The sequence below is a fragment of the Arachis hypogaea genome, chromosome 13, assembly GCF_003086295.3.
Source record: "Arachis hypogaea cultivar Tifrunner chromosome 13, arahy.Tifrunner.gnm2.J5K5, whole genome shotgun sequence".
NCBI lineage: Eukaryota > Viridiplantae > Streptophyta > Magnoliopsida > Fabales > Fabaceae > Arachis > Arachis hypogaea.
In genome coordinates this window covers 103,672,018-103,744,106 of record NC_092048.1, presented here as the reverse complement: position 1 = coordinate 103,744,106, position 72,089 = coordinate 103,672,018, and the positions used below count along the sequence as shown (strand labels likewise).

The following is a 72,089-nucleotide window of genomic DNA, read 5'->3' as shown; positions in this document are numbered from 1 at the left end:
CAATGAATGCATGCAAGAATGCTATGAATGTTAAGATGAACACTAAGAACACTTTGAAGATCATTATGAACATCAAGAACATATTTTTGAAAATTTTTATATGCAAAGAAAACATGCAAGACACCAAACTTAAAAATCTTTCATGTTTAGACTCTATGGATGCAAGAATGCATATGAAAAACAAGAAAAGACACAAAACAAGAAAACATCAAGATCAAACAGGAAGACTTACCAAGAACAACTTGAAGATCATGAAGAACACTATGAATGCATGAATTTTTCGAGAAATGCAAGATGAATATGCAATTGACACCAAACTTTCAACTTTACTCAAGACTCAAACAAGAAACATAAAATATTTTTGATTTTTTTGATTTTATGATTTTTTTGTATTTTTTTTAATTTTTTCGAAAATCATTTTGTGAAAAAGAAAAATAAGGATTCCAAAATTTTTAATATGAATTCCAGGAATCTTCAATTCTTAGTCTAAAGCTCCAATATGAGGGTTAGACATGGCTTAATAGCCAGTCAAGCTTTAGCATAAATATGGGAGTATTTCATTCAATTTTAAGCTAAAACCTCTGTCCAAAAGAATTTAGACATGGTTTTATAGCCAGCATGCTTCAACATGCTTCATGAAACTCTAGAATTCATTCTTAAAAATTCTGAAGAAAAATATATTTTTGAAAACATTTTTATATATTTTTTTTTCGAAAACAAGTGAGAAATTTTTGAAAGGTTTTTGAAAAATTTTTGAAAATAAAAAAAGAAAATTACCTAATCTGAGCAACAAGATGAACCGTCAGTTGTCAAAACTCGAACAATCCCCGGCAACGGCGCCAAAAACTTGATATGCGAAATTGTTACTCAGGTTGTGAATTATTGTTCGAAATTGATTCCCTGGCGATGGCACCAAAAACAGAAGCACAGAACCATGGTCTAAACACATCTTCACAACTTCGCATAACTAACCAGCAAGTGCACTAGGTCGTCCAAGTAATAAACCTTACGTGAGTAAGGGTCGATCCCACGGAGATTGTTGGTATGAAGCAAGCTATGGTCACCTTGTAATCTCAGTCAGGCGGATATAAAACAGTTATGGAGTTTTCGAAATTAATACTAAAATAAGGATAGAAATACTTATGTAAACCATTGGTGAGAATTTCAGATAAGTGTATGGAGATGCATTCATTCCTCTGAACCTCTGCTTTCCTGCTGTCTTCATCCAATCCATCTTACTCCTTTCTATGGCTGGCTTTATGTAAGGATGTCACCGGTGCCAATGGCTACTTTCAATCCTCTCGGGAAAATGGTCCAAATGCTCTGTCACAGCACGGCTAATCGTCTGGAGGCATCACCCTTGTCGTTGGTTGCATCCTATTCCTCTCTGTGAAAATGGTCCGATGCGCTGTCACTGCATGGCTAATCATCTTGGAGGTTCTCGATCATACTGGAATAGAATTTACTATCCTTTTGCGTCTGTCACTACGCCCAGCACTCGCGAGTTTGGAGTTCGTCACAGTCATTCAATCCCAGAGTCCTACTCGGAATACCACGAACAAGGTTTAGACTTTCCAGACTCTCATGAATGCCGCCATCAATCTAGCTTATACCACTAAGATTCTGATTAAGAGATCTAAGAGATACTCATTCAATCTAATGTAGAACGGAAGTGGTTGTCAGGAACGCGTTCATAAGGAATGATGATGATTGTCACGTTCATCACATTCAGGTTGAAGTGCGAATGAATATCTTAGAAGCGAAATAACATGAATTGAATAGAAAACAGTAGTACTTTGCATTAATCTTTGAGGAACAGCAGAGCTCCACACGTTAATCTATGGAGTGCAGAAACCCTACCGTTGAAAATACATAAGTAATGAAGGTCCAGGCATGGCCGAATGGCCAGCCCCCGAACGTGATCAATAGATCAAAAGATAATCCAAAGATGTCTAATACAATAGTAAAAGATCCTATTTATAATAAACTAGCTACTAGGGTTTACAGAAGTAAGTAATTGATGCATAAATCCACTTCCGGGTCCACTTGGTGTGTGCTTGGGCTGAGCTTGAAGTCTACACGTGGAGAGGTCATTCTTGGAGTTGAACGCCAGCTTTTGTGCCAGTTTGGGCGTTGAACTCCACTTTGCAACTTGTTTCTGGCGCGGGACGGCAGAATTGGGCAGAGAGCTGGCGTTGAAAGCCAGTTTGCATCGTCTAAACTTGGGCAAAGAATGAACTATTATATATTGCTGGAACGCCCTGGATGTCTACTTTCCAACGCAATTGGAAGCGCGCCATTTTGAGTTCTGTAGCTCCAGAAAATCCATTTTGAGTGTAGGGAGGTCAGAATCCAACAGCATCAGCAGTCCTTCTTCAACCTCTGAATCTGATTTTTGCTCAAGTCCCTCAATTTCAGCCAGAAAATACCTGAAATCACAGAAAAACACACAAACTCATAGTAAAGTCCAGAAATGTGAATTTAACATAAAAACTAATGAAAACATCCCTAAAAGTAACCAGATTCTACTAAAAATATACTAAAAACAATGCCAAAAAGCGTATAAATTATCCGCTCATCAGTTATCTTGTAACTCTTAGTCAGGAAAACAATAAAATAATTCACTTATCAAATTTGATTGCAAGGAATAAAAGGGCAGAACACAAATTATACTTGTATGCAATGATGGAGAATATGTTGGAGTTTTGGAGATGCTTTATCTTCTGAAATTCTGCTTTCCTCTGTTTCTAATTCACGCACGCACGTCCTCCTATGGCAAGCTGTGTGTTGGTGGATCACCATTGTCAATGGCTACCATCCATCCTTCCAGTGAAAAGGGTCCAGGTGCGCTGTCACCGCACGGCTAATCTTCTGCAGGTTCTCAGTCGTACCGGAATAGGATTTACTATCCTTTTGTGTCTGTCACTACGCCCAGCACTCGCGAGTTTGAAGTTCGTCACAGTCATTTAATCCCAGAGTCCTACTCAGAATACCACAGACAAGGTTTAGACTTTCCGGACTCTCATGAATGCCGCCATCAATCTAGCTTATACCACGAAGATTCTGATTAAGAGATCCAAGAGATACTCATACAATCTAAGGTAGAACGGAAGTGGTTGTCAAGCACGTGTTCATAGGGAATGATGATGATTGTCACGTTCATCACATTCAGGTTGAAGTGCGAATGAATATTTTAGATAGGAACACGCATGTTTGAATAGAAAACAGAAATACTTACATTAATTCATCGAGACACAGCAGAGCTCCTCACCCCCAACAATGGAGTTTAGAGACTCATGCCGTCAAAAGATACAAAGTTCAGATCTAAGATATCATGAGGTGCGAAATAAACCTCTAAAAGTTGTTTAAATACTAAACTAGTAACCTAGGTTTACAGAAAATGAATAAACTATGATAGATGGTGCAGAAATCCACTTCTGGGGCCCACTTGGTATGTGCTGGGGCTGATACTTAAGCTAATCACGTGCATAGGGCTGTTTTGGGCGTTCAACGCCAGCTTTGGATCCTTTTCTGGCGTTGAACTCCAACTTGTAACTTGTTTCTGGCGCTGGACGCCAGACAGCAACATGGAACTGGCGTTGAATGCCAGTTTGCGTCATCTATCCTTGAGCAAAGTATGAAGTATTATATATTTCTGGAAAGCCCTGGATGTCCACTTTCCAACGCAATTGGAAGCGTGCCATTTGGAGTTCTGTAGCTCCAGAAAATCTACTTTGAGTGCAGGGAGGTCAGAATCCAACAGCATCAGCAGTCCTTTTTCAGCCTGAATCATATTTTTGCTCAGCTCCCTCAATTTTAGCCAGAAAATACCTAAAATCATAGAAAAACACACAAACTCATAGTAAAGTCCAGAAATATGAATTTTGCCTAGAAACTACTAAAAATAAACTAAAAACTAACTAAAACACACTAAAAACTATATGAAATTAACCCCAAAAAGCGTATAAAATATTCGCTCATCACAACACCAAACTTAAACTGTTGCTTGTCCTCAAGCAACTAGATAAATAAAATAGAGTACAAATAACTTTTAGAAGCAATAATATCTCAGAGTTTTTGATTGAAGCTCAGATTCTAATTAGATGAGCGGGACTAGTAGCTTTTTGCTTCTGAATAGTTTTGGCATCTCACTTTATCCATTGAAGCTCAGAGTGATTGGCATCTATAGGAACTCAGAATTCAGATAGTGATATTGATTCTCCTAGTTTAGTATGTTGATTCTTGAACACAGCTACTTTATGAGTCTTGGCCGTAAGACACATAATTGGGTGAACCTTTTCAGATTGTGACTCAGCCTTGCTAAAGTCCCCAATTAGAGGTGTCCAGGGTTCTTAAGCACACTCTTCTTTTTGCTTTGGACCTTGACTTTAACCGCTCAATCTCAAGTTTTCACTTGACACCTTCACGCCACAAGCACATAGTTAGGGACAGCTTGGTTTGGCCGCTTAGGCCAGGATTTTATTCCTTTAGGCCCTCCTATCCACTGATGCTCAAAGCCTTGGGGTCCTTTTTATTACCCTTGCCTTTTGGTTTTAAGGGCTATTGGCTTTTTGCTCTTGCTTTTTGGTTTTAAGAGCTTTGGCTTTTTCTGCTTGCTTTTTCTTTTTCTTTCTCTATTTTTTTTCTGCAAGCTTTTGTATTCACTATTTTTTCTTGCTTCAAGAATCATTTTTATGATTTTTCAGATTATCAATAACATGTCTCATGTTCATCATTCTTTCAAGAGCCAACATATTTAACAGTCTTAAACATCAAATTCAAAAGACATATGCACTATTCAAGCATTCATTCAGAAGACAGAGAGCATTGCCACCACATATAAATAATTAGAATTTATCTTATTAAAAACTTGAAAAAATATTGCGTCTTATTCTAAAGAAATTCTTCTATTTTATTCATGTTTGATGATGATGATAAAATTAAATTATAGCTTAATTGGGGATAAAATAAAAAATATAGATACTAATTACTACTATATGACTCCTAAGGTAAAACTAAAATAAAAAACAGTTATCACAGAGTTAAGGCTAAGATTGGAATTTAACAACCTTTGTTCTGGGAAGTGGATGTTCCTCTAATCTGCGGGGTGCTTGGTCCTTCAAGAGATAATTTCTGGCGCTTCAATTTCCTTAAATCACGCCCTTGCTCCTCCTGTTCTTTAAGCAAATAGCAAAGAATGCTACTTTGTTCCTTCTGTATTTGTTCTATAGCTTCTTGCATCTTGGTAATAGATGTTTCAAGATACTCCCAGTATTCAGATTGAGGGATTTCTGGGAGAATTTCCTGTGTTCTCTTCTTGATGGGGTCATCCTGTGATTGTTATTTTTCCATTGATGCTTTGCTGATTGGCCGCTCAACTGAGATATACTCAGTTATTCCCATCATTACTCCAGCGTCCTTGCAGAGCATAGAAATCAAGCTTGGATAAGCCAACCTGGCATCTTTGGAATTTTTGTTTGTAATTTTGTAGATTTCAGTTGAAATCTATTGATGAACTTCTACTTCTTTTCCATCATGATGCAATGGATCATCACTGCTCTTCTAATAGTGACTTCAGAACGGTTGCTAGTGGGCAGCAGAGAATGCCCAATGAAGTCCAGCCATCCTCTGGCGACTGGTTTGAGATATTCTCTTTTGAGTTGATTTGGGACACCCTTCGTGCTGGTGGTCCAACTGGCTCCAAGGATGCATATATCCTCTAGAATCTTATCCAGGCCCTTGTCTATTCTCATCATTCTCCTATTGAAGGAGTCTGGATCATCTTTCAGCTGAGGTAGCTTTAAGATCTCCCTGATCTTGTCAGGGTGGGTATGAACAATCTTTCCTCTGACCAAGGTTCGATAGTCATAGATAGCAGATCCAGATAGTCTTTGCCTGTCTGTATGCCACATATTAGCATAGAACTCCTGGACCATATTCCTTTCCACTTTCGTTTCAGGATTAGCTAGGATCTCCCAGTTCCTGATTCGAATTTGCTCCTGGATCTCCGGATATTCGTCTTCTTTCAGATCGAATCTAACTTCCGGGATCACTGATCTTAGACCCATTATTTTGTAATAATGGTCTGAATGTTCTTTAGTTAAGAACTTCCCTTGATTCCAAAGTGGTTTTGGAACGGTTTCTTTCTTGCCTCTTGGAGTGGGTTATTTTTCTTTAGGAGCCATGATCTTAGTGATCACGGATAAGCACACCAAACTTAGAGGTTTGCTTATCCTCAAGCAAAAAGAAAAGAAAGGAAAGGGAGAGAAGGAGAGCTAGGTGCAATGGTGGATGGGAGGGGAGGGAGGCCGAACCCATATTTAAAGGGAGAGGGGGGTGGGTTTTCAAAAATAGGGAGGAAGATAAGATAGAAGATATGATTTTTAAGAAAAATTTAAGTATGATAAGAAAAGATATAATTTAAAATTGAAGAGGTATGAAGGATATTTGAGAAAGATAGATTTGGATTTTTTTTTTGAAAAAGATAGTGTGGAGATTTGAAAAAGATGTTGATTAGTTGAAAAAAATTTTGAATGAAAAGAGATAGATTTGTTTTGAAAATTTTTGAAAAAGAGTTAAATTGGATAAAAAAAGATTTGTGCTTATGGATTAAGATACATTTGATATTTGAAAATAGGGTTTTTAGAAATTAGGGATTTTAGAAATCAGGGTTCTTAACATGTTTATGCAAGAAATTATGAATTAAAACATGAAAATTAAATTTAGAGAAAATTATGAAGTAAAAACGAATTCACCTCCTCCCCACCATCCTAGCGTTTGAATGCCCAAACGCTGCATGTTTTGGGCGTTCAACGCCCAAATGCTACCTCTCCTGGGTGTTCAACGCCCAGCTGCTGCTTCTTTCTGGCGTTGAACGCCAGGAACTCCTTTGTCACTGGGCGTTTTTCTGAACGCCCAGGATGCTGTAAATCTGGCGTTAAACGCCCAGAAGAAGCTTCTTTCTGGCGTTTAACACCCAGATGCCTATCCTTACTGGCGTTCAACGCCCAGTGGATGCTTCTTTTGGGCGTTGAACGCCCAAAACAGACTCTTACTGGCATTTTCTTGCCAGTGAGCCTTTTTTTTTTCTCTGTTTTATGTGCAGAATCCTTCTGTAACCTTGTGAACTTATACAATTGACTCTTTACCTTAGTATCAGTGAACTTTATATAAACAAATAAAATCAAGAATAGGGCAAAATGCTTAGAGGAAGTGATGCCCCATGGCTGGGTTGCCTCCCAGCAAGCGCTTCTTTATTGTCTTTAGCTGGACCTTGCTGAGCTTTTAATCTAGCTTCAGCCTTGAGCACTCTTGCTCAACATTGCCTTCAAGATAGTGCTTGATTCTCTGTCCATTAACAATGAACTTCTTATCAGAATCAATATCTTGAAGCTCCACATAACCATATGCTGATACACTTGTAATCACATATGGTCCCCTCCACCGGGACTTCAGTTTCCCGGGGAATAGCCTGAGCATAGAGTTAAACAACAGAACCTTTTGTCCTGGTTCAAAGATTCTAGATGACAGCTTTCTGTCATGCCACTTTTTTTATTTTTCTTTATAAAGCTTGGCATTTTCGAAAGCAGTGAATCTGAATTCCTCTAGCTCATTTAGCTGGAGCAATCTTTTTTCTCCAGCTAATTTGGCATCAAAGTTTAGGAATCTGGTTGCCCAGTAGGCTTTATGTTCCAGTTCCACGGGCAGGTGGCATGCCTTACCATACACAAGTTGGTATGGAGAGGTCCCTATAGGAGTCTTGAATGCTGTTCTGTAAGCCCACAGAGCATCATCCAAGCTTCGTGCCCAATCCTTTCTACGGGTACTTACAGTCCGCTCTAGGATTCTTTTTAGTTCTCTGTTAGAGACTTCAGCTTGCCCATTTGTCTGTGGATGATATGGAGTCGCCACCTTGTGGCGAATCCCATATCGGACCATGGCAGAGTAAAGCTGTTTGTTGCAGAAGTGAGTGCCCCCATCACTGATCAGTACCCTGGGGACACCAAACCTGCTGAATATATGTTTCTGAAGGAATTTCAGCACTGTTTTAGTATCATTGGTGGGTGTGGCAATGGCCTCAACCCATTTTGATACATAGTCAACTGCCACCAGAATATAAGTGTTTGAGTATGATGGTGGGAAAGGCCCCATGAAATCAATACCCCATACATCAAACAACTCAATCTCCAAGATTCCTTGTTGAGGCATGGCGTAACTGTGAGGCAAATTACCAGCTCTCTGGCAACTGTCACAGTTACATACAAACTCTCGGGAATCTCTGTAGAGTGTAGGCCAGTAGAAGCCACATTGGAGGACCTTGGTGGCTGTTCGCTCACCTCCAAAATGACCTCTATATTGTGACCCATGGCAATGCCATAAGATCCTTTGTGCTTCTTCTTTAGGCACACACCTACGGATTATGCCATCTTCACATCTCTTAAAGAGATAGGGTTTATCCCACAAGTAGTACTTTGCATCAGTAATTAATTTTTTCTTTTGTTGCCTGCTGTACTCCTTGGGAATGAACCTTGCAGCTTTGTAGTTTGCAATGTCTGCAAACCATAGTATTTCCTGAATGGTAAACAAATGCTCATCAAGAAAGGTCTCAGAGATTTCAAGAGAGGGGAGTGATGTCCCTTCTATTGGCTCTATCCGGGACAGATGGTCAGCCACTTGGTTCTCTATCCCCTTTCTGTCTCTTATTTCTATATCAAACTCTTGTAGAAGCAACACCCATCTTATGAGTCTGGGTTTTGAATCCTGCTTTGTGAGTAGATATTTAAGAGCAGCATGATCTGTGTACACAATCACTTTTGATCCTACTAAGTATGATCTAAACTTGTCAATGGCATAAACCACTGCAAGCAATTCTTTTTCTGTGGTTGTGTAATTTTTCTGGGCATCATTCAAAACACGGCTAGCATAATAAATGACATGCAGAAGCTTGTCATGCCTCTGCCCCAGTACTGCACCAATGGCGTGATCACTGGCATCACACATTAGCTCAAATGGTAATGTCCAGTCTGGTGCAGAAATAACTGGTGCTGTGACCAGCTTGGCTTTCAGCGTTTCAAACGCCTGCAGATTGCTCAGAGGTTTTGCGATTTTTGAAAAATCCTTTATAAACCTCCTATAGAATCCTGCATGCCCCAGAAAGCTTCTGATTGCCTTAACATTGGCAGGTGGTGGTAATTTTTCAATTACCTCTATTTTTGCTTGATCCACCTCTATTCCCTTGTTTGAAATTTTATGCCCAAGGACAATCCCTTCAGTCACCATAAAGTGACATTTTTCCCAGTTTAAAACCAGGTTGGTCTCTTGGCATCTTTTCAGAACTAGTTTCAGGTGATCAAGACAGGAGCTGAATGAGTCTCCATATACTGAGAAGTCATCCATGAAAACTTCGAGAAATTTTTCTACCATATCAGAGAAAATAGAGAGCATGCATCTCTGGAAGGTTGCAGGCGCATTACACAACCCAAATGGCATCCTTCTATAAGCAAACATTCTAGATGGACATGTGAATGCTGTTTTCTCCTGATCCTGGGGATATACTGCAATCTGGTTATAGCCTGAGTAGCCATCCAAAAAGCAGTAATAATCATGACCTGCCAATCTTTCTAGCATCTGGTCTATGAATGCTAAAGGAAAATGATCCTTTCTGGTGGCTGTATTGAGCCTTCTGTAGTCAATACACATGCGCCACCCTGTAACTGTTCTTGTAGGAACCAGTTCATTCTTTTCATTATGAACCACTGTCATGCCTCCCTTTTTGGGGACAACTTGAACAGGGCTCACCCAGGGGCTATCAGAAATAGGATAAATAATCCCAGCCTCCAGTAATTTGGTGACCTCTTTCTGCACCACTTCCTTCATGGCTGGATTTAGCCGCCTCTGTGGTTGAACCACTGGTTTAGCATTATCCTCCAATAAGATTTTGTGCATGCATCTAGCTGGGCTTATGCCCTTAAGGTCACCTATGGACCACCCAAGAGCTGTCTTGTGTGTCCTTAGCACTTGAATAAGTGCTTCCTCTTCCTGTAGATTTAAAGCAGAGCTTATGATCACTGGAAAAGTGTCACCTTCTCCCAGAAATGCATATTTCAGGGATGGTGGTAATGGTTTGAGCTCGGGTTTAGGAAGTTTTTCCTCTTCCAGAGGAAATTTCAGAGGCTCTTTCATTTCCTCTGAATCCTCCAAATCAGGCTGAACATCTTTGAAGATGTCTTCCAACTCTGATTCGAGACTCACAGCCATGTTGATCTCTTCTACCAAAGAGTCAATAAGATCAACTTTCATGCAGTCTTTTGGTGTGTCTGGATGCTGCATGGCTTTGACAGCATTCAACTTAAACTCATCATCATTGACTCTCAGGGTTATTTCCCCCTGTTGGACATCAATGAGAGTTCGTCCAGTTGCTAGGAAGGGTCTTCCTAGAATGAGAGTGGCACTCTTGTGCTCCTCCATTTCCAGCACTACAAAGTCAGTGGGAAAGGCGAATGGCCCAACTCTGACAATCATGTCTTCAATCACGCCTGATGGGTATTTAATGGAGCCATCAGCAAGTTGGAGACATATTTGAGTTGGTTTAACTTCTTCAGTTAAACCAAGTTTTCTGATAGTGGATGCAGGTATTAGGTTGATGTTTGCCCCAAGATCACATAAAGCTGTCTTGGTGCAATTACCGTCTAATGTGCATGGTATCAGAAAACTCCCAGGGTCTTTAAGCTTTTCAGGAAAGCTTTTCAAAATGACTGCACTGCATTCTTCAGTGAGGAGAACTCTTTCAGTTTCTCTCCAATCCTTCTTATGACTCAAGAGCTCTTTCATGAACTTGGCATAAGAAGGTATTTGCTCAAGTGCCTCTGCAAATGGAATCTTTATTTCAAGAGTCCTGAGATAATCTGCAAAGCGAGCAAATTGCTTATCCTGCTCCTCTTGGCGGAGTTTTTGAGGATAAGGTATCTTGGCTTTATATTCCTCAACCTTAGTTGCTGTAAGTTTATTTCCTACAGAAGTGGTTGAAGAAGCCTTTTTAGATGGGTTGTTATCAGCACGTGTGTGTATGATCCCTCACCGGCAATTGAGTGCCAGAGTTAGAAGCTGGAGTGACGTTAGACGCCAGCTCCTCATCTGTTCCTGGCATCTGAACGCCAGAACTGTGCTTCTTTTGGGTGTTCAATGCCAGATCCTTGCTTGTTTCTGGCGTTGAACGCCAGTTCTGAGCATGGTCTGGGCGTTCAGCGCCAGCCTTCCACCCAATTTCTGGCGTTTTAGCGCCAGAATTATTTTTTCCTGGGCTCTTACTGTCCTCAGGTGGATTTTGGGTGGTTTGCTCATTTCTTGGCTTCTTGCTTCCTTGAGGTGGGGTATTTAATGTCTTCCCACTTCTTAATTGAACTGCTTGGCATTCTTCTGTTATTTGTTTTGACAGCTGCTGCTTTGTTTGCTTTAATTGTACTTCCATGTTTATATTAGCCATCCTTGTCTCTTGTAGTTTATCCTTGAATTCAGCTAACTGCTTTGTTAGAAAATCCAATTGCTGGTTGAATTTAGCAGCTTGCTCTGCAGGACTGAGTTCAGTAGTTACTGTTTTAGCCTCTTCTTTCATGGAAGAGTCACTACTTAGGTACAGATGCTGATATCTAGCAACTGTGTCAATGAGCTCTTGAGCTTCTTCAATTGTCTTTCTCATGTGGATAGATCTACCAGCTGAGCAATCTAAAGAGATCTGAGCTCTTTCTGTAAGCCCATAATAGAAGATGTCTAACTGAACCCACTCTGAAAACATTTCAAAGGGTCATTTTCGTAGCATCTCTCTGTATCTCTCCCATGCATCATAAAGAGATTCATTATCTCCTTGTTTAAAGCCTTGGATGTCCAGCCTTAGCTGTGTCATCCGTTTTGGAGGAAAGTATTGATTCAGGAATTTTTCTGTCAGCTGTTTCCATGTCCTTATGCTAGCCTTAGGTTGGTTATTTAACCACCTCTTGGCTTGGTCTTTTACAGCAAATGGAAACAGTAATAATCTGTAGACATCCTGATCTACTTCCTTATCATATACTGTGTCAGCAATTTGTAAAAACTGTGCCAGAAACTCTATAGGTTCTTCCTGTGGAAGACCGGAATACTGGCAGCTTTGCTGCACCATGATAATGAGATGAGGATTCAACTCAAAGCTACTGACTCCAATGGATGGTATGCAGATACTACTCCCATATGAAGCAATAGAGGGGTTAGCATATGACCCAGAGTCCTCTTGGACTGTTCATCTCCACTTAGATCCATGATGGAGAAAGGGAGATGATGTAAAATAAAAAAAAAATTATTTTTATTTATTTATTTATTTCGAAAATAAATTAAAATAAAATAAATAAAAATAGGTGAAGATTTTCGAAAAAATGAGGAGAGAGAAAGTGGTCAGGAAGTTTTGAAAAAGATAAGAATTGAAAAAGATTTTAAATTTTGAAAAAATCTGAATTTTAAAAATAATTTTCGAAAATTTGTTTTAAAATAGAGAGAAAAGATATTTTTGGATTTAAAGAGGAGAGAGAAAAATAATAAGATAATACAAGATTTAAAATTTTTAGATCTAATGCTCCTTGTTTTCGAAAATTTTGGAGGGAAAACACCAAGGAACACCAAACTTAAAAATTTTAAGATCAAGACACAAGGAAACTCAAAAAATTTCCTAATCTAAGCAACAAGATTCACCGTCAGTTGTTCAAACTCAAACAATCCCCAGCAACGGCGCCAAAAACTTGGTGCACAAATTGTAAATCAAACTTTTTACAATTCGTACCACTAACCAACAAGTGCACTGGGTCGTCCAAGTAATACCTTACGTGAGTAAGGGTCGATCCCACGGAGATTGTTGGCTTGAAGCAATCTATGGTTATCTTGTAACTCTTAGTCAGGAAAACAATAAAATAATTCACTTATCAAATTTGATTGCAAGGAATAAAAGGGCAGAGCACAAATTATACTTGTATGCAATGATGGAGAATATGTTGGAGTTTTGGAGATGCTTTATCTTCTGAAATTCTGCTTTCCTCTGTTTTTAATTCACGCACGCACGTCCTCCTATGGCAAGCTGTGTGTTGGTGGATCACCGTTGTCAATGGCTACCATCCATCCTTCCAGTGAAAAGGGTCCAGGTGCGCTGTCACCACACGGCTAATCATCTGCAGGTTCTCAGTCGTACCGGAATAGGATTTACTATCCTTTTGCGTCTGTCACTACGCCCAGCACTCGCGAGTTTGAAGTTCGTCACAGTCATTCAATCCCAGAGTCCTACTCGGAATACCACAGACAAGGTTTAGACTTTTCGGACTCTCATGAATGCCGCCATCAATCTAGCTTATACCACGAAGATTCTGATTACGAGATCCAAGAGATACTCATTCAATCTAAGGTAGAACGGAAGTGGTTGTCAGGCATGCGTTCATAGGGAATGATGATGACTGTCACGTTCATGACATTCAGGTTGAAGTGCGAATGAATATCTTAGATAGGAACACGCATGTTTGAATAGAAAACAGAAATACTTGCATTAATTCATCGAGACACAGCAGAGCTCCTCACCCCCAACAATGGAGCTTAGAGACTCATGCCATCAAAAGATACAAAGTTCAGATCTAAGATGTCACGAGGTGCGAAATAAACCTCTAAAAGTTGTTTAAATACTAAACTAGTAACCTAGGTTTACAGAAAATGAATAAACTATGATAGATGGTGCAGAAATCCACTTCTGGGGCCCACTTGGTGTGTGCTGGGGCTGAGACTTAAGCTAATCACGTGCATAGGGCTGTTTTGGGCGTTCAACGCCAGCTTTGGATCCTTTTCTGGCGTTGAACTCCAACTTGTAACTTGTTTCTGGCGTTGGACGCCAGATAGCAACATGGAACTGGCGTTGAACACCAGTTTACGTCGTCTATCCTTGAGCAAAGTATGGACTATTATATATTGCTGAAAATCCCTGGATATCTACTTTCCAATGCAATGAGAAGCGCGCCATTTGGAATTCTGTAGCTCCAGAAAATCCACTTTGAGTGCAGGGAGGTCAGAATCCAACAGCATCAGCAGTCCTTTTTCAGCCTGAATCAGATTTTTGCTCAGCTCCCTCAATTTCAGCCACAAAATACCTGAAATCATAGAAAACACACAAACTCATAGTAAAGTCCAGAAATATGAATTTTTCCTAGAAACTACTGAAAATAAACTAAAAACTAACTAAAACACACTAAAAACTATATGAAATTAACCCCAAAAAGCATATAAAATATCCGCTCATCAAAAACAAAAAGAAAAAGTATCTAATCTAGGTAATCAATCAATCGATAGATTGCTAATCACAATTAATCCCCGATAACGGCGCTAAAAACTTGATACATAACTTTTAAATCACATTCCGTAAAACAATCGGCAAGTGCACCGGGTCATATCAAGTAATAAACTCACGGTGAGTGAGTGTCGATCACACGAGGATTAACGGATTAAGCAAGCAATAGTTAATTGATTATTCTAGTTAGTCGGTCATATTTGGATAATGAACAAAATATAAACAAGAATTTAAATGACTTAAAATAAATGAAAACAATAAAGAACAAGAAAGAAAATGACAGGAATGTAAAGTGTTGAAAATTAAATCGCAAGAATGAAAATGACTAGAAAGTAAAAATAAGAGAATCATTTTTACAAACACTTGAAAGGCATAAATGTGCATAAGTAAATAAAGCAATAAATGTGCATAAGTAAATGACGAGAATTTAAAGAGAACAATTAAACGACAAGAATTAAAGGCAAGAAGTAAATAACAAGAATTAAGAATAAAATTAACATTGGGATCAAGAGTTATTGTATTCTTAGGATCAATAGTTTTGATCTTCTCTTCAATCATGCAATCATTGATCTCTTGGAAAATCATAAGTGATTGAATTCGAATCTCTTGGTAATTCAATCTTTCTTAACTTGATCAATTGCCAATCTCTTGATCTAATTTCTCATGAGAAGAGATGAAGATTGGTCTCTGATTTAGAGCCACACAATTTCATGAATCAAGTTATGGGATGATTATATGTCACGTATCAATCCCAAACCCAAATTCATAGCCATTGAGAGAAAGAACTTTAAGCATTAATTCTATGATTTCTTTCTCAAGTCCTCATAGAATTCAAGTGGATTCAAATTCTTTCTCAAGATATTTTGAATCTTTGAAGTGAATAATGGAGATTCTTTCTAAAGAAACAATAAAAGAAGGATTGAAGATGAAGAAGAAATCAAATTAATCCATTGAAAAATAATAGAGCTCTTTTTCCCAATGAAGAGAACTAGAAACTCATAACTAAAAAATTACAAAAGTGTGTATGAAAGAAAATATAAGAGAGGAAGAGGATGAGAGTGGGGTGGAGAGTCATGATAAACCACTATTTTATGATTTATCTTGTGCTAATTTGAGTGGTTTTTATCAAGTCCTTGCTCACTTATTCATATAATTTGCATGGTTTTACAATTCCTTCCTTATTCTATGATATATGTGAAAACATGTTTCCTATGCCTTAAAACTGTTAATATTAATTACCCTTTATTACCATTCGATGCCGTGATCCATGTGTTAAGTATTTTCAGGCTTTATAGGGCAGGAATGGCTTAGAGGATAGAAAGGAAACATGCAAAAGTGGAAGGAACGCGCAAAAATGAAGTTTTGAAGAAACTGACAGTGACGCGCACGCATGGACGACGCAGACGCGTGACTGACGCGTACGCGTGGCAAGGAAAATCTCCAAATGACGCGCACGCGTGACCTACGCATACGCATGACAGACTCCACGTGCAGAAAGTTGCAAAAGTCGCCCTCGATGAGTTCTGGGCTCCTTTTCGGCCCAAATCCAAGCCCAGAAACATGGAATAGAGACTGCAGAATAGGGGAATCACAGATTAATCATCATTCATCAATCATTTATTGAAGATACACAATTTTTAGGTTTTATATGTAGTTTTAGAGAGAGAGAGGCTCTCTCCTCTCTCTTAGGTTTTTAGGATTTAGGATTTCTTTTAGTTTTAGGATTGTTTCTCCTCAATTCCAGGTTCAATGTTCCTTTAATTTATGTTCTCTTCTACTTTTATTTATTCTAGCATTCTAGTTTATCTATTTCTCCTATTGATCACTTTATGTTGCTATTTGATTTATGAATTCCTATGTTTAATTTGATTTTCTATTTAATACAATTTGAGGTATTTCAGATTTAAGATTGATTTCTTCAAATTCATGTTATTGATGCTTTTAGTTTAATTTAAATTTTCCTCCCTTTGCTTTGGTTGAGTAATTGGTGACACTTGAGTTATCAAACTCAGTTGTTGATTGAAAATTGGAAATTGCTGATTGATTTGGATCCCTCTAAAGCTAGTCTTTCCATAGGAGATGACTAGGACTTGAGGAATCCCATTAATTAGTCCACTTGACTTTCCTTTATTTAGTAAGGGTTAACTAAGTGGAAGCAATAAACAATTCTCATCACACTTGATAAGGATAACTTGGATGGGATTTCCAGTTCTTATACCTTGCAATGGTTTTCATGATAATTAATTTACTTTCTTGTCAATTTATTTTTCTGTTCCTTATTTCAAAAACCCAAAAATATACCTTTTTCCATGACCAATAATAATTCATACTATCCTACAATTCCTTGAGAGACGACCCGAGGTTTAAATACTTCGGTTATAAATTTTATTGGGTTTTGTTACTTGTGACAACCAAACTTTTGTACGAAAGGATTTCTTGTCGGTCTAGAAGCTATACTTACAATCGGAACTTAATTGAAAATTTCTAGACCGCGCGAGAGCTCCGACCGTCAAGTCACCTCCATCTCCTCTTGGTGCATGTGTCCAAAATAATGAATCTAAGTTCCTGTTTATAAGCTACCTAAATTACAAATTCAAATGAAATCACAATAAAAAGCAAATTTCCTAACTACTTCTAAATGATTCTTGTGGCGATGATTGATTATTAATTGTGGCTTGACTTGGATGGAAATGTGTTGGGCTTGTGAAGTTTTGATTCTCTTCTTAGAGGCTTGAAATATTGAAGAACAAATGAAGGAATTGGGGTATTGGAAGTGGTCCAATGTGGAGTGTTATTGAAGTGGCACTTTGGTGAAACTTTGGGCTTTTGAAGGCTTGAAAATTCTTGCAGCGTTGAAAGACGGGGTTGTTTGCAGCCTTAAACTGAACGTCTATTATAACAACCCGAATTTTTAAAATTAAATTTTATACTTTGAATTTAAAAAAAATTTAATTTAATTATGACTTATTTTATTATTTTAAATTATCTATTAGAAACTATATTGATAATTATAGTCTAAATTGATTTTTATAAATATTATTATTATTATTATTATTATTATTATTATTATTATTATTATTATTATTATTAAAGTTTACTAGAAAAAGAAAGAAAATTTAAAGCTTGACTCATATGCACTATATATATATATATATATAACGTGGATCCATTCATAGCCAGAAAGCAAAATAAAGATACGAAACGTGGATGGCATGCAAGTATATATATGTTTGGTAATGACACATATTAAGGCTTAATCACCACAAATTTTTGTTCCTTACTATCATCCCTTAATCAATTTTCCTTTTCTCTTCGTTCATTACTAAGTTGAGTTTGAAGAAAATAAAAAGAAAGGGGCCGAGAAAGAAAAGAGAGAACTGTAACCCTTTCATAAGTTTCGGCTTCGATTTCTTAAGTTTTGTAACTCTAATTAAAAATTTAGTCCGATAAAAGTGTTCGTATCTTCCTCCTCTACATATTGGCGTTACTTTTGTCCGGTAGGAGTTGATGGTGACGTAACTCCTCTTCCCTTTGAGTTCGGCCAACTGGAGTTCTAGGAGGCACAGACAATTCCAGATGTTTTCTTCTTCAGTGGCTCGGTCAAAAGGCTTCTCTGAGGTTTCGAGTATTTCAATTTCATACAGAGGTAGGGGATATTTTATTAAATTAAGTATTTTAAACTTTGAATGCCTAAGAAGTTTACTGAATTATTGCAAATATATGAATGTTTGAATGATGGTTTTAAAGATGCTTGGCAATGCTGATTTTGGTCTTTTAAGATTGATTTTGAGTTAAGATCGTGATTTGTTGAGAAAGTGGAAACCCGAAAGGGTGGCATATCTCGAGTTTTAGGGGAGATATTGCCGAAATTTTGATGAAATTGAGGTTTTTTTGAAATACTATTTTAAAAGATTTGGTTTTGGGAAAATTAAACTATTTGAAATATATTTAGTTAAGAAAAGATTTATTCTATTTTAAAGTTTGATTTATTAAGAAAAATATAATGTTTTAAATCCAATATTTTAAGGAGAGCAGATGTGACATTGTTTGGGCCTTAGTTCCAAATGTAAAGTCGGGACGCCCACACACTGAGAACTGTTTTCCAGATGTACGCTTATTGATTTGGAAAGTCACACTGTATGCGGCCTAGCCGTACGACTTATAAGCACACTGATGCATCTGGAAAACCATATCTGGGACTCGTGCCCGGGTAATGTCGGGAGCGGGAAGGCAACCGACACATGAGCTCATGGCCTGTGTTAGGTTAGACATGCATCATATTGATTGCGCATTTGCATTTGGTCTTGTTTTACTTGTTATATTTTCTATGTGATTGTGCTGCTTGACTTGTTTGTCTTATTGCAATTTGTTTGTTTGATGATCTGTTTCTTGTGCTATTGCTTCTCTGTGATTGGGAACTGAGGTTGTGATTGAGATTAGTTTAAGTTCGGAAGTTTAAAGAAGGTAATAAGTTAATAAAGTAAAAATAAAAAGTATTTCCAAAGGTCTAACAAAAAAGTTTTAGTGAAAAAAGTTAGTTATTTGCATTTTATTCTATCACTTCTACGGCATTCCTATTCCCTACTGAGAACTAGTGGTTTGTTCTCACCCCAAAATCTTCCACCCTTTCAGTGACAGGTTTGAAGATTCAGTATGAAGCTGTAGACGATTAGTAGACTTACTTGTGATACCTGTTGTTTTTATAGAGTTCCCTCGTCCTTGTTGTTTTAGCTTTTATTTTGCCCAGAGGGATAGGTTTTGTCTTCAAATTTTATATCGAATTCATTTGTATAGCATTTATTATTCTTAATAATTGTGTGATTTTAATTACTAAAATCTTTTTATAAAATTTTCTTAAAAACTGACACGTGATATCGACGTAAAGGCTCAATAGTAAATTTATAATAAAGGAAATCAGGTCCGTAACGCCTTACTTTTGGTACGATCATGACGTGCTAAAAGTTAGGGTGTTACATTATGGTATCAGAGTAGTTCGTTCCTGTTAGGGCCTTAGGAATGGACTGATTATGCTTCACTGCATACTCTAAGTGTCTGTCATGCAATAGGACTTGTCCTAATGACAAGAGTTTGAGTTTTAAGATGCATGACTGTCTGTTGATTAATGCTGTTAGCTTACCATTGCATACCTCATGGTAATAAGTCTGGCCAACTTAATACTAATGATTCATGTATATGAGAGTACTAACGGGTTATCATAGACACAATAGAAGTAATAAGTAACGTAAATTACGGGGTTTGGGAACGTTAGAAGTTAAGTTTAGGGGTTAGTTCCAGTTCAACATATAATCCTTATTCGTGCTAATGTGAATTTCTTCCTTGGTTGCTTGTCGTAAGACTCTTTGTTTCAAACTTCTTTCATGAGATATGGTTTCTTTCACATTTGCAAAACTGAACATGCCACACCTCTCTATTTCTTTTCTTCGATATTTTTGAAAATGGAGTTGATATGAATCTTTTTCATCTTATATCAATTTTCGAGGACGAAAATTTTTGTAAGGTGGATAGGATATAACAACCCGAATTTTTAAAATTAAATTTTATACTTTGAATTTAAAAAAATTTAATTTAATTATGACTTATTCTATTATTTTGAATTATCTATTAGAAACTATATTGATAGTTACAGTCTAAATTAATTATTATTATTATTATTATTATTATTATTATTATTATTATTATTATTATTATTATTATTATTATTATTATTATTATTATTATTATTATTACAGTCTTTATTGTGAGTGTGGTAGTTCAAAGTCATGTTGAGGAAAGGGTTCATAGGCATATGGTGGTGGTTGTTGATAGTCCATTGGAGGTGGTTGTTGCCATGAGGGTTGATCAAATCCTTGTGGCTCCTCCCATCTTTGATTATTCCAACCTTGATGCCTGTTCTCATTGTAATTTCTTCTTCCTGCATCATGATTGTAACCAGACTCATAGCCAAAGGGGTGAGAGTTCATAGTATCAAATAAAAATTAAAAACGAAAATAAAAACAATTTTAAATTAAAAGGTTATTGAAATTTAAATTTTGAATTTGAAAATTAAATTTTGAATTTTAAATTTTTGAAATTTGAAATTTGAAATTTGAATTTTGAAAAAGTTAACAATATAAGATGAAAATTTGAAAAAGATTTAAATTTTGAAAAGGTTTTATTTTTTTTAAATTTTTTTTAAAATTTAAAATTTAAAATTTGGATTTTGAATTTTGGAATTTAAATATTGAAATTTTAAAATTTGAAATTTGAGATTTGAATTTTAAATTTTTAAATTTGAATTTTGAAAATTAAAATTTGAAATTTTGAAATTTTGAATTTTAAATTTTGAATTTTTTTGAATTTAATGAAGAAAGAGAAAAACAATAAAATGACACCAAACTTAAAATTTTTAGATCAAAATGAAGAAAACAACTAAGAATAACTTGAAGGTCAAGATGAATACGAAGAACAACTTGAGGATCAAGATGAACACCAAGAACAAATTTTTGAAAAAATTTTAAATAACTAAATAAAAACCAATAAACTCTTAATTTATGAAAAAGCAAAAATAAAAAACAAAAATAAAAACAAATAAACAAGTAAAAAGCAAATATTTATAATAACCAATAATAAGGCACACGTTTGCAATTCCCCGGCAACGGCGCCATTTTGAAGAACTGAAGATTGATGGTTTAGAAGTTATAGTAAACTCTCGTTGCAAGTATAGTTACTAAACCAAGCAATCAACCTTTCTTGCAAACGTTTTGGTTGTCACAAGTAACAAACCCCTAAATAAATTGATAACCGAAGTATTTAATCTCGGGTCGTCTTCTCAAGGAATTGCAGGGAGGTATGTTCTTATTATTGGTTATGAGTTTTGTAAATTGGGGGTTTTGAGAGTAAGGAACAAGTAATTTAAATGACAAGTAAAATAAATTAACAATAATAAAATCTCTTGGCAAGGTATAAGAACTGGAAGTCCTATCCTAGTTATCCTAATCAATTGTGATGAGAATTGGATTTTTCTCCCACTTTGTTAACCTCTAACTATGAAGGTAAGTTAAGTGGATGAATTAATTTTTATTCCTCAGGTCCTAGTCTTTCCATGGGAAAGGCTAGAGTTAGTGGAACTCGAATTAATTCTTGAAGAATTCTAATTTTCAATCAACAATGAGTTTGATAACTTGTGAGTTACCAATTACTTAACCAAGACCAAGAGGAAGAAAATATCCAAATTAAATTAAAAGCATTCATAAATGGAATAAAACAATCATAAACTGAAAATACCTCAATTTGCATTAATAAAAGAAATTAAATCTAACAGGGATATTCATAAATTAAATTGAGAAAATAAAGGAACATTGAACCTGATAAAAAGAAACAATCCTGAAAGCAAGAGAAATCCTAATCCTAATCCTAAGAGAGAGGAGAGAACCTCTCTCTCTAAAAATTACATCTAAAACTAAAAATTGTGAATTATGAAAAGCATAATATGAATGGATGCATTCCCCCACTTTATAGCCTCTAATCTGTGTTTTCTGGGCCGAGAACTGGGTCAAAAACAGCCCAGAAATTGCTCCCAGTGATTTCTGGTACGTTCAAGTTGCGGCAAAGCGACGCGGAGGCGTCGTCCACGCGTTAGCGTGGATTGCAGTTTTACAGATGCGACATGGGCGCATCATTCACGCGTTCGTGTCACTTAGCTTCAAGAAAGCTATAGCAAATTATATGTTTTTGCGAAGCCCCGGTTGTTAGCTTTCCAACACAACCGGAACCACATCGTTTGGACCTCAATAGCTAAAGTTATAGCCATTTGAGTGCGAAGAGGTCAGGCTGGACAGCTTAGCAATTTCTCCAACTTCTTGTATTCCTTCCACTTTTGCATGCTTCCTTTCCATCCTCTGAGCCATTCCTGCCTTGTAATCTCTGAAATCACTTAACACACATATCAAGGCATCTAATGGTAATAAGAGAGGATTAAACATAGGGAACTTAAGGCCAAAGAAGCATGTTTTCAATCAAAGCACATAATTAGGAAGGCAAATGTAAAACCATGCAAATAGTATGAATAAGTGGGTAAAGAGTTGATAAAAACCACTCAATTGAGCACAAGATAAACCATAAAATAGTGGTTTATCAAGAAGCCCTCTCTTCTCTCTAGAATTATGATAGGTTTAGTTAATTTTCTCTTAGATTGATACTTTAATTCTTGTCTTGATTTAGTTTCTTTACTATTTCTTCTTCTAGCTTCTTACTTCTTTTAGTTTTACTTGTTATTTCTTTTATTTGGTTATTTTATTGTTAATGAACTCTTGTTAATTTGAATTTCTATTAATGCAATTTCATGTTTCTTTATTTATTGGTATTTAATTGAGTTGTTATTAGTATTTTCTTGCTTTTGGTAGCTTTAGAATTTATTATTATTGCAATTTAATATGATTTTATTTTCATGCACACCAAGTGTTTGATAAAATGCTTGGCCTAGTTTTAGTATAGTTTTTCCTCACTCTTGGCTTGGAATTGAGGACTTTTGTGACCTTGAGTCATTGATGTCCATTCTTGATTGATATATTAGGGTAGTTAATTGATTTGGTTTCCACTAACTCTAGTCTTTCACTAAGCTAATTAGTGAGTAGACTAGGCCTTGTGGATTGAGATCAATTATGCCTATTTGACTTATCCTCGATGTTAGAATTGACTAAGTAGGAATAACGTTCATAATCATCATATGTTTGTGGTCAATGGCTAGGCTAGGTAACCTTGACTCTCAATCCTTGCCAAGAGGTTTCTTAGCATTTGAATTTCTCTTTTCTTTGATTAATTGCCTTGAGTTTAATTGCTTTGATATTTAGTTATTGCATGCTTCTTTAATTCCTTGCTATTTACATTACTTGCTTCTTGCCATCAAAACCCCCAATCCCTCAGAGCCAATAATTGAGCACTCTATTGCAATTTCTAAGGAGAACGACCCGGGATTTAAAACTCCCAGTTATTTGTTTTGAATTGTGACAATTCTTATTTTAAACTTTGATATTGGGATTCCATTGCCGGTTTGGACTATGCTATCAACGAAGAAGTTACCTTTTCTAGAGTGAAATTTTAAACCGGCACAATTCCATTCATCAATGGTCTTAAGAAATCCATGCCTCATTTTGCGAACGGCCTTGTCGGAACAACGGAAATGAGTTCGTGAGGTGGGACTAGATGAAGATTCCAATGGAGTTGGCATTTTTCATACTTTTTTACTTATTCCTTGTAATCTACAATTATGGTGGGCTAGTAATATCCTATCCTGGTGACCTTTTGAGCTAATGATTTCCCACCTAGATGATGTTTGTAATAACCCTCGTGAATTTTTTGCAACATATGCACTGTTTGTTGGGGACCTAAACATTTTAATAATGGTTGTGATAACTCTCTTTTATATAGTTGTCCATTTATTATCATGGTATATTTGGTTGCTTTTAATCGCAACTTCTTTGCTTTTTTAACATCATTGGACAAAACTCCGTTTTCTAAATACATGCTTATAGGGTCCATCCAAGTGCTAATATTGCTGAAATCGGAAATGGTAACATCGGATTTGTTAACTAAGGTTTTGTGAGGACATCTTGTATTATTCTACGATTTCCATTTCCAGGCTTAGCCCTTGCTAACTTTGATAACAGATCAGCCCGTGTATTTTGCTCTCTTAGCACATGTTTAATAAAAAAGGAATCAAAGGATTATACCTCCTATTGTACTTTCTTTAAGTACTGTTGCAGCAATGGCTCCCTTGCTTGGCATTCTTCATTAACTTGGAACTTTACAAGTTGTGAATCACTAAATAAAGTAATTGTCATTATGCCGACATCCCGAGCTAACGCTAGACCTGCAAGCAAAGCTTCATACTCAGCTTGATTATTGGAAGTGGGAAAATCAAATTTGATGGATGCTTCAATCACCATGTCATCTCCTTTAGATAGGATGATATCGATACCTCCATTTTTCATATTGGAAGCCCCATCAACATGAATTTCCCAATCCAGAACATCAAAAATTGGATGAGTCATTTCGGCAAAAAAGTCAACCATCGCCTAAGCCTTAATGGCTGAACGTGGTTTATATTTTATATCAAATTGAGACAATTCTATAGACCAGCTTACCATCCAACCTGCCAAGTCAGGCTTTTGCAGCACCTTTTTAATCGGTTGGTCGGTTCCCACTATGATCAAGTAACTTTGAAAATATTAACATAACCGACGTGTCAAAGTAAGTAGAGCAAAAGCCAACTTTTCTAACTTTGAATATCTTAGTTCGAGATCTTGAAGAACTTTAATAGTAAAGTATACAGGTCGTTGGTACTTACTTTCATTTTCTAGGACTAAAGCTAAAGTCACAGTTTTCTCAGTTACAGATAAGTATAGATATAAAGGTTTCCCAAGTTCTGGTTTTGCTAGGATAGGAGGGGATGATAGCAAATGTTTGAAATGTTGAAAGGCTATCTTGCATTCTTCCGTCCATGCAAAATCTACATCCTTGCTCATTAAATTAAAAAATGGCTTTGTCTTTTCAGTAAAAGCTCCTAAGAATCTTGACTAGGTAGCTAATCGACCTGTGAGCCTTTATACCTCCTTAAGGTTCTGAGGACTCGACATGTCTAGAATATCTTGACATTTCTTAGGATTAGTTTCTATTCCCCTTTGAGTAACCATAAAGCCCAAGAAATTACCTCCCTAAACTCCGAATACACACTTCGTCGGGTTCAACCTCATCTGTTGGAGTGGAGGCATTTGAAAATCTCCTGGAAATCAGTAATCTAGTCGGAATCTTGTTTAGTCTTTATCAACATGTCATCAATGTAGACTTCAATGTTCTTTTTGATTTGCTGCTTGAAGACTTTAGCCATGAATCTTTGATAAGTAGCCCTGCATTTTTCAAACCAAAAAGCATTACAATATAATAGTAGATCCCTTCAGGGGTAATAAAAGTTATTTCTCTTCATAATTCTTGTGCACAGGTATTTGGTTATATCCACTATAACTTTCTAGGAAACTCAAAATATGATATCCCAAGGTTGAATCGACCATGTTATCGATGTTGGAAAGGAAAAACAATCCTTTGGGCAGGCTTTATTTAAATCCATGTAGTCTACATACATGCCATTTTTCATTAGATTTTTTCACTATCATAACATTAGATAGCCATGTCGAATACGTCAATTCTCGAATGAAACCATCATCCAATAATCCTTGAACTTGCCTTTTGACCTCGGCAGCTCAGTCAGACGACATCTTCCGACGTCGCTGTGCAACTGGCTTGAAAGTAGGATCAATAGAAATTTGGTGGGACATAAATGTGGGATCAATTTTTGGCATATCAAAAGGTTCCGATGCAAATAAATCCACATTACCTCTAAAAAAAATTCTGAAGTTTTGACTTTAGGGGGTAAGGCAAATCTTTATTGATCATGGTGTATTTTTTTGCTTCTTCACCAATTTGAAATAGTTTTAGGTTTTCATTTGGTTCTAGTCTCGGCTTATCTTGAACCCGAGAATCTAAGTCATTTAAAAACACTCCAGTAAAATTCTTGGCCTTATCCCTCAGAGTGAAACTGGCCTTGTTGCACTTCAAAGTTGACACCCAATCTCCTCGGATAGTAGCTATTCAAACTTCAGAGGGTGAGAATTTTATGACAAAGAATTTGGTTGATATGAACTCATTGAGGTCATTGAGCATTTTTCTTCCAAGAATCACATTATATGCTGTTGAATCCTTCAGAATGACGAACTCAGCTTGTAAGGCCCGTACATCAACATCCTCTCCTATAGTAAACATGAGATCAACAGCACCATTAGGCTTGATGTAGTGATCTCCTAAGCCCACCACCCTAGAAATATGTGGTTTCAAGTGCTGATACTTTAGCCACAATGCGTCAAAAGCATTCCTGAAAAGCAAGTTTGAATCTGCTCTAGTATCAATTAGAATTCTCTTCACGATTCTATTTCTCAACTATGCAGTGATCACCAAAGGCTCATCATCAGATATGGTATATTTGAAATCATCTGCCTCAAACTGCACAGTTTGGATGCTGGTTATCTTCAGAACTTCTAAGCTTGCAACTTTAAGATCCTTCTTCATTGTATTCTTGGACTTGGATTTTGACAATCCGTTTTTTTTCCCACAACTACATTCACCACGACTTGGGTAGTCTCATCCGGGGATTTTCTAGTCCTTGTATTCCTCGAGTTCCTGACTTCTCGGTCTTTGTCATCATTATGCCGTCTAGGCAGTCTAACATGCTGAATGAACTCGGAAAGTTTATCATCCTGTATTGCTTGTTCCAATGCATCTTTTAAGTCAATACAATCTTCTATTTTATGACCATAGGACTTGTGATAATCACAATAGTGCGACTTATTCAAAGAGGCCCTTGGTCGAATCTGTCTCGCCTTCAGAGGAATGTCTCAGTGAGACATTTGTTGGCATACTTCTGTTGGAGATGCCATCAGGGGCGTATACATAGAAAATTTTCCAACCTAAATATAAACGACTTTGTCATTGTGGTCAAACCCGAATTTTCGGCCTTATTAGGCGACGGAGTTAGATTTTTCCTTTTGGTTGAGATTACCCTCGTGACGTCTTCATCTCTCATATACTCCAAGGCGATTTAGTGGATCTCCTCCATGGATTTCACATCTTTGAAGGTTAGGTGCCTCCTCAAGTCCCCATCTAACAAACCAGCTATAAGATATAAAGACACGACTTCAGGCGTTTGCGTGTTTACTTTCAACAAAACTTTGTTAAAGTGATCCAAGTAATCTCATATGCTTTCTCCCATTCTTTAGTCCACACCAAATAATGAAATAGGGTGTGTTTAGAAATTTTACTTTGACATCAGCAAAAGAAGAAATGGATCCAGAGGGAAATGTGTTAAATCAAGCCATTGTTGGTCTTGATAGCATTATCGGAAAAGCCTTGCACCGGATAGCTTCTCCTACCCCTTCGAGATTTATTCGAGCTTCAAAAGCATCAAAGTGCTCCTGAGGATCCGACTCTCCTTCATACTTGAGATCTGTCAGTTTGTCAAAATGTTTGGGCAAACGAACTTGGACTCCTTTGTAGAGTTTGTTTCCTTCTAGACAGGGCTAAACGAGAGTCATCTCTCCCCTTTCTCTCAAAGTCACAATGCTCATCATCACATCTAGGTGACCTCTTGTATCTTTGAGGTGAATGTGAACATCATTCATTAATATCACACCTCTGGTCAGGGATCCTTTCTAGGTTTTCCCTTTCAGGGATATGGTGGTTATGTCCCTTGGATGCACTACTTTGGGAATGAGATTGCCTGGACTATGATCGTTTCACTAGGTGACTTTCTAGTTCTATCTGATAACGTTCCAACTCTTGCACTCTATGGCATTTTTTGCATTGCATGCACATAGTCATCCCCTAAGCCTACAAAATGGCAAGTCCCATTATTCTGAGTTTCTACAGTTTATGGCTCATGATTTTCAAAACCGAGAGGAACCTGATGTTCCTCGCAGGTAGGTTGAGTGACGTCTGTCTCATGTCCATCTTCTTGACATGACTCCTTGAAAGGAGTGTTTGGGTTGATCACCGAGTAGATTTTTTGTTCAGCCATGGTTCCAATTCTGTAGGATCCCCACAGACGACGCCAAATGTTTGAACCTGTTGTGAGGTAATGAGATGATGAGATAGGAAAATCCAAGATCCTAGTTATAGAGGAAGCAGAACCATGCCGGAAAAGTAACCTGCAAGACACTCTGAAGCTTAAGTTAGTAATGTTTTAGGTGTTTTTTTTTGTCATAGTTTACCTGTTGAACCCCCTTTTTTAATCCATTGTTCTAGGGTGACCATTTCTTCAGCATTTACTGCTTTCTTTATGTTCTTTTAATGTGATGATTCGGCAGTTTTACGAATTTATGACTTTATTAGTCTTGATGTTGTGTCCGTTATCTGGTAACATCGGATTCTCATTTAGTGGTAATCACTGGTATTATTATTGTCCAGAATAGTAGATAATTTTTTATAGTCATAACTCATGAACTATGAATTTGGATGTCAGAATTCAATTAAGAGAAAACGATAATAGGCCCTGACATTAATAAGTCATTCAGTGATTGAAAATATAAAAAGTTTTTTATTTTTTAAACTATGAGATATCTAAATCTTTTTGGGGACTTATTTGTCTTCAAATCCTCATATATTTTGAACTGAAGGACTTATATGCATAGTTGTTAGAATCAGACTAAAACACAAGATGAGATTGGAAAATCGACAAATCGATCACAAAGCCAATTCAATTAAGGAATCTGACTATAGAAGGAAAAGAATTGGTGAGAATGGATTCAGACTGGCCAATTTTGGCAAAAACTGATGAACCGGTAGTTTAAAATAACTTGGCCTATTTGAATTACTTTTTTTGTACACCTATTCTAAAACGATGTGGTTTTGCTTGTTAAAACAAAATCATGTATCCTAATCGCTTGAATAACCCATCACTCTTACTCTCTCTCAATCTCACTCAGCCTCTAGAGGCACTCTCTCACCCTAAAAAAAACCACTGGCCACTGCCACTGTAAGAACCGGAGTTTTCACGAATAAAATAATTTAAATGCCCAAATTAGGTTCCAGAAAATTGGGATGAGAATTTGGGGATTTAAATATGATTTTTAGACTCAGTAGGTCTTTCCGAGTCAGAAAATATATTTTCTGTGAAAAACCGTAAAAAACTGCTAATCGGCAGTTGAACCGGTCAAATCGGTTTTAAGTATGCCCGGTTCTGTGTGAGAAAAAGTGATAACAGTCGAAAACCTTAGAAAAATATTAGAAATAGAAAACCGGGGGTTAGCGTTAAAGGTTTGGCCCAACGGGCTAAAAACGCTAACGAGTTGGACCGGGCCTAAGTTGGGCCCAAGTCCAACATATATAAGGGTTCATTAATGAACCCTCATCTCATAAACACACTCACACATCAGATTGAGAGGGGCGAAGAGGAAGAAGAAAACACTATTCACTCCCCACTTCAACTTGCAATAACTTGAGCTACAGACCTCTGATTGACGAGCCGTTTGTGGCCACGCGAAGCTCTTGACAAGCTCTTCCTTTCTATCTAAAGAAATATGGTAAGATCTCTCTCTTCACGCTCCAGTTTCGTGCCCTAGGTTCTGTTCGTTTTTGGGTTTAGTTTTTGAGTAGATTTTGTGGTTTTGCTTGTTTAGGTGATCTGTAGTAGCGGGTAATTGATGGATTTTATCCCTACTCACGTTGGATAAGGTAAGGTTTCACTAAACCCTTGTGTTTAGTTGTTTTATGTATCTTAGGTTTTGATTTTGGTGATATATGTGTTGTTAGTTTGAGCCTTGGTGTTTGTTGGAGTTGGTTGAGGCTTTGGATCAAGTTTGGTGGTTTCGTTTTGGTGTTTGGAGCATTTGAGAATCGGCCAAGGTATGGTTTCGGTTTTCTTTATGTAATATGTAATGTTTCTGGACACTTAGGCTAGTTGACCCTAAGATAGGATTGAATGATATTGGTGCATAAATAATTATATGTGAATTGATGTAATTGTTGGTTATATTGGATTGGTGTGGTTGATGGTGATTGTTGGGAATTATGGGTATTGATGAGTATTTATGTTGATTAGTTGTATTGGTGGATAATGAGGATTATGGAAATTTAAGGTAAAGAGTTAATGTAAAATGTTGTGGTGGTTTGGAATAAAGAATATTAATGATTATATGATTTGATGATGATTATTGGTATTTTAATTATTAAGAAGGTTGATGATGAATGTGACAGTTATTGTTGTCGATGGAGGTTTGTGATATGGTTGATGATTATGAATGCATATTGATGTTGTTGGTAAGTGAAGATGATTGTTTAGAGTTGATAAATTGAGATATTGAATGATGAAATTGTTATGGTGATTGAGGATTGGAATGGTGGTGTTAAGGAAATTGGATGTGATGATATATTGAATTTAGACTTGGATGAGGTGAGTATTAAATGGTTTATATGCTTGAAGGGTTGAAGTGGTTGAGAAAGATTTGGTATGGACCTTGATGTTGTTTTGGTATTGTTTGAGGTATGATTGGTTTGGCTTTGAATTGTGAATTTTGGATCATGGTTGAGTTGTGGTGAAAATGTTGGGTGAATTAAGTGTGGAATTGATGGAAGTGTAATGGAATGGTAAGATGTTGTATGTGGTAGTGGTTTGGTGATTGGACAGGTTTGGTTTGGTTTTAATTTGAGAATTGGTTGAATTTGAGTTTGTGAACTTTTGGTTAAAAATGGATTTTTTGGTGAACTTGGTTTGATCATAACTTTTGTCTCAGTTTTTGAAATTGATTGAAAATTACTTAGAATTAAAGATCTTTGAAAACCCTTTAAATCAATATAAAGTCCGTGAAAATTGGAATTTTGTAGAGGAAGTTATGATCATTCAAAGTTGGTGTTGAAAATATGAAATTCTGCAAAGTTACAGAATTTTAGGATTTTTTGATATGTGCGCACGCACAACCCTGTAAAAATGTTATTCTGTGCAGACGCACAGACCTGTGTATACGCACAGGCAAGGAAAAGGGCTCTGGTGGCAGCGCTAGCATAGGTTGTGCGTGCACACATCAATGAAGGATTACGACCTGTGCGGACGCACAGCCCTGTGTGCACGCACAAGTCGGGAAGGGTCGTCTGTTGGGGGCGCTCGCACAGCTTGTGCGAGTGAACGGGCTTGTATATTTTAGTACCTGTGCTGTCGCGTTTGGCACAATAACCGACATGTGATATCACAGCCAATAGGGCAGAGATTCATCATGTGCATTTTCTATATGCTTGCTTGCTTTGTTTACTTGAGTTTGCCTAATTGTATAACATGCCTATCTGCTTCTTGAACTACTTGTTGTGTATGAATATTATCTGTGTTTTACTTGATTACATTAATTGTGATTGTTTGATGCTGAGGAGGTTAGGTAGGCAGTGGCGATGGCATCGCACGGAGGTTAGGTTGGCGAGGGCTGTGGGATACAGCGGTGTGATTAATGTTAGTTAGAAATCCCTAAGTTTAGTTAACCCGGTTTATGGTTTAAGTTCTTTATCTATTTAATTTGTTTTATTTTGTACTAAGCTTGAATATCTGTATGAGATGTGAAGTTCTAGGATTGTCTTCGGCGTCCCAGAGTCTTACATCTTACATCATTGGGCACTGTTACCATACTGAGAACCTTCGGTTCTCATTCCATACGTTGTTGTTATTTTTCAGATGCAGGTCGCAACCCACCGCAGTGAGTTGGGTGATGGTAGCAGAGCGGAGAATCTTATTCTATTTTGTTGTCATCTTGGTTATTTTAACTTGTACTCTCACTTTTGTATTTTGTTTAGCCTAGAGGCATGTATTGAGAAAACAGAACATGTATAAGCTGTTTTGCTGTCTTGCTTCATGTATGGTCTGTATATGGCTAGCTGGCTCAAACTCCGCGAGTCGTGGCTAGATTCTTATGATATTATACTATTATATTTTGATACATCTTATCTGTACCTTGTGTTTTAAGGTAGTAGCTTCACTAGTACGTTATGCACTTTTCAAATCCTGTTTTTGAGCTATATCCTTCATCAGGCTTCTAGATTATATTATTTCTTTCTATATAAATATGTATGAGCTTTAGAATTATCGTAACCTTTGGTTAACCTTTGCTTTACGGCTAGAGGTAAGGTGGTGCACGAAATCATAATCACACTTTTGCAATTCCACACAACTAACCAGTAAGTGCACTGGGTCGTCCAAGTAATACTTTACGTGAGTAAGGGTCGATCCCACGGAGATTGTCGGCTTGAAGCAAGCTATGGTTATCTTGTTACTCTTAGTCAGGATATCAATAATTCTTAGATTTAATTGTAAAAAGTAAAAGAACATGAAATAAATACTTGTTTTGCAGTAATGGAGAACAGGTTGAGGTTTTGAAGATGCTCTATCTTCTGAATCTCTGCTTTCCTACTTTCTTGTTCTTCATGCACGCAAGGCTCCTTCCATGGCAAGCTGTATGTTGGTGGATCACCGTTGTCAATGGCTACCATCCGTCCTCTCAGTGAAAATGGTCCAAATGCGCTGTCACCGCACGGCTAATCATCTGTCGGTTCTCACTCATGTTGGAATTGGATCCATTAATCCTTTTGCGTCTGTCACTACGCTTAGCACTTGTGAGTTTGAAGCTCGTCACAGTCATCCCTTCCTAGATCCTACTCGGAATACCACAGACAAGGTTTAGACTTTCCGGATCTCAGGAATGGCCGCCAATAATTCTAACCTATACCACGAAGGTTCTAATCTTAGATTAGAAACCCAAGAGATATGCACTCAAGCTATTGCAGATAGAATGGAGGTGGTTGTCAGGCATGCGTTCATAGGTGAGAATAATGATGAGTGTCACGAATCATCACATTCATCAAGTTGAAGTGCGAGTGAATATCTTAGAATAGAAACAAGCGTGATAGAATGGAAAACAGTAGTAATTGCATTAATTCATCGAGACACAGCAGAGCTCCTCACCCCCAACCATGGGGTTTAGAGACTCATGCCGTCAGAAATACAATATGAAACGTGTAAAGTGTCATGAGGTGTGTAAATACAATAGCAAAAGGTCCTATTTATAGAAAACGAGTAGCCTAGGGTTTACAGAAATGAGTAAATGATGCAGAATCCACATCCGGGCCCACTTGGTGTATGCTTGGGCTGAGCATTGAAGCTTTCATGTGTAAAGACTTTTCTTGGAGTTAAATGCCAGCTTTTGTGCCAGTTTGGGCATTTAACTCCAGCTTTTATACCAGTTCTGGCGTTTTGACGCCAGAATTTTTATGCTGACTTAGAATGCCGGTTTGGGCCATCAAATCTCGAGAAAAGTATGAACTATTATATATTGCTGGAAAGCCCAGGATGTCTACTTTCTAACGCAATTGAGAGCGCGCCAATTGGGCTTCTGTAGCTCCAGAAAATCCACTTCGAGTTAAGGGAGGTCAGAATCCAATAGCATCTGCAGTCCTTTTTCAGCCTCTGAATCAGATTTTTGCTCGGGTCCCTCAATTTCAGCCAGAAAATACCTGAAATCACAGAAAAACACACAAACTCATAGTAAAGTCCATAAATGTGATTTTTGAATAAAAACTAATAAAAATATAATAAAAACTAACTAAAATATACTAAAAACATACTAAAAACAATGCCAAAAAGCGTATAAATTATCCGCTCATCACAACACCAAACTTAAATTGTTGCTTGTCTCCAAGCAACTAAAAATAAAATAGGATAAAAAGAAGATAGTATACAATAAATTCCAAAAATATCTATGAAGATTAGTCTTAATTATGAACAGTTTTGGCATCTCACTTTATCATTTGAAGTTCAGAATGATTAGCATCTATAGGAACTCAGAATTCAGATAGTGTTATTGATTCTCCTAGTACAGTATGTTGATTCTTGAACACAGTTACTTTATGAGTCTTGGCCGTGGCCCTAAGCATTTTGTTTTCCAGTATTACCACCGGATACATGAATGCCACAGACATATAACTGGGTGAACCTTTTCAGATTGTGACTTAGCTTTGATAGAGGCCCCAATTAGAGGTGTCCAGAGCTCTTAAGCACACTCTTTTTGCTTTGGACCACGACTTTAACCGCTCAGTCTCAAGTTTTTACCTGACACCTTCACACTACAAGCACATGGTTAGGGACAGCTTGGTTTAGCCGCTTAGGCCAGGATTTTATTCCTGTGGGCCCTCCTATCTACTGATGCTCAAAGCCTTGGATCCTTTTTATTTTTCCCTTCCCTTTTGGTTTAAAGGGCTATTGACTTTTTCTTCCTGCTTTTTTCTTTTTCTATATATATATATATTTTTTTTTCGCAAGCTTTTCACTGCTTTTTCTTGCTTCAAGAATCAATTTTATGATTTTTCAGATTATCAATAACATTTCTCCTTTTCCATCATTATTTCAAGAGCCAACAATTTTAATATTCATAAACAACAAATTCAAAAGATATATGCAATGTTCAAGCATTCATTCAGAAAACAAAAAGTATTGTCACCACATCAAAATAATTAAACTAATTTCAAGGATGAATTCGAAATCATGTACTTCTTGTTCTTTTGTGATTTAAAACATTTTTCCTTTAAGAAAGGTGATGGATTTATAGGAGATTCATAGCTTTAAGACATAAACTTTAAATTTTATTAATCATGGAAAATAAAAATAAGACTCAAAAATAAATATAAGAGCAGACTAATAATAATAGAAGACAGAAAATTAAAAGCAGAAAAATAAATGACTCTTAAAATAGATTCCTAATAATAAAGGTTATTACAGAGTTAGGACTCAACAACCTTGATTTTGAGAAGTGGATGCTCCTTCCTTCTGTGGGGTGTTTGGTCCTTCAAGGGAGAGCTTCTGGCGCTTCAGCTTCTGTAGCTCACGCCCCTGCTTCTCCTGTTCCTTAAGCAGCTTGTAGAGCATGCAGTTTTGATTTTGCTGTTCTTCCTTAAGTTGATCCATAGCTTCTTGCAGCTTGGTAACAGATGCTTCTAGGCGGGTCCAGTAGTCAATTTCAGGGATTTCTGGGAGGAACTCCTGCGCCCTCCTTTTGATGGAGTTATCTTGCACTTGTTGTCCTTCCATTAACTTCTTGGTGATTGGGTGTTCGATTGGGATGAATTCATCTACTCCCATCCTCACCCCAGCGTCTTTACATAGCAGAGAAATTAAGCTTGGGTATGCCAGTTTGGCTTCAGTGGAGTTCTTGTTTGCAATTGTGTAAATCTCACAAGAAATCAGATGATGAATCTCCACTTCGTTTCCCAGCATAATACAATGAATCATCACTACTCTTTTGACAGTGACCTCAGAGCGGTTGCTAGTGGGCAGTATAGAACGCCTAATGAAGTCCAACTAGCCTCTTGCGACTGGTTTGAGATCTCCTTTCTTGAGTTGGTTTGAGACACCTTTTGAATCGGTTATCCACTTAGTTCTAAGGAGGCATATGTCCTCTAGAACTTGTTCCAACCCCTTATCTACTCTCACCATTCTCCTGTTAAAGGATTCTGGATCATCTTGTAGTTGAGGCAGTTTGAAGACCTCTCTTATTTTGTCCAGGTGGAAGTAAATAATCCTCCCTCTGACCATAGTTCGGTAGGTATAAAAGGCGGTTCCAGTTATTCTCTGCTTATCTATCAGCCACAGATTTGAGTAGAATTCCTGAACCATGTTTCTTCCAACCTTTGTCTCAGGATTAGCTAGAATTTCCCATCCTCTGTTTCGAATTTGCTCTTAGATCTCCGGATATTCGTCTTCTTCCAGATCGAATTTAACTTCTGGGATCACTGACCTCAGACCCATTATTTTGTGGTAATGGTCTGCATGTTCTTTGGTTAAGAACCTCTCTTGATTCCAAAGACTCTTTGGAGTATTCTCTTTCTTGCCTCTTGAATTGGTTTGTTTTCCCTTAGGAGCCATGATCTTAATGAGTCTTAGCTCGGTGATCACGGAAAAACACACCAAACTTAGAGGTTTGCTTGCCCTCAAGCAAAAGAAAGGAAAGGAGAGAGATATGAAGAGAGGCAAATTCAAATGGTGGAGAGGAGGGGGTGGCCGAATGTGTATTTATAAGTGGAGGGGAGGGATTTCGAAAATTTGAAAAAGATATGACATAAAGATATGATTGGTGAACAAAATAGAACCATGATATGAAAAAGATGAGATTTTTAAATGGAAAAGATATAAAGAGGTTAAATCTGAAAATTTGTTGATGCATCTAAGAATTAAGAGATGATATGATGAGTCGGAAAAGATTTGGAAAGAAATTGAGAAGATACTTGAGTTTTTGAAGAAGATTTGGGAAGGATTTGAAGGAAATTTGAAAAGGGATTTAGAAAATTGTTGAATTTTTGAAAATTGAAGGTGAATGATGAAAATTTGTAACATGTTTATGCAGAAAATTATGAGTCAAAGCATGAAAATTTGAAAAATTTTGAAGTGGAAAATAAAATCCTCTCATCCTGCCTTTTTGGCGTTAAGCGCCCAGAATGGTATCCATTCTAGCGTTTAACGCCCATATATTGGCCATTGTGGGCGTTTAACGCCCAGCCAGGTATCCTGGCTGGCGTTAAACGCCATCAATCCCTTTGTCACTGGGCGTTTTTCTGAACGCCCAGGATGCTGCAAGTATGGCGTTAAACGCCCAGAATGGCACCCATTCTGGCGTTTAACGCCCAAAATGGTATATTTTCTGGCGTTAAACGCCCAGAATGGTATCCATTCTGGCGTTTAACGCCCAAAATACCCCTTACTGGCATTTTCTTGCCAGTGAGCTCCTTTTCTCTGCTTTTTGCACTGAATCCTTCTGTAACTCTGTGAATTCCTACAATTTAATGTTTAACCTTGAAGGAAATTTATATCAAACTCCTAAATATTAATTAAATAACAAATAACTTGCTAATGGCTGGGTTGCCTCCCAGCAAGTGGTTCTTTATTGTCTTTAGCTGGACCTGATGCCAGGGCATTTTGGCCAGTTTCACTGACCTTTTCTTTACTGTTTTTAGGGTAGTTTCATGCATTTCCTTAGGAAATAAGCTAGTTTAGGGTAGATATTCACTTACATCTTGATTCAAGCAAACATTGTGCACTTTACATGATTTCATGAGGATTTTGCATGAATTTAAAGACAAATTGGATGTTGCATTTCCCATGACTTGGACTAAAACTTTGATGCACTTTATTGCTTGATTTCAGGACAAAGGAAGCAAAGAAGAACCACATTAGTGGCTACGTTAGTTACACTAACGTGGAATGGGAGTAACTTGCAAAGTTAATGAGAAAAGTGATTGCCAATAACGCTCTCGAAGCCATCATTGCCCACGTTAAGTGTCACGTTAACTAAGTTAACGTGAACTCTAACGTGGAAGAAAGGAAATGGTGCCAACGTTAGTGACATTTAACATTATCACTAACGTTGGACCAAGCTCATGAGTGGCCACGTTAGTCACCACGTTAACTTAGTTAACGTGGCCTCTAACGTTAAGAAGAAAGAGGGGAAGCCAACGTTAGTGATATTCAACATTATCACTAACGTTGGCCAAGTCACACTAGGCCACGTTAACTCCTACGTTAACCTAGTTAACGTGGAAGTTAACGTGAAGAAGGGAGGTGACGCCAACGTTAGTGACACCCAACATTGTCACTAACGTTGGAAGGAGCCCACACATGCCACCATGAGCCACGTTAACTCCCACGTTAACTTAGTTAACGTGGAAGCTAACGTGGATAAGGGAATGTTGAGCCAACGTTAGTGACACTCAACTTTGTCACTAACATTGGAGATGGCTAGCATGGCCACGTTAGAAGCCACGTTAACCTAGTTAACGTGGACTCTAACGTGGGAGCTAAGGGCACATTGGAACGTTAGTGACAATGTTAAGTGTCACTAACGTTCTCAAAGGTTGGCAAGCCTACGTTGAAAGAGCCACGTTAACTAAGTTAACGTGGACTCTAACGTAGGGAAGGGGGAGGCTTCTCAACGTTATTGGGAAAGTTGAGTCCCAATAACGTGCGCGAAGGACAAAGAGGCAACGTTAGTGGCAACGTTTGTGCCACTAACGTTGAGGTTAACGTGGCTCTTACTTGGGTAAAGAATGTTAGTGAAAAAGTTGAATGTCACTAACGTTCTCGAACCCATATTTTCACTGAACGTTAACACCACTAACGTCCTGAGCAAAAGTCTCTGCCCACTTCACAATTTCTCTCTGCAAGTAAAGCCAAGCCCAATGAAGAAGATAACTGCTTCAAACTCAAGATCCAAAGGCCCAGACCCAAGACTTGAAGAACCAACTAGAAGAGTAGAAGAGTAGTATATATAGGAGTAGCTTTGAATTAATTGAGAGTTGGAAAATATAGGGAGCCTCTGGGCATAGAATTACTCTCTGTATTTACTTTCTCTGCACTTCTAGTTTTCATCATGTATTCTCCATCTTTGTTTTCATTTTCCAGAGCTATGAACAACTAAACCCCTTTCATTGGGTTATGGAGCTCTGTTGTAATTTGATGGATCAATACTAGTTTTCATTATTCTTCTTCTATCTTTTCTCTTGATTTTACTTGAAAGCTTTCGATCTTCATCCAATTGGGTAGTTATCTTGGAAAAGAAGCTATTCATAATTGGATCTCTTCTGAACCTTGAAAGAGGAATGAAGAGATCAAGCTAGAAATGCTTTCTCATGCTGGACCAAATTGGGTTTGGATGGATATGTGACTATAATCCTCTCAACACTTGATTTGGGAAATGCATGTGGTATAATCAGTGACCATACTTCATCTCTTCTCATGAGCAATTGACCAAGGAATTGGCTATTGATCAAGATTTGAGAGATTGAATTACAAGAAATTGTAATTCAATCACTTAAGATTACCAAGGAGATCAATGAGTGCATTGATTGAGGAAGAGATGAAAATGAAATTGATCCGGAGAATGCAACATCTCCTAAGCCCAATGAACTCCCCATTTCTGATCTTACCCATTCTCTTTAATTTCTGTTATTTACTCTTATGAGCAATTCCCCCATTCCCATTTACAATTCTGCAATTTACTTCAGTAATTTACTTTCAGCTCTTTAATTCTAGCATTTACTTTTTCTGTCATTTACCTTTCCGCCATTTTATTTTCTGCAATTCTAAACTCAAATCCTGGATTCGCTCAACTAGAACATTCCTCTAATTAAAGTTGCTTGATCAATCAATCCTTGTGGGATTCGACCTCACTCTATTGTGAGTTTTTACTTGACGACAAATTCGGTACACTTGCCGAAGGAAATTTTTTAAGAGACAAGTTTTCCGTGCATCAAGTTTATGGCGCCGTTGCTGGGGATTGATTGTGCATCAACAATGATTAGATTGGAGGATAACTAAATTGAGCATTTATTTTTGTTTGATTTAATTTTCTGTTTGAGTCATTTACTTCCTGTTTTAGTTAATTTCTTCCCTTCCCCCTACTTTTTCTTTGTTATTTACCATTCATCTCACTAACCCACTAACTGTTTGATATATTGCATCACTCACACTAACAGTAATTCTGACAGATATACTTTCTGCACCTATTCTCTTTGCTTGTACTTGTTGGTTGTATGACAGGGAGAAGAAGCGGGGCTTCAACTTCCTTTGATTCTGAACCTGAGAGAACCTTCCTTAGACTAAGAAGGGAGGCAAGAGAAAAACGTGTAGTTGGTGCTGAAGAAGAGGAGGAACACTTTGAGGAATACTTTGAACCAAACATGGAAGAAAACATGGAAAACCATCACGAAGAAGAGACTTACAACCATGGCGGAAGAGGTCGAGCAAATCATGCTGGGGAGGATAGAAGAGTTTTAGGCTCTTACATCAATCCAAACCCAGGAAACTGTGGAAGTAGCATTCAAAAGCCAACCATCCATGCCAACAATTTTGAACTAAAACCACAGCTCATCACCCTTGTTCAGAACAACTGTTCGTTCGGAAGAAGTGTCCAAGAGGACCCCAATCAACATCTAACCACCTTCCTAAGAATATGTGACACAGTGAAGTCTAATGGTGTTCATCCTGACGCCTATAGACTGCTCTTATTTCCATTCTCACTCAAGGATAAGGCAGCCAAGTGGCTGGAGTCTTTCCCAAGGGAGAGCTTGACAATTTGGGAAGATGTGGTGAACAAATTCTTAGCAAGATTTTATCCTCCTCAACGAATCAATAGGCTGAGAGCTGAGGTCCAAACTTTCAGGCAACAAGATGGTGAGACTCTATATGAAGCATGGGAGAGGTTTAAAGACCTAACAAGGAGGTGCCTACCTGATATGTTCAATGAATGGGTGCAGCTGCACATTTTCTATGAAGGGCTCTCTTATGAGTCAAAGAAGGCCGTAGACCATTCATCCGGAGGATCTTTGAACAAGAAGAAGGCCATTGAGGAGGCCATAGATGTCATTGAAACAGTAGCAGAGAATGACTACTTCTATGCTTCCGAAAGAGGGAACACAAGAGGAGTAATGGAGCTAAACAATGTAGATGCTCTGCTGGCCCAAAACAAGCTCATTACCCAGCAGCTGGCTGACCTCACCAAGAAGATGGAGAGGAACCAAGTAGCAGCAATCTCCACTTCATCAACAACCCAAGAAGGAGTGAATGAAGAAGCAGAGGGTAGTCAGGAGCAAGCTAACTACATTGGGAATTCACCTAGGCAAAACCATGATTCATACTCCAAGACCTACAGCCCTGGATGGAGGAATCACCCAAACTTTGGGTGGGGAAATCAACAAGACCAAAGCCTTGACCAAAGACGCCCAAATCCAAACAATGCAGCCCACCAACACTTCACATCTAGACCATATCAACATCCCCATAATAACACCTCTCCACATTCATATCAAGTCCAGAATAACCCTCCTCAGCCAGACCTATCATCATTTGATGAAAGAATCTCAAGGATTGAGAATCTACTTGAAGGCATAGGCAAAGAGATTCAAGATAGTAAGGCGTTCCGAGAAGAGGTGATATCCAATATGCAGAATCAGGATGCTGCCATCAAGAAACTTGAAACACAAATTGGCTACTTATTCAAGCAAATTTCCAGCCACAACCTTCGCAGCAATACTAGCCCAACACAAAGGGAGGAGTGTGATAAACCACTATTTTATGATTTATATTGTGTTTAATTGTGTGGTTTTATCATGATCCTTACCCACTTATTCATTAAATTAGCATGCATTTAGATTTCCTTCCTGAATTTATTACATGTTTGAAAACTGCTTCCTAGAGACTTTAATTATTTACTTTTAATTCTCCTTTATTCCATTCGATGTCGTGATCTGTGTGTTGAGTGTTTCAGACTTTACAGGGCATAAATGAGTTAGAGATTGGAAAGGAAGCTAGCAAAAATGGAAGGAACACAAGAATTTGAGGAGATAACCAGCGAGAAGTGATGCGGTCGCATGGCTCACGCGACTGCGTGAAGGAGAGCAAATCGCAGTGACGCGGCCGCATGGCTCACGCGACCGCGCGGATTGGAAAAGCTCTGGCGACGCGGTAGCGTGGACGACGCGAACGCGTGGCGAGGAAAAGCATGAATGACGCGTCCGCATGGATGACGCGATCGCGTGACATGTGCGATCTGCATAATCTGCAGAATTCATTGGGGGCGATTTTGGACCTTATTTCGACCCAGTTTTCGGCCCGGAACAACAGACTAGAGTCAGAGAACATGCAGAAACAAATAACACATTCATTCAGAGAAAGTAATAGATCTAGTTTTTACTCCCTTAGTTTTTTCTCTCTAGCTTTTAGAATTTTAATTTTTAATTGGTCTTAGCATTGGAACATTGAGAAGAGTTATTCCCTCATCAAGACTTCGTCATTCTAGTTCGTTTTCTCAACTTGGTTTTATTCTTCCATGTTCCTTGTTTTGTTCAATTTTGTTATTTGAATACTTTTATGATTAATTAATGCAAGGATTATTTCTTTTTAATTCAATTTCAATTCCAATAATCATGTCTTCTTTTAATTCCCCTTCATGTGCTGTAAATTTATTATTTACAATGTGTGAGTAGTTTCTTTACTTGATGGGGAGTTGATTAAAAGGAACTCTTGAGTTGGAAGGATTGAAGGAAAAATTTGTAATTGGGTTAAATGTTAGATTGTTATCCTGTCACCAACGCCAATCCCTTTGAACTAAGTGGGTTGCAACTTGTGAACAGATCTGGCATTCCAACTTGTTTGACTTTCCCTTACCTAGTAAAGGATAACCAAACAGAACAACCATTAATTATAAATTAATCTTACAATCACTCCATCAATAGTAGAAATTCCAACCAATCAACTCCCAGTCAAGGCTTTTATTCATATTAATTAAATTTTCTCAATTTAAATTCCAATTTACCTAACTCAACTTCTTCGAACATCTGATTAATAAGATAGCACACTTTTCTGCAACTCGTTGGGAGACGACCTGGGACTTAAAACTCCCAGTAATTTTTAATTTAAATTCTCTGTGACATACTTTTAAATTGATAGGCAGATTTTCGGTGGGTTAAGAACTATACTTACAACGTAATCATTTTAATAATTTTTAATTCACCAGTTTCTGCGTCTCATCAATTTTTGGCGCCGTTGCCGGGGAGTTGCAATAGAGTGCTAATTTTATTAATTAGAATTTATTTATTTGCATTTTATTTTATTTTGCTACTATGAGCTGCATGTTTCTTTCGTCAAATGACGCGTTCACTTCCTAATCCGCGCTTGCTAATATTCGATCCTGAAATTGAAAGGACAATTTCACGAATAAGGCGAGAACAGCGTCGGTTAGCCCACTCTGAGGGCGGATCTGAAAGTGAGTCTGAGGAAGAAACCAGCCCCCGTTCTACTGATTCGGTTGTTTTACGTGCAGAAAACATGGCAGCTAGGAGAGTTACCATCCATGAGGAAGGAGCCCCTGATTTTACAATGCAACCGTTTCAAGCGCATCATCCGACGGTAGCTACAGATTTTGAAATAAAGCCCGCACTGCTAAATTTGATGCCCAAGTTTCATGTCCTACCTGCTCAAGAGCCTATCAAGCACTTGAGATATTTCCAGGCAGCCTGTTCTACTGTCAGGCATGATGGCACTGATAAAACTTCAATTCTGTTGAAAGCTTTTCCGTTTTCTTTTGAGGGAAAAGCAAGAGAGTGGTACTACACTCAACCTCTAGCAAATGTATCCAACTGGGATACACTCAGAAAGGAGTTTCTGGAGAAATTCTTTCCATCTGAAGTTACTGATAAACTGAGGAAGGATATCTCCACAATTGTTCAGGATGACAATGAGACTCTCTTTGAATACTGGGAGCGCTTCAATAATCTTTTGGAAGTATGCCCCCACCACATGATTGACAAGATCGTGCTACTCAGCTATATTACACAGGGTATGAGGCCCCAAGATAAGACCATACTGGAAAGTGCCAGCAATGGGTCTATGAAGAAGTACAAGACCACTGATGAAGCTTGGCAATTGATCAGTGATTTAGCTGAATCCACTAGGAACCACAGACAAAAGCAAGGCCATTCAAAAACTGTTGCAGAAGTATCTTCCAGCAGAGAGACTGCTGTTCTAACTCAAGGCATCTATGAAATGACCAACTTGCTGAAACAAATGCAGTTGAATCAACAAGCTCAGCAAGCTCAACCTCCTCCACCAAAGCAAAACCAACAACTAGTCCCACAAAGAATTTGTGGAATCTGTGCTGATTATAGCCATTACACCGATGAATGCCCGCAGCTCCAACAAGAAGAAAACATGGTGGCATCCACTCACAACTTCTATGACCGCCCCAACCAAGGGTACAATCAAAGTGGAAATAATAACCATGGATGGCAGGACAATTCAAACCAGAATTGGAGGGACAACAATAACAGAGGAGGCAGAGATAATCAGGGAAATTAGAGGTGGAACAATAACAACAACAGGCAGGAAAATCAACCTTACAGAGCACCTCACCTGAGGCAGAACCAAGGACCACAGAACAATCAGCAGCAGACCTCTCAATTTACTCATTCTTCGTTATCTTCTAATGAAGATCTACTACAATCTCTTGAGAAAAGACAAAAGACCATGGAAAGTAACATCATGAATAGCATTAACACCGGTCTGAATGGCCTCACCTCTACTCTGCAAGTTTTTATGACACAGCTTGGATCAGCACAAAATTCCAGTAACCAAGCTTCAAGCACCACTAGAATCTCATCTCAACCATTACCCAATCCAAAGGGAGGCATTAATGCTATCACCCTGAGGTCCAGAACCACACTGCAGGAGAGGAATCAGGAGGAACCAAGCTCACCAGAATACGCCTCAGCTGAAGAGGTGGTAGAAATCGAAGATGTTGAAGAGGAAGAGGATATACAAGACATAGTTGAAGAAGAAATAGCTCAACCACAGGAGGAAGCACCAAAAAGCGCATGCACCACAGAAAATACCACTCCCATTCCATTTCCACAACTTGCAAGGAAGCTCAGGAAGCAGCTGGAACCTGATCCTAAAATGGTAGAGATATTCAAAAAGGTTGAGGTAACTGTTCCCCTTTTTGATGTTATTCAGCAGGTACCTAAATATGCAAAGTTTCTAAAAGACTTATGTATCCATAAAGACAAAATTAATGAATTACAAACTATTCCTTTAGGTAGTTCTATATCTGCTTTAATGGGAGGATTACCTGAAAAATGTAGTGATCCAGGTCCTTGCATAGTTAGTTGTACTATTGGTGGTGTAGTAATTTATGATTGCATGTGTGATTTAGGAGCATGTGTCAGTATAATGCCTTTGTCTATATATGATGTTTTGAGGCTCCCTCCCTTAAAAAGGTCGGCAGCTCGTTTTGTGTTAGCAGATAAAAGCATTATTACGGTGGCTGGAGTTGCTGAAGATGTTTTGGTGAACATTAAAGGGCTCACATTTCCCACTGATTTTTATATCTTGGAGATGCCCCACAATGATTCAGATAAGCCATCATCAATCCTACTTGGAAGACGATTCTTGAAGACATCAAAATTCAAATTGGATGCTTTTTTCAGGAACATACTCCTTTGAAATAGATGGCCGCATAGTAATCTTCAATCTGAATAGAGTCATTGACAACCCCCCAGAAGATCGTTTTATCTTCCCGTGTGATGTCATTGACGAAAGTGTTGCTGAAGTTCAAAAGGAAGAGTTTGAAGAGAGGCACACTGGACAAGGTCCCAGTGTGGGGACCCTCTTAACTGACAGTGAGGGCACTTCGCCATTTTCACAAGCCCCAGATAATCCAGAGCCTGCCCATGATCAAAAGTTAGAATTGAAACCTCTCCCTCCATATCTCAAATACGCTTATCTTGAGGATGAGCAGAAGCTTTCGGTCATTATCGCAAGGGAACTGACTTCTCAACAAGAAGAGCAGTTACTTGATGTACTGAGGAAGCATAAGAAGGCAATTGGGTGGAGTTTGGCAGACATAGTGGGAATCAACCCTCAAGTATGTGAGCACAGAATATTTTTAGAAGAGGGAGCAAGACCTGTCCGTCAACCCCAAAGAAGATTGAATCCCACCATCTTGGAAGTTGTCAAAAAGAAAGTGACCAGACTATTGGAAGCAGGTATCATATATCCCATTTCAGACAGTGAATGGGTAAGCCCAATACAAGTGGTGCCCAAGAAATCTGGAGTCACTATAGTGAAGAGTGAGCATGGAGAGCTCATAGCAACTAGAGTTCAGAATGCTTGGAGAGTCTACATTGATTATAGGCGTCTCAACCAAGCTACCCGTAAGGATCACTACCCACTTCCATTCATTGATCAAATGCTGGATCGCCTGTCAGGTAAGTCACATTATTGCTTTTTAGATGGTTACACAGGTTATTTCCAGATTCATATAGCTCCTGAGGATCAGGAAAAGACTACTTTTACATGTCCTTTTGGGACTTATGCTTATAAGAGAATGCCTTTTGGCTTGTGCAATGCACCAGCCACCTTCCAAAGGTGCATGATGAGTCTTTTCTCCGATCTTATTAAGGACTGTATGGAAGTTTTTATGGATGATTTTAGCGTTTATGGTGATTCTTTTAGCCTTTGGTTAGATGGATTATCTCGAGTATTAGATAGATGTGTTAATACAAACCTTGTATTGAATTTCGAAAAATGCCACTTTATGGTAAAACAAGGGATTGTATTAGGACATGTGGTATCTAATAATGGCATTTCTGTAGACCCAGCAAAGGTAAATGTTATTTCTAGTTTACCTTACCCCTCTTCTGTGAGGGAAGTCCGTTCGTTTCTTGGCCATGCAGGTTTCTACAGGAGATTTATTAAGGATTTTAGTAAGGTGGCACTTCCCTTATCCAGATTACTGCAGAAGGATATTGAGTTCGAGTTCAGTGAGGATTGCAAACAAGCGTTTGATAAGCTGAAGACTGCTCTAACTCAAGCCCCAATTGTGAGAGGACCAGACTGGAGCCAGCCGTTTGAAATCATGTGCGATGCTTCCAACCATGCAGTAGGAGCAGCGCTGGCTCAGCGTGAAGGTAAGGATCCTTTTGTTATTGCCTATGCGTCTAAGACTTTAGACACTGCCCAGTCCAATTATACTACTACTGAGAAAGAGCTTCTTGCTATTGTTTTTGCTCTGGATAAATTCCGAGCTTATTTACTGGGTACTAGAGTAGTAGTGTATTCAGACCATGCAGCTCTAAAGTATCTATTAGCTAAAAAGGAATCCAAACCAAGACTTATACGTTGGATACTGCTGTTACAAGAATTTGATTTAGAAATAAAGGATAGGAGTGGTAATCAAAATTTAGTAGCAGACCACTTGAGTCGCCTTGAACATATTAAGGATGATTCCACTCCTATAGATGATAATTTTCCTTTTGATAACCTGCAAGCAGTATCTGAGGTAGTCCCTTGGTATGCACCTGTCGCTAATTATTTAGTTAGCCGTACATTTCTTCCACATTTTTCTAAACATCAAAGAGACAAGCTGAAAAGCGAGTCTAAATATTATATATGGGATGACCCATATTTATGAAGGTGTGGCGCTGACCAGATAATTAGACGTTGTGTGCCTCAATCAGAATTCCAGTCCATTTTGGAGGCCTGTCACTCATCTGAGAGTGGAGGACATTTTGTCCCTCAAAGAACAGCTAGAAAGATCTTAGACTGCGGATTCTGGTGGCCTACTCTTTTTAGAGACGCTGCTGAGTTTTGTAAATCCTGCCCTCCATGCCAGAAATTTGGTAATATATCCGGGAGGGATGAGATGCCTCAACAATATATGCTTTTTTGTGAAATTTTTGATGTTTGGGGCATTGATTTCATGGGTCCATTTCCGAATTCTAATGGATATTTTTATATATTGTTAGCTGTGGATTATGTTTCCAAATGGGTGGAAGCAATTCCTACCCGCACTGATGATGCTAACACTGTTGTTTCCTTTGTGAGAAACCATATTATATGTCGCTTTGGATCACCACGAGCGATCGTGAGCGATCAAGGCACCCATTTTTGTAACAGGAGACTAACAGGATTGATGAAGAAGCATGGGATAATTCATAAAGTTGCAACCGCTTACCAACCCCAAACTAATGGGCAAGCCGAGGTGTTAAATAGAGAAATTAAGCGTATCTTGCAAAAGATAGTAAAGCCTCATAGAAAAGATTGGAGCACCAGGCTACAAGATGCACTGTGGGCATATAGAACAGCATACAAGACACCCATTGGGATGAGTCCCTTCTGCTTGGTTTATGGAAAAGCTTGCCATCTCCCAGTTGAAATCGAACACAGAGCCTTCTGGGCAGTTAAGGAGTGCAACATGGGAATTGAGAATGTCGGAGCTTAAAGGAAGTTGCAACTGCAGGAACTGGAGAACCTTCGCCTAGAAGCTTATGAGAACTCCAGAATTTACAACGAAAACATGAAAGCTGTGCATGATCAAAACATCAAGAAAAAAGAGTTGTGATGAGCGGATAATTTATACGCTTTTTGACATTGTTTTTAGTATGTTTTTAGTAGGATCTAGTTACTTTTAGGGATGTTTTCACTAGTTTTTATGTTAAATTCACATTTCTGGACTTTACTATGAGTTTGTGTGTTTTTCTGTGATTTCAGGTATTTTCTGACTGAAATTGAGGGACTTGAGCAAAAATCAGATTCAGAGGTTGAAGAAGGACTGCTGATGCTGTTGGATTCTGACCTCCCTGCACTCAAAGTGGATTTTCTGGAGCTACAGAACTCGAAATGGCGCGCTTCTAATTGCGTTGGAAGGTAGACATCTAGGGCTTTCCAGCAATATATAATAGTCCATACTTTGGCCAAGAATAGACGACGTAAACTGGCATTCAACTCCAGTTTTCTGCCCAAATCTGGCGTCCAGCGCCAGAAAAGGAGCCAAAACCAGAGTTGAACGCCCAAACTGGCACAAAAACTGGCGTTCAACTCCAAGAAGGATCTCTACACGTGCAACACTCAAGCTCAGCCCAAGCACACATCAAGTGGGCCCCGGAAGTGGATTTATGCATCAATTACTTACTCATGTAAACCCTAGTAGCTAGTTTATTATAAATAGGACCTTTCACTATTGTATTAGACATCTGTTTGACCATCTTTGGACGCCTGGTTCTTAGATCAGAGGGGCTGGCCATTCAGCCATGCCTGGACCTTTCACTTATGTAATTTTAACGGTAGAGTTTCTACACTCCATAGATTAAGGTGTGGAGCTCTGCTGTTCCTCAAAGATTAATGCAAAGTACTACTGTTTTCTATTCAATTCATCTTGTTTCGCTTCCAAGATATTCATTCGTACTTCAATCTGAATGTGATGAACATGACAATCATCATCATTCCCTATGAACGCGTGCCTGACAACTACTTCCGTTCTACCTTCGACTGAATGGGTATCTCTTAGATCTCCTAACCAGAATCTTCGTGGTGTAAGCTAGAATGATGGCGACATTCAAGAGAATCCGGAAAGTCTAAACCTTGTCTGTGGTATTCCGAGTAGGATTCAATGAATGAATGACTGTGACGAGCTCCTAACTCGCGATTGCAGGGCGTTAATGACAGATGCAAAAGGATAGTAAATCCTATTCCAGCATGATCGAGAACCGACAGATGAATAGCCGTGCCGTGACAGGGTGCGTTGACCATTTTCACTGAGAGGATAAGATGAACCCATTGACAAGGGTGATGCCTCCAGATGATTAGCCGTGCCGTGACAGGGCATTGGATCATTTTCCCGAGAGATGACCGAAAGTAGCCATTGACAGTGGTGATGTATCACATAAAGCCAACCATGGAAAGGAGTAAGACTGATTGGATGAAGATAGCAGGAAACCAGAGGTTCAGAGGAACGAAAGCATTTCCATTCGCTTATCTGAAATTCTCACCAATGAATTATATAAGTATTTCTATCCCTATTTTATTATATTATTTTCGAAAACTCCATAACCATTTGATATCCGCCTGATTGAGATTTACAAGGTGACCATAGCTTACTTCATACCGACAATCTCCGTGGGATTCGACCCTTACTCACGTAAGGTATTACTTGGACGACCCAGTGCAGTTGCTGGTTAGTTATGCGAAGTTGTGAAGATATGTTTAGACCATGGTTCTGTGCATCCGTTTTTGGTGCCATTGCCAGGGAATCAATTTCGAACAACAATTCACAACCTGAGTAGCAATTTCGCATACCAAGTTTTTGGCGCCGTTGCCGGGGATTGTTTGAGTATGGACAACTGACGGTTCATCCTGTTGCTCAGATTAGGTAATTTTTTTTTTGTTTTCTTTTCAAAAATTTTTCAAAAATATTTCAAAATTTCCTCACCTGTTTTCAAATAAATTTTAGATTCAAAATTTTTAAGAATGAATTCTAGTGTTTCATGAAGCATGTGAAGCCTGGCTGGCTGTAAAGCCATGTCTAAATTTATTTGGACTGAGGCAGCAATTTGTTATCAAGAGCAAGCTAGTTGTTGTTAATCCACCTGCTACTGTTCCTGATTTACATGCTAAAGCTTGGCTGGCCATTGGCCATGTCTAGTGTTTTGGACCGGAGCTTTCATTGAAAGCTTGGCTGGCTAGTGAGCCATGTCTAATTCCTGGACTGAAGCTTTAGACTAACACTGCAAGATTCCTGGAATTCATATAAAAAATTTTGGAATCCTTATTTTCCTTTTTCAATTAATTTTCGAAAAATATAAAAAAAAATTAGAAAATCATCAAAATCAAAAATATTTTTTGTGTTTCTTGTTTGAGTCTTGAGTCATATCATAAGTTTGGTGTCACTTGCATATGCATCTTGCATTTTTCGAAAATATCATGCATTCATAGTGTTCTTTACGATCTTCAAGTTGTTCTTGGTAAGTCTTCTTGTTTGATCTTTGCATTTGCATGTTTTGTGTCTTTTCTTATTTTTCATATGCATTCTTGAATTCTTAGTGTCTAAGCATTAAAGAATTCTAAGTTTGGTGTCTTGCATGTTTTCTTTGCATTAAAAATTTTTCAAAAATATGTTCTTGGTGTTCATCATGATCTTCATAGTGTTCTTGGTGTTCATCTTAACATTCATAGCATTCTTGCATGCATCACATGTTTTGATCTAAAATTCTCATGCATTGCATCATTTTTCTTGTTTCTCTCTCTCATCATTAAAAATTCAAAAATAAAAAAAAATATCTTTCCCTTTTTCTCCTCATCAAATTCAAAAATTTGAATTGACTTTTTCAAAATTTTTAAAATTTAATTGTTTCTTATGAGTCAAATCAAATTTTCAATTTGAAAATCTTATCTTTTTCAAAATCTTTTTCAAAAATCATACCTTTTTCATTATTTTCGAAAAATTCAAAAATCTTTTTCAAAATCTTTTTCAAAAATCTTTTTCTTATCTTTATCAAAATTTTCGAAAATAATATTAACAATTTATGTTTTGATTCAAAAATTTCAAGTTTGTTACTTGCTTGTTAAGAAAGATTCAAACTTTAAGTTCTAGAATCATATCTTGTGATTTCTTGTGAATCAAGTCATTAATTGTGATTTTAAAAATCAAATCTTTTTCAAAACTAATTCCTATCATATCTTTTCAAAAATATCTTCTCATCATACCTTTTTCAAAAAAATTTTCAAAATATCTTTTCTAACTTCCTAACTTCTTATCTTTTCAAATTTGTTTCAACTAACTAACTAACTTTTTGTTTGTTTCTTATCTTTTTCAAAACTACCTAACTAACTCTCTTTCTCTCATTTTCGAAAATCCCTTCCCTCTTTTTCAAAAATTTCTTTTTAATTAACTAATTATTTTTATTTTTGATTTCAAAATTTTTCGAAAATTACTAACCTTTTTCAAAAACTATTTTCGAAAATCACTAACCCTTTTCAAAAATTATTTTCGAAAATTCTCCCTCTCCCATCTTATTCTATTTATTTATTCATCTACTAACATCTCATCTCACATCTATACCCTCCTCACAGTTGTGTTTCTTCCATTACATTACATTCTTTGTCTCCCTCTTTTCTTCCACTCACAAAGGGATCCCTATACTGTGGTATAAAGGAACTCTATTATTATTATTTTTCCTGTGCCCTCTTCTTTGTCATATGAGCAGGAGCAAGGACAAGAACATTCTTATTGAAGCAGATCCAGAACCTGAAAGGACCCTGAAGAGAAAATTAAGAGAAGCTAAATTACAACAATCCAGAGATAACCTTTCAGAAATTTTCGAACAGGAAGAGGAGATGGCAGCCGAAAATAATAATAATGCAAGGAGGATGCTTGGTGAATTTACTGCACCTAATTCCAATTTACATAGAAGAAGCATCTCCATTCCTGCCATTGGAGCAAACAACTTTGAGCTGAAACCTCAATTAGTTTCTCTGATGCAGCAGAACTGCAAGTTTCATGGACTTCCATCTGAAGATCCTTTTCAGTTCTTAACTGAATTCTTGCAGATATGTGATACTGTTAAGACTAATGGAGTCGATCCTGAAGTCTACAGGCTCATGCTTTTCCCTTTTGCTGTAAGAGACAGAGCTAGAATATGGTTGGACTCTCAACCTAAAGATAGCCTGAACTCTTGGGATAAGCTGGTCACGGCTTTCTTAGCCAAGTTCTTTCCTCCTCAAAAGCTGAGCAAGCTTAGAGTGGATGTTCAAACCTTCAGACAGAAAGAAGGTGAATCCCTCTATGAAGCTTGGGAGAGATACAAAGGATTGACCAAAAAGTGTCCTTCTGACATGCTTTCAGAATGGACCATCCTGGATATATTCTATGATGGTTTATCTGAGTTATCAAAGATGTCATTGGATACTTCTGTAGGTGGATCCATTCACCTAAAGAAAGCGCCTGCAGAAGCTCAAGAACTCATCGACATGGTTGCTAATAACCAGTTTATGTACACTTCTGATAGGAATCCTATGAGTAATGGGACGCCTATGAAGAAGGGAGTCCTTGAAGTTGATACTTTGAATGCCATATTGGCTCAGAATAAAATATTGACTCAGCAAGTCAACATGATCTCTCAGAGTCTGAATGGAATGCAAGCTGCATCCAACAGTACTCAAGAGGCTTCTTATGAAGAAGAAGCTTATGATCCTGAGAACCCTGCAATAGCAGAGGTGAATTACTTAGGTGAACCTTATGGTAACACCTATAACTCAAAATGTGGAAATCATCCAAATTTCTCATGGAAGGATCAAAAGCCTCAACAAGGCTTTAATAATAGTGGAAGAAACAGGTTTAACAATAATAAACCTTTTCCATCATCCACTCAGTAACAGACAGAGAACTCTCAACAAAATACTTCTAATTTAGCAAACTTAGTCTCTGATCTGTCTAAGGCCACTGTGAGTTTCATGAATGAAACAAGGTCTTCTATTAGAAATTTGGAAGCACAAGTGGGCCAGCTGAGTAAAAGAATCTCTGAAATCCCTCCTAGTACTCTCCCAAGTAATACAGAAGAGAATCCAAAAGGAGAGTGCAAGGCCATTGACATAAGCACCATGGCCGAACCTGTAAGGGAAGGAGAGGACGTAAATCCCAAGGAGGAAGACCTCCTGGGACGTCCAGTGACCAATAAGGAGCGTCCCTCTGAGGAACCAAAGGACTCTGAGGCTCATCTAGAGACCATAGAGATTCCATTGAACCTCCTTATGCCCTTCATGAGCTCTGATGAGTATTCCTCTTCTGAAGAAAATGAGGATGTTACTGAAGAGCAAGCTGCCAAGTTTCTTGGTGCAATCATGAAGCTGAATGCCAAATTATTTGGTATTGATACTTGGGAAGTTGAACCTCCCCTGTTCATCAATGAACTAAGTGATCTGGATCAACTGACATTGCCTCAGAAGAGACAGGATCCTGGAAAGTTCATAATACCTTGTACCATAGGCACCATGATCTTTAAGGCTCTGTGTGACCTTGGTTCAGGAATAAACCTCATGCCCCTCTCTGTAATAGAGAAACTGGGAATCTATGGGGTGCAAGCTGCTAAAATCTCATTAGAGATGGCAGACAATTCAAGAAAATAGGCATATGGACAAGTAGAGGACATATTAGTAAAGGTTGAAGGCCTTTACATCCCTGCTGATTTCATAGTCCTGGATACTGGAAAGGAAGAGGATGAATTCATCATCCTAGGAAGACCTTTCCTAGCCACAGCAAGAGCTGTGATTGATGTGGACAGAGGTGAACTAGTCCTTCAATGGAATGAGGACTCCCTTGTGTTTAAAACTCAAGGATCTCCCTCTGCAACCATGGAGAGGAAGCATGAAAAGCTTCTCTCAAAGCAGAGTTAACCCAAGCCCCCACAGTCAAACTCTAAGTTTGGTGTTGGAAGGCCACAACCAAACTCTAAGTTTGGTGTTGAACTCCCATATCCAAACTCTAAGTTTGGTGTTGGAGAGTTTCAACAATGCTCTGAACATCTGTGAGGCTCCATGAGAGCCCACTGTCAAGCTATTGACATTAAAGAAGCGCTTGTTGGGAGGCAACCCAATTTTTATTTATCTAACTATATTTTTCTTAGTTATATGTCTTTATAGGTTCATGATCATGAGGAGTCACAAAATAAATATAAAAATTGAAAACGGAATCAAAAACAGCAGAAGAAAAATCACACCCTGGAGGAGCATCTGCCTGGCGTTCAACGCTAGAACAGAGCATGGTTCTGGCGCTGAACGCCCAAAATGGGCAGCATTCTGGCGCTGAACGCCCAGAACAAGCATGGTTCTGGCGTTCAACGCCAGAAATGGCAACAAATGGGCGTTGAACGCCCAAAATGGGCACCAACCTGGCGCTGAACGCCCAGAGTTGTGTGCAAAGGCATTTTACATGCCTAATTGGTGCAGGGATGCAAATCCTTGACACCCCAGGATCTGTGGACCCCACAAGATCACCTCAGAATCTGTGGACCCCACAGGATCCCCACCTACCTCCACTCACTTTTTCTCACCACTCTCTTTCACACAACCCCATAAACACTCTTCCCCAAAAACCCTTCACCAATCACCTCAATCTCTCTTCCCCATCACCTCTTCACCACTCACATCCATCCACTCTCCCCCATAAACCTACCTCATAAACCCCACCTACCTTCAAAATCCAAAACCAATTTCCCACCCAAACCCACCCATATGGCCGAAACCTTTCCCCCCTTCCTTCCCTATATAAGGCCCTCCATTCTTCACCAAATTCACACAATACACCCCTCTACACCCTTCTTGGCCGAAACACTTCCCACTCTCCCTCTCTTCCATTTCTTCTTCTTCTTCATCTATTCTTTCTTTTATTGCTCGAGGACGAGCAAAATTCTAAGTTTGGTGTGGTAAAAGCATAAGCTTTTTGTTTTTCCATTACCATTAATGGCACCTAAGATCGGAGAATCCTCTAGAAAGGGGAAAGGGAAGACAAAAGCTTCCACATCCGAGTCATGGGAGATGGAAAGGTTCATCTCCAAAGCCCATCAAGACCACTTCTATGATGTTGTGGCCAAGAAGAAGGTGATCCCTGAGGTCCCTTTCAAACTCAAAAAAAAAGAGTATCCAGAGATCCGACATGAAATTCAAAGAAGAGGTTGGGAAGTTCTAACAAATCCCATCCAACAAGTCGGCATCCTAATGGTTCAAGAGTTCTATGCTAATGCATGGATCACCAAGAACCATGATCAAAGTAAGAACCCGGATCCAAAGAACTATATTACAATGGTTCGGGGGAAATACTTGGATTTTAGTCCGGAAAATGTAAGGTTGGCATTCAACTTGCCAAACATGGAAGAGAACGCACGCCCCTACACAAGGAGAGTCAACTTTGATCAAAGGTTGGACCAAGTCCTTATGGACATATGTGTAGAAGGAGCTCAATGGAAGATTGACTCCAAAGGCAAGCCGGTTCAACTAAGAAGATTGGACCTCAAGCCTGTAGCTAGAGGATGGTTGGAGTTCATTCAATGCTCAATCATTCCCACTAGCAACCGGTCTGAAGTTACTATAGACCGGGCCATCATGATCCATAGCATCATGATTGGAGAAGAGGTGGAAGTTCATGAGATTATACCTCAAGAACTCTACAAGGTGGCTGACAAGTCCTCCAATATGGCGAGGTTAGCCTTTCCTCACCTCATTTGCCACCTATGCAATTCAGCTGGGATTGACATAGAGGGAGATATCCTCATTAAAGAGGACAAGCCCATCACTAAGAAAAAGATGGAGCAAGCAAGAGAGCCCATTCATAGAGCTCAAGAGGCGTATGAAGCTCATCACCATGAGATCCCGGAGATGCCTCAAATGCACTTTCCTCTACAAAACTATTGGGAGCAAATCAATACCTCCCTAGGAGAATTGAGTTCCAATATGGGACAACTAAGGGTGAAACATCAAGAGCACTCCATCATGCTTCATGAAATAAGAGAAGATCAAAAAGCAATGAGGGAGGAGCAACAAAGACAAGGAAGAGACATAGAAGAGCTCAAGGACATCATTGGTTCCTCAAGAAGGAAACGCCACCATCACTAAGGTGGATTCATTCCTTGTTCTTATTTCTTCTGTTTTTCGTTTTCTATGTTATGTGCTTATCTATGTTTGTGTCTTCATTACATGATCATTAGTAGTAGTAACTATGTCTTAAAGTTATGAATGTCCTATGAATCCATCACCTCTCTTAAATGAAAAAAAATGTTTTAATTCAAAAGAACAAGAAGTACATGAGTTTCGAATTTATCCTTGAACTTAGTTTAATTATATTGATGTGGTGACAATGCTTCTCGTTTTCTGAATGTATGCTTGAACAGTGCATATGTCTTTTGAAGTCGTTGTTTAAGAATGTTAAATATGTTGGCTCTTGAAAGAATGATGACTAGGAGACATGTTATTTGATTATCTGAAAAATCATAAAAATGATTCTTGAAGCAAGAAAAAGCAGCAAAGAGCAAAACTTGCAGAAAAAAAAAGAAAAAAAAATAGGCGAAAAAAAAATAGAAAGAAAAAGAAAAAGCAAGCAGAAAAAGCCAAAAGCTCTTAAAACCAAGAGGCAAGAGCAAAAAGCCAATAACCCTTAAAACCAAAAGGCAAGGGCAAATAAAAAGGATCCCAAGGCTTTGAGCATCAGTGGATAGGAGGGCCTAAAGGAATAAAATCCTGGTCTAAGCGGCTAAACCAAGCTGTCCCTAACCATGTGCTTGTGGCGTGTAGGTGTCAAGTGAAAACTTGAGACTGAGTGGTTAAAGTCAAGGTCCAAAGCAAAAAAAAGAGTGTGCTTAAGAACCCTGGACACCTCTAATTGGGGACTTTAGCAAAAGCTAAGTCACAATCTGAAAAGGTTCACCCAATTATGTGTCTGTGGCATTTATGTATCCGGTGGTAATACTGGAAAACAAAGTGCTTAGGGCCACGGCCAAGACTCATAAAGAAGCTGTGTTCAAGAATCATCATACTGAACTAGGAGAATCAATAACACTATATGAACCCTGAGTTCCTATAGATGCTAATCATTCTGAACCTCAATGGATAGAGTGAGATGCCAAAACTATTCAAGAGGCAAAAAGCTATAAGTCCCGCTCATATGATTGAAGCTATGTTTCATTGATAGTTTGGAGTTTATAGTATATTCTCTTCTTTTTATCCTAATTGATTTTCAGTTGCTTGGGGACAAGCAACAATTTAAGTTTGGTGTTGTGATGAGCGGATAATTTATATGCTTTTTGACATTGTTTTTAGTATGTTTTTAGTAGGATCTAGTTACTTTTAGGGATGTTTTCACTAGTTTTTATGTTAAATTCACATTTCTGGACTTTACTATGAGTTTGTATGTTTTTCTGTGATTTCAGGTATTTTCTGACTGAAATTGAGGGACTTGAGCAAAAATCAGATTCAGAGGTTGAAGAAGGACTGCTGATGCTGTTGGATTCTGACCTCCCTGCACTCAAAGTAGATTTTCTGGAGCTACAGAACTCGAAATGGCACACTTCCAATTGCGTTGGAAAGTAGACATCCAGGGCTTTCCAGAAATATATAATAGTCCATACTTTGGCAAAGAATAGACGACGTAAAAGGAGCCAAAACCAGAGTTGAATGCCCAAACTGGCACAAAAACAGGCGTTCAACTCCAAGAAGGACCTCTACACGTGCAACACTCAAGCTCAGCCCAAGCACACACCAAGTGGGCCCCGGAAGTGGATTTATGCATCAATTACTTACTCATGTAAACCCTAGTAGCTAGTTTATTATAAATAGGACATTTCACAATTGTATTAGACGTCTTTTTGACCATCTTTGGACGCCTGGTTCTTAGATCAGAGGGGCTGGCCATTCGGCCATGCCTGGACCTTTCACTTATGTAATTTTAACGGTAGAGTTTCTACACTCCATAGATTAAGGTGTGGAGCTCTGCTGTTCCTCAAAGATTAATGCAAAGTACTACTGTTTTCTATTCAATTCATCTGGTTTCGCTTCCAAGATATTCATTCGTACTTCAATTTGAATGTGATGAACGTGACAATCATCATCATTCCCTATGAACGCGTGTCTGACAACCACTTCTGTTCTACCTTCGACTGAATGGGTATCTCTTAGATCTCCTAACCAGAATCTTCGTGGTGTAAGCTAGAATGATGGCAGCATTCAAGAGAATCCGGAAACTCTAAACCTTGTTTGTGGTATTCCGAGTAGGATTCAATGAATGAATGATTGTGACGAGCTCCTAACTCGCAATTGCAGGGCGTTAGTGACAGACGCAAAAGGATAGTAAAACCTATTCCAGCATGATCGAGAACCGACAGATGAATAGTCGTGCCGTGACAGGGTGCGTTGACCATTTTCACTGAGAGGATAAGATGAAGCCATTGACAAGGGTGATGCCTCCAGACGATTAGTCGTGCCGTGACAAGGCATTGGATCATTTTCCCGAGAGATGACCAAAAGTAGCCATTGACAGTGGTGATGTATCACATAAAGCCAGCCATGGAAAGGAGTAAGACTGATTGGATGAAGATAGCAGGAAAGCAGAGGTTTAGAGGAACGAAAGGATCTCCATTTGCTTATCTGAAATTCTCACCAATGAATTACATAAGTATTTCTATCCCTATTTTATTATATTATTTTCGAAAACTCCATAACCATTTGATATCCGCCTGACTGAGATTTACAAGGTGACCATAGCTTGCTTCATACCGACAATCTCCGTGGGATTCGACCCTTACTCACGTAAGGTATTACTTGGACGACCCAGTGCCCTTGCTGGTTAGTTATGCGAAGTTGTGAAGATATGTTTAGACCATGGTTCTGTGCATCTGTTTTTGGTGCCATTTCCAGGGAATCAATTTCGAACAACAATTCACAACCTGAGTAGCAATTTCGCATACCAAGTTGCAACCTGGAGATTTTGTCCTCCTTTACAAATCTCGACTAAGGCTCATGCCCGGTAAGTTGAGATCAAAATGGGAAGGTCCATACAGAGTAGAGAAGGCTGAACCGTACGGAGTTTATCACCAAAGCCATCCTTCAAGCTCTAAACTTATTAAGGTTAATGGACAACGCCTGAAGCTGTACCATGGTGAGAAGGTGCAGAAAAAATAAGGAGCTTGAGATCTTCCGCCTGGAAGATCCCCACATAGCAGCAGATTGAGTTAGTGGAGCGTCCAACTTACGGACGTTAAAGCAAAGTGCTTGGTGGGAGACAACCCACCATGGTATGATCATTCTTTTCTTTGTTTTTCCTATTCAATAACTCTTTTCTTTATTAGTACTTTCGTGCATTTGCATCTAAATGCCTTTATATTTCTTTTTAAAAAAAAAAAATTTTCGCCACGCGACGCGATCGCATCAGCGACGCGTCCGCATCGCAGACGGGGTGGAGAAAAAAATAAATGAACAGAGAGTCTAGCTGGAGCATGGCTGGAGGCGTGTCAATGGCACAAATCGACCCACGCGACCGCGTCCCTGACGCGTTCGCGTCGCATGGGAATTATGGCCTCCCACGCGACCGCGTGCCCCACGCGGCCGCGTGCCCTGAGTTTTCAACGTAAAAGGGTGCACAGTAACATTATGTACGAGAGTGATGCTGGATTGGTGCTGGAAGCACAATCCTTGTCACGCGATCGCATCGCCGACGCTACCGCGTCACCCATTTTATAACGCACCCTCACGCGGTCGCGTGACCCACGCGATCGCGTCACCCCAATTTGGCAATTAAATTAAATTGAATAGAGAGTTGTGCTGGAGTGAGGCTGCACTCGCGCCAGCAGCGTAACATGGGTCACGCGACCGCGTGACCGACGCGATCGCGTCCCCTTACCTGACGCGCACCCATGCGAACGCGTGCCCCACGCGGCCGCGTCGCATGCGCCGCACAGCTCAACCTAAATTGCCAAATTATCTTATCTTTCTCTCTTCCAAATCCTAATTTTCCTTTTCTCTCCTTCTTTCTTCCTTCCCCCTTCCCCCTTCTATCTCACCTCTCACTCTCTATCTCTCTCACCACCATTAACAAGGTTTTACCTTCTTCTTCCTTCTTCTCTTTTCCATCATTCTTATTATATTATATACATTTTTATTTTCTTTTTCTTTCCTTTTTCTTTTCACTTTTGTATTTTATTTTCTTCTTTCCCTTTTTACATGGTGCTAGAATATTATTGAGTCATCATCCCTCATTATATGTTTCTGAGTTATTGCAAATTGTTTGACAATTATTTTTCTCCTATTTAAGGGATTGCTTGCATGTTCATCTTCATATTTTCTATACCCTATTCACCATGCATGCTATGTGTTTGTGAAAAAGCTCACGTGGCATTATGCACTTTTCTATGATTGCTATACTATTCAATACTTGCTTTTCACAACATTCCCTTATTATTTTATTAATTGAATTCAATTGTCAATACAAACGTAATGGTTTGTTATGAAGTAATGCTTGGTCAATGCTACTCATGCCCTTTTCCGGCATGCCAATAAACACCTTGCATTCACTTGACTTTGTATGCACTAGCTATTTTCCATTGATGGCTTTTCATATGTACTCGAGAGCATGTGTTAATGTCATCTACATTTTACTGTGCATCATTCACCCTCTTTTCCGTTTCCTTCCTTGCTGTATATCTCTTTAAATTTAATTTTCTTTCTCTTCCTTTCTTTCAGGATGGCCACCAAGAAAGGAAAGGAGAAAGCAACTTCCAAACCACCAGCAAGAAGAGGAACTAAAAGAACATTAGTGGCAGAGCCTTCTTCAACTGCAGTGAAGCCCTCAATAAAAAGAGTTAAGAGGATAATAAAGGTTGACGAAAAGGAGAAAGCCTTTCCAGCAAAGGACGCTGCGCGATTTTCCAATCGCTACTGTGAGCAGATGTTCTCTATCCTGGCAGAAAGGAACTATAACAATGAATATCTTCTTATCCTCCCGTCCAATATTGCCACCTTTGTTGAGCCGCAAATTGAGCGAAGACAATGGGGTTTCCTACGGAGACAGCCAAGGCAGGTCAATCTTTCTTGGGTAGTTGAGTTCTACTCCAACTTCTACATGCCAACCCTGCAATCTGTTTATGTCCGGCAGAAGCAAGTCCCCATCACAGAAGAGGCCATTCAGCAAGCTCTGAGTCTTCCCCCTATTCCAGCAGGAATGGATGCTTTTCAAGAAGCCGCCCTTCAGCGCCAGAGATACCAATTCGACTGGGACTCCGTTCTCAGAGTCATCGCATTACCTGGCAGCCGTTGGATCTACGGATACCACCGTACCCGCCCTAAGGGAATCTTGGCTTCAGCACTTACCTTGGAGGCTCGCGTATGGGCGCAGCTCATCTCCCATTATGTCTTTCCAAGCACTCATGAGTCCTCCTTCACTGCAGACATGGCTGTTCTACTATGGTACATCCTTACAGACCAACCTCTGAATCTCTCAAGACATATCCGGAATGCTATGGAACACGTACAAATTACGGGCAACTTACCTTTCCCCGCCTTGGTCTCAGATCTTGTCTCAGCAGCCGGAGTCTTCTACAGAGCTGGGGACACCAAAGCCGTGCTTCCACGGGATGATCAGTATGTCCCTAACGGGAAATACCTCAGACTCTCAGCAGCCACTACAAGCCTTCCTACTACTCCAGTTGAAGATAATCCTTTTTCAACACCACAAGCATCTACAACTGAGAAATTGCTCCAGTAGATAATCGAACGGTTGGATCGGCAAGAACAGAAAGCAAAGATGAGAGAGCCCCGTAACGAGCGCCGATTCAAACACCTCAAGGAGCTACTCAAGGGACACTTCAGAAACTCAGACACCCCGGACTCCACTTCCTTTACCAGCACAGGGAGCCATGACGGTCCCGACTGTGGAGATACTACTACCAGCCCACCCCTATTCCTGACAGATGGCACCGAGGACGGTGCAAAGCCTTAAGTGTGGGGAGGTCGATCAGTACCTGACTTCCGGAGGTAATTTCTCTTCTCTAGCACTAATAATTAGGATATTTTAGTTAGATTTTCTTTCCTTTATAGAATAGAATAAATTTCATAGGTTAGGATAGTTACATGCATGTTCTACTTGATTGAAAAGACAATAAGTTTCTTTTAAAAATCTATCTTTGGAACAAAATTTCACTAATTTTTCAAAAATTCTTATGATAAATTTGCTTGAGTTGTATTTGGAACATGATATTCGAGTTAAAGAACACACAACCGGTGAAAGATTTGAGCCTTTAATTCCCATTTGTTCGATATTTTACCACATTACTAACCTTAAGCCAAAAAATAATTGTATACCCCAATTTGAATCTTTGGTTAGCTTAAGATAGAATTGTGAGTGCTAGTTAAGTGTGGGAAATTGTGGGAACAAAAGTTGTTAAGGAAATGTGTCATAAAAATTTGAGGGGAATTTGGATACCTACTCACGTAAAAATATAAGAATGAAAAATCTATGTGCATTGATAAGCTTTATTTATAAAAAAAAATGAAATGAAAAATCAATAAATAAGGGGACAAAATTACCCCAATGTTAAATTCAGAATTCAAAAAATCAGTGCACATATGATAGAATCAAAATACGAAGTTGATACATGAGTATGGATTGAAAAAGGGAACTCTGGGTAGCTAGGTATGAACTTTAAAGACTACATCAAGTGTATACAAGTTAGGTTGGAGCTTGGGTTAATTAAAGATTCAATTTATCAGCTCACTTGACCAAATATACACCCCTACTTATGCCTTAGCCCCATTACAACCTTGAAAAGACCTCATGATGTTTGCATTGGTGTATTAACTATTGTTGATTGGTTAGGAGAAGAACAAAAGTTAGAAAGCATGATTAGAGAAGGATAGAGTGACCACCCTATACACTAGAGATTAGAGCGTACATACATTATCAGTGAGGGTTCAATACTTGAATTTACAAGTTCCCTGCTTTCATGAGCTATCTTCTTGCACTTTTATCTATTTTATTGTGTAATGATAAAATTAGTGGAATTTGATTTGTAATTGTTTTGAAGAGCTTATTTACTTTTGATCAAGTGGACAAGAATCATATAGTTGCATTTATTTAAATATATATATAGGTTTGCATTGCATTTCATGAGTTTCTACATGTTCATACTCATTTTCTTATCTCCTTCAATTAAGCATGAGGACATGCTAATGTTTAAGTATGGGGAGGTTGATAAACCACTATTTTATGATTTATATTGTGTTTAATTGTGTGGTTTTATCATGATCCTTACCCACTTATTCATTAAATTAGCATGCATTTAGATTTCCTTCCTGAATTTATTACATGCTTGAAAACTGCTTCCTAGAGACTTTAATTATTTACTTTTAATTCTCCTTTATTCCATTAGATGCCGTAATCTGTGTGTTGAGTGTTTCAGACTTTACAGGGCATAAATGAGTTAGAGATTGGAAAGGAAGCTAGCAAAAATGGAAGGAACACAAGAATTTGAGGAGATAACCAGCGAGAAGTGACGCGGTCGCATGGCTCACGCGACCACGCGAAAGAGAGCAAATCGCAGTGACGCGGCCGCATGGCTCACACGGCCGCGCGGATTGAAAAAGCTCTGGCGACGCGGTAGCGTGGACGATGTAACACCCTAACTACCAAAGCTCGCACTTCCGGCTGCGCGACTCTGATAGTTCGGACATTTCGAACAATACCACTCCCAAAGATATGAGCCTGTTTAAAACTTTAAATCGCAATACCGCTCCCAAAGATACTTTCGTTCGATAACGTACATCCATAAATACCATACAACTTACAAAAACTCATAAAGAGTACATCCATATATATACATAAATATATATAAATAATATTACAAACATAATACAATACAATTCCTATCCCTCTTACAGATTATATCAAGATAAAGGCGAGGGTGCAGTAAACCATAACTAAAACGATACAGAGCATCACAACAACAATTAAATAAGCTCTTCGTAACTTCTGCGCCCATATCCTGAAAGGGGAAAAAATGTAGGGGGTGAGAACATCATCCTCGAAAGGGTTCTCAGTAGAGGGTTTTTGGGAATTACTGTAATAGGATACATGAAGATAACCGCACCAGTGATTCATAACCGTCTTATGCCTCCTTTCGAAAACAACGGTTTACAATGAAAGTAAAGTCGGAAATCTTTCGGAAAGAAGAACGGTTCAATTCTCAAAAACTCAAAAGCCTTTCAAAACGGTTTATCTATGCGGAACCAAAATAACCTTTCATAATTTTATTCCAAACCAGAAACACAAAAGTGAAATCAACCATTGGTTCACCTCATTCCAACCACGGCCCTAGGCCCAAACAATCCAACCAGCAACCAATCACCACAGTCCAACAGAGTCCCAGTAGCAAACACAAATAGAAGGATGCAAGCACAAACAAACAATTATTGCAAGTAGAACAATTAGCAATTAGTCACATAGGCAAACCAAGTATAATATACACACCCAAACAATGTCACATAAATGCATATGATGCATGCCTGTCCCTAGTGGCTGATGATATCATCTGTCGGTTACCAAGCCAACCCGACGTGTCCGGTAGCTAACCCAGACACAGTCTCTCTGTTGCGCTTTATTATCATTAGAGGGTATCTGCGCCCTGTCGCCATTAGAGGGTATCTGCGCCCTGTCGCCATTAGAGGGTATCGGTGCCCTGTCACCCTTACAACCAGAGAGAAAACACAAGCATACTCACATACAACATTCATCTCAGCCATCCGGCTTAAATTCACAATTCATTCGATTGCATACATGCATTTATACTCAACCATGGATCACCATCCATCTCAGCCATCCGGCTCAAAAAGGTTCAATCCAGAACCAGCCAATTTATCAATAAATACAGCCCTTCGGCTTAAGTTCATAATTCATAATCAGCCATAGTTCAATAGCATACACGGCCATTCCGGCTCACAACAAAGCAACACTTCCACCATTCAACATCATCAAATTCATAAAACCGGCATTTAAGCCATAAATCACTTTTCTCAAGCCATTTCACTTTGAAATCAAATTTCAACTCTTTTTAGCCTTGGCTTTAAAGATCTCATTTCTCAAATCATCTCAGGCTCATAAGCTAAATTTACTCAAAGTGAGTTCCCTTTTTAAAACAAAGCCACTCTCGGCATTCTCTTTCCAAAACTTCCAAAACCATGGAAAGTTAAAGATTCATTTTGGGAACATTCAAAATCACCCATCCCACAATGGGATTTTATAACAAAGTTTCTCGACAGAGTCCCAAGTCTTTAGGGGAGACTAGCATAACTCATTTCGCCGAATTCATTTAAAATCATTAAAACCTTGGCTTTCCGATTTGAGTAATAAAATAGGATCTAAGCCAAACCGAGTCACGTAATCATTTACTTCTTTCAACGTCGTTTCCTTTACTTATGCAAAACCAGCTTCAACCTCCATGATAAATTCTAAAGCGTTTCAACTGTTCAAAATTGTTTTAGTCTTGCAAAAGTTCAGAGTTCAAAGAGTACTTAAGACCTTTCTCAAAACATTTCAAAATAAAACTTGTCAATGGACATTCAGGTTCTTTCAAAGTCATTAAAACTTCTTTAATTGGAACCCCCAAGTCAAATTCAAAGGCATAAACCCTTTTCGCATTCAAACAGCTTTAAAACACAAGTTTCATCTAAATAACTTTCTCTTGAAAGAGATACAATGCCTTTCTTAAGAAGCAAGACTAAATCACAATTTCCTCTTTACTAACTCATTTCGAAAGCATGAATCATCCTTTTCTTGATAATTCAAATAAAATAGCAGAAGTCTTTAACTCATCATTTTCCAGACAACATTTCAATAAAGACTCGGATTTTATAGAAATTTCGGCAGCACCTCCCCTAAAACTTGGACTTTTGCCACCCGGTTCGGGTCCCAACTAAACCATTTCTCATTCCTTTCAACAGCTCAAATCCAGAAATTAATTCAAAAGCAAGCTAAATCCAACAGTCGCCTCAGTGGCATATCTCAAGGAAACCATTTCAAAAATCAACTCAATATCAACCGATTTAACTCATTTCTAAAGCTTTAAAGAATCGGCTCAATAACAAATCATTTGTCCAAAACCAAGTCAATTAAAGTAAACCAGGCTGAATTCAAAAGTGCGTTCGACTTTTCACATTATCAAGATAATTAACTCAATTCAAATCAATCCTCAACGGATCAAACTCAAATTTCAAATCTTTAAAGAATCAACCTCAAAACATTATATTTCACAAGCCGCACAACAATTCAGCCAAACAAGCATCCTTAACCATTCGAGACAATCAAATAACACACAAGGCAGATACAATCACCAAATACCAATTGTCTCATATCAGTATCCATATGTAATAATTACAATACATAAAACATAGTTTTTGGAAAGCGCCCCTACCTCAAAACGCAATTCCATAACCCAGACGTCTCACAGAGTCCTTTCCGCCTCAACCCGAACTGACGGCAACCAAAACCTTAGTTCCAAGCCACTTTCGTAGCAACCCCAGCAACTCTAATCGCGACATATAACAATTGAGATTAACTCTCATAATAATGAATGCCACAACACCTCAACGTATACAGGACAGCGACTAAAGGGGTTACCGGAACGTAAACGCTTACCGCAAATAGGAAGAAGTGACTGAACCATATAGCTGTAGTCCCGGTGGTGGTTCCGGCAACAGCAACACTCTTCCAGTGGCCCCAACTCGCAGCAACTCCAACCACAGAAGGATGAATACTAAAAGTGAAACAGCCACTTTATGACAAACTCCAAATTGATGGTAACAACCCTGGCGGACAGCAAGGCACCAAGAACAGCCATTAAACAGAGAGCAGAACAAAGCAGAACAGGGCAAGAGCAGCAGCAGTGGCGGGTTCTTACCAGGCAAGACGGTGCTAGCCCTAGCCTCTCTCTTTTCGCGAGCTCCAGCCCGTTCCAGTAGTGATGGCAGCGGCTCTAGAAGCCTCAGCAGGGCACAGCAGAGGTAGCAATATAGCGACAAAACCCAGCCTCCACCCCTTCTCTCATCGAGCACGCTCTCTGTTCTTCATGGTGCTCAACGGCGGTGACATGAGCTCCGGCAGCAGCGGACTGTGACGAGATCGACGGTGGCGAGTCAAGGCACGATGGCGGCGCTCCTCGTGTGTGGCAGAACGTGACGGCAATGAAGCCTCATCTCCCTCCTTCGCGTTACTCTCCTCCCCTGGCGACAGCAACGGCGACGACACTCCTCGCCGACACCGCGCCGCCCTTCGTCTCCGATTCCTCTCCCTACTTCCCTCCTTGGCTCGACGATGGCGCGACGGCGGCAGTGAGGTCTAGCACGCCAGCGCAGCCTTCTTCCTCTCTTCGGCCAATAGTACTTCGTGGGTGTGTGTGTTGTGTTTTCTGATTTTCCCCCCTTCTCTGCCTCTTTTCTCTCAATTTCAGTTTCTGAAGCTTTGTGTCAAAGGGGATGAAAGGAACTGTGTGTGCGTATGGTTTGCTGAGGGTGAACGGCGCTGAGAAGAGTGGGGGAGGGGCTAGGGTTTAGGCAAAACTAGGTTTAGGGGCAATTTTGTAATCTCAAATGAAATTGGGAAAAATATAATAATTGAAACCCAATTTAAATCCAACATTATTTGTATATAGAAAAATACTATTTGCTCATGAATTGTACAAATTATTTTCAATAAAATGCACAAATCCAATAACTAGAAATAATATAATTAATTTCTCTATTTTTCAAAATAGCAGTAGTAATATTTTAAAATATTACTTATCTAATCCAAATCATACCAAATCCTTATTATTTCATAACTATCAACTTTATAATTCAAATATAGAAAATAATCCAATAATTATAAAATTGGATAATAATCATAACTCGTCTCAAATTCAATAAATCAAAACTTGCCTTAATTATCTTTAATAAAGTAATTTTCGAAATTAAGGCTATAAATAACAATATGATTTGAGACTTGATCATAATAATACTTTTCAAAAGTTCTGGGTCTTACAGACGACGCAAACGCGTGGCGAGGAAAAGCGCGAATGACGCGTCCGCATGGATGACGCGATCGCGTGACATGTGCGATCTGCATAATCTGCAGAATTCATTGGGGGCGATTTTGGACCCTATTTCGACCCAGTTTCGGCCCGGAACAGCAGACTAGAGTCAAAGAACATGCAGAAACAAATAACACATTCATTCAGAGAAAGTAATAGATCTAGTTTTTACTCTCTTAGGTTTTTCTCTCTAGTTTTTAGAATTTTAATTTTTAATTGGTCTTAGCATTGGAACATTGAGAAGAGTTATTCCCTCATCAAGACTTCATCATTCTAGTTCGTTTTCTCAACTTGGTTTTATTCTTCCATGTTCCTTGTTTTGTTCAATTTTGTTATTTGAATACTTTTATGATTAATTAATGCAAGGATTATTTCTTTTTAATTCAATTTCAATTCCAATAATCATGTCTTCTTTTAATTCCCCTTCATGTGCTGTGAATTTATTATTTACAATGTGAGAGTAGTTTCTTTACTTGATGGGGAGTTGATTAAAAGGAACTCTTGAGTTGGAAGGATTGAAGGAAAAATTTGTAATTGGGTTAAATGTTAGATTGTTATCCTGTCACCAACGCCAATCCCTTTGAACTAAGTGGGTTGCAACTTGTGAACAGATCTGGCATTCCAACTTGTTTGACTTTCCCTTACCTAGTAAAGGATAACCAAACAGAACAACCATTAATTATAAATGAATCTTACAATCACTCCATCAATAGTAGAAATTCCAACCAATCAACTCCCAGTCAAGGCTTTTATTCATATTAATTAAATTTTCTCAATTTAAATTCCAATTTACCCAACTAAACTTCTTCGAACATCTGATTAATAAGATAGCACACTTTTCTGCAACACGTTGGGAGACGACCTGGGACTTAAAACTCCCAGTAATTTTTAATTTAAATTCTCTGTGACATACTTTTAAATTGATAAGCAGATTTTCGGTGAGTTAAGAACTATACTTACAACGTAACCATTTTAATAATTTTTAATTCACCAGTTTCTGCGTCTCATCAATTTTTAAGTGTGGGGAGGTTGATAAACCACTATTTTATGGTTTATCTTGTACTCAATTGAGTGATTTTTATTAACTCTTTACCCACTTATTCATAATATTTGCATGGTTTTATATTTCGTTCCTAATTATGTGTTTTGATTGAAAACATGCTTCTTTGATCTTATATTTGCTCATTATTAATCCTCCCTTATTACCATTAGATGCCTTGATATGTGTGTTAAGTATTTTCAGATATTATAAGGCAGGAATGGCTTGGAGGATGGGAAGAAAGCATGCAAAAGTGGAAGGAATGCAATAAGTTGGAGAAATTGCTAAGCTGTCCAGCCTGACCTCTTTGCACTCAAACGGCTATAACTTTAGCTACAGAGGTCCAAACGATGCGGTTCCAGTTGCGTTGGAAAGCTAACGTCCAGGGCTTCGATTTGATATATAATATGATATAGTTCCTCTGATGCTAGGCGACGCGACCGTGTGATCCATGCGGCCGCGTTGCAGTGACAGAAATCCAGCGTGGCAAAATTCGAAACCAGCGAATTCTGGACTGTTTTTGACCCAGTTTGCGGCCCAGAAAACACAGATTAGAGGCTATAAAGTGGGGGAATGCATCCATTCATGGGAAGGCTCTCACATTCACAATTTTAGGAGTAGATGTAGTTTTTAGAGAGAGAGGTTCTCTCCTCTCTCTTAGGATTAGGATTTAGGATTTCTCTTAGTTTTAGGAGTGACTCTCAATCCCACGTTCTTTATTTTTATTTATTTTCCTAATTTAATTTATGAACTTTTCCATGTTGTGATTTAAAAATTTTATTTAATATAATTTGAGGTATTTCAGACTTATGATTGCTCTCTTTAATTTGTTAATGCTCTGTGTTTATCCAAATTATTTTCATTCAAGTAGAATTTCTCCCCTTTTGGCTTTGGTTAAATAATTGGTGACTCTTGAGTTATCAAACTCATTGTTGATTGAGAATTGGAATTCTTCAAGAATTAATTCATCCACTTAGCTTACCTTCATAGTTAGAGGTTAATAAAGTGGGAGAAAAATCCAATTCTCATTACAATTGATAAGGATAACTGGGATAGGACCTCCAGTCTTCATACCTTGCCAAGAGTTTATTTTATTATTACTATTTTATTTTATTCTTTTTGTGTAACTTACTGCTTCCTTACTTCCAAAACCCCCAATTTACAATCTTCATAGTGATGCCAAGGCATCTTAGGCTAGTTTCACTAGCCTTTTTCTTTTATTTTTAGTTGTTTTATGCATTTTCTTGAGCCTTAAGTAATCATTTGGGCCAAATAGTCATGCTTGTCTTAAATCATCCAAACATGAAGATTTTGATGCAAATTCCATGAGTTTTTAGTTATATTACTTGAATGCTATGAATGGAAGATTTCTCATGAAATTTTGCAAGACTTTGATGCAATTGTTTGGATGATTTCAGGGAAGAAGAGGCTAGGCAAGGAAGCAACAAAATCAATAAAGGAAGCTTGAATATCACATGTGGAGTTTAAGTTCCAGTTTAAGCTTAAACTGAAACTTAAACTACCAAGCCATATAATGCTGGAATTGAAGTTTAACCTCCAGTTTAACCTTAAACTGGAGGTTAAACGCCAGAAGTGAGAATCTCACCAGGGGAGCATTTCCACGTTTAACCTCCAGTTTAACCTTAAACTGGAGGTTAAACGCCAGAAGTAAGAAAGGCACCAGGAGCATTCCACGTTTAAGCTCCAGTTTAACCTTAAACTGGAGCTTAAACGTGTTCGACTATTTTTCTCCTCCAGGGTTGCTTTCTCATTTCCACGTTTAAGCTTCAGTTTAACCTTAAACTGAAGCTTAAACGTGCTCGAGCTTGTGCCTCCAGGGAGTGCCAGCGTTTAAGCTCCAGTTTAAGCTTAAACTGGAGCTTAAACGTGTTATATGGAACAGCTTGACCATGCCTTCTTCAAACATAAATAACTTGAGCTACAAAACTCCAAATGAGGTGATTCAAAATGCATTGGAAAGAAGACATCTAGAGCTTTCCAAGCATATATGGTATGCATGGTGGATACTAAAAATTGAGGGAGAAAACAGCCCCGTAATGTGCATAGAAGAGCATAGTACCAACATGCAATCAGGCCAGCTGACCTCTTCACCTTCCATGGAGTATAACTCGAGTTGTAGAAATCCAATTGAGGTGCTTCCAGTTGCGTTAGAAAGCTGACATCCATATCTTTCCAACGAGGTATAATAGTCTATATTTGGCATCAAATTGGCAAGGTTGACAAGAGAACAAAGTGACGACTCAAGAAAGGGGGGTGCAACGTTTGAGTGTAGTTTAATGGATCATTATCCTTTTTGGATCAATTATGTCACTCTACCCTTCAAGCAAGCAAGGCCCATCAACAACACCAAATCAAGGCCACAAGAATCATCTAGAATAGTTTATTTTCATTTGATTGTGATTTGCTTTGAATTTCATTTTCATTTTGTAATTTAGGGAGCCTATTTAGGGAGCTCTATTGTAATTCAATGAATCAATAATAGTTTTATCTTCTTCTTCAATCTTTTCTCTTGAATTTTGTTAGAAAGCTTCTCGATCTAATTCCATTGGGTAGTTGTCTTGGGAAAGAAACTACCCATAATTGGAATCCTTCAGAACCTTGGGAAAGGAATGGAGGATTCATGCTAGAGAAGCTTTCTCACAGTGAATTGGATTGGGGTTTGGATGGATATTGTGACATGTAATCCTACCAAATTGTGGTTCATGAAACTGTGTGGTATAATCAGTGATCGAGCATCATCTCTTCTTATGAACATTTAAACCAAGGGATTGGGAATTTGTTCGTTTTTAGAGAGAATTGGTGAGCCAAGGGATTGGGATCCAATCATATAACATTGCCAAGCAAAATTCAATGAATGCATTGGTTGAGGAAGGAATAAAAATGTTTTGATTCGGAGATCTCAATATCTCCTAACACCCAATGAATTCCCCATTTCTGATCTACCACTTTCTCTTTACATTCTGCAATTAAATTCATGCAATCACCCCATCCCTTTTAATTTCAGCAATTTAGCTTCTCGCTCTTTAATTCATGCAATTTTACATTCCGCAATTCTCATCTAAATTTTGATTCCGCTCAACTAGAACATACTTCTAATCCGAATTGCTCACTCAACCAATCCTTGTGGGATTCGACCTCACTCTATTG

General features: G+C 38.5%; 3 non-coding genes across 3 annotated transcripts; all 3 read right to left on the bottom strand.

Moving 5' to 3' along the window:
* Positions 1 to 40,093: 40,093 nt before the first annotated feature.
* Positions 40,094 to 40,200, bottom strand: LOC112739501 (small nucleolar RNA R71). Its single transcript, XR_003170436.1, has one exon. It is a non-coding gene; the product is annotated as a small nucleolar RNA R71 (small nucleolar RNA).
* Positions 40,201 to 43,154: 2,954 nt separating this feature from the next.
* Positions 43,155 to 43,262, bottom strand: LOC112739502 (small nucleolar RNA R71). Its single transcript, XR_003170437.1, has one exon. It is a non-coding gene; the product is annotated as a small nucleolar RNA R71 (small nucleolar RNA).
* An 8,760-nt stretch (positions 43,263 to 52,022) lies between these two features.
* Positions 52,023 to 52,130, bottom strand: LOC112738926 (small nucleolar RNA R71). The gene has a single exon (XR_003169874.1). It is a non-coding gene; the product is annotated as a small nucleolar RNA R71 (small nucleolar RNA).
* Positions 52,131 to 72,089: the final 19,959 nt, after the last annotated feature.